We start from the raw sequence: 71,219 nt of genomic DNA, 5'->3' as shown, positions 1-71,219 counted from the left end.
GCATTGCCCCAAAGAGAAGCTTCGTGTTGAGATTACAAGTGTTGTAAAAACAACTCGGTTTTTAAAACTTTTGGCAGAAAAATATCAGGGGAGTTTGAAGTAGCTGGGAATTCCTGTGACCTGTTGCTGTCTGACCCATTACGACCCCAAGGACAATGTTTCTCCAAGCCTTCCTGTCCTCTCCCTTCCTCTGGAGTCCATTTAATCTCATGCCGACTGCTTTGGTGACTCCATCCAGCCACCTCATTCTCTGTTGTCCCCTTCTTCTTTTGCCCTCCATGGTTCCCAGCATGAGGCCCTTCTCCAGGGTGTTTATATAATCTCAGATAACCTTCTCCTTAGGTGGCCAAAGTACTTGAGTTTCTTCTTCAGGATCTGGCCTTCTAAAGAGCATCCAGGGTTGATCTCCTCTAGGACTGACCGGTTGGATCCAAGGGACTCGCAGGAGTCTTCTCCAGCAACAGAGTTCAAAGGCCTCCATTCTTTGGAGCTCAGCCTTCCTTATGGTCCAACCTTCACACCCATCCATTGCAACTGGGAAAACCATAGCCTTGACTATACACACTTTTGTTGGCAAGGTGATGCCTCTGCTTTTTAGTCTGCTGTATAGATTTGCCCTAGCCTTCCTCCCCAGGAACAAATGTCTGATCTTGTACAGATACAGATTAACAGAGTTGGAAGGCTTCTTGTGGGTCATCTAGTCCAACCAACCACCCACCCACCCAAGCAGGAGACCCTACACCTCTTCTGATAGATGGCAATCCCATCTCTTCTTGAAAGCCTCTAGTGATGAAGCTCCCACAAATTCTCTTCCATTGGCTGATTGATCTCGCTGTCAGAAAATTTCTCCTTATTTCTAGGTTGAATCTCCCCTTGATCAGTTTCCATCTATCATTCCATGTCTGGCCTTTGGGTACTTTGGAAAATAGTTTGACCTCTTCCTCTCTATGGCAGCCCCTCAAATATTACACAATTGCTATCATGTCTCCCCTGGTCCTTCTCTTCACTAGATTAGCCATGCCCAGTTCCTGCAACCGTTCATTGTACGTTTTGGCCTCCAGTCCACTAATCATCCTGATTGCTCTTCTCTGCACTTTTTCTGGAGTCTCAACATCTTTTTTTATAGTGTGGTGACAACGCTTGATGCATTATTCTAGGTGTGGTCTTACGAAGACTAAGAAACTTGTGCTGAAGTTTAGAAATGTGGTAAAAACAACTCGGTTTTTAAAACTTTTGGCAGAAAAGTAGAGGGCAGTTTAAAGGAAGTGAGAATTCCTGTGACCTTGTCCATGGACAGCACCTAGTTGGCTCTGGAGAACTTTGAAAAAACAAATTTTGGGTAGTTCTCAACTTACAACCGTTCCTTCAGTGATTGTTCACAGTTGTAGCGCTCCCAAAAAAAGTGACATGACTATTTTTCACACAACCATTGCAAACATCCCTATGGTCCCACGATCAAAATTTGGATTCTTGGCAACTGACTCATATTTATAACAGTTACAGTGTCCCCAGGACCTTCTGGCAAGCCAAGTCAATGGGGAAGCCAGATTCATTTAGCAACCGTGTTCCTAACTGAATAACTGCAGTGGCTCGCTTAACAATAGTGGCAAGAAAGGTTGTAACATGGGGCAAAACTCACTTAACAATTGTCTCACTTAGCCATAGAAATTTTGGGTCTCAATTGGGGTCATACATTGAGGACTACCTGTAGAGTTAGGCATGGCTAGATTTGGGTGAGAGACCACTAGGAAATCTCAATGGCTTACGTGAGAAAGTATTTTAAAAAATACAGATGGAAATGCTAATTGTTGCTAAGACAACCAGCGGCCATATCCACGTTGCCAGCAGAAATCAAAGGGGATGCAACACTGTTTTTTCCTCACCTTTATTCTGTTCACCTGCAAAGAAGAGAAGAGTGCAACGTACCCAAGGCCATTTCTACGTTTTTCTACTCAAACTCCTTCCCCGTAGCCAGTGGCATTTTGCAACTCACAAGAAATACATGGGTTAATTGTTTTTCAGGATTTACTTTGTATAATTGACTTCCTATTTTTAGAAAAAAGCCTTATAGCTTCCCTCTGGGTGCTGCTCTTTAAGGAGGCGGGGGGGGGGACCCAAGTCTTATTCAGCTATTTCTGGAAATTTGTCAGGTGCTGATACTGTCAGGCAACAATAAGACTTGAAACTTTCCTCTAAAATAAACAGAACAATTCTGAAATGACACTGCTGCATTGTGTAACTATTCTACATTTTGATGGATCTATCTACTTATATTTTGCACTAGTCAGTGCTTCCCTATGGAACTATGTGATTGGGCTTGATAAATTGACAGTTAAAGCTTGAACATTAAAGAGTAGTTACCATCGGCCTCTCCTCTCACCACCTCTCCCTCAGGCTTGCCCCACAGAAGTCTCTCCTATCTTATCCCCTCCTCTCCCTTTCAGGTGGCGAGGGGGAGTAGAATCTCTAAACTCCCAGCCCAGAGGCTCAGGCAGACATTCAACAGGATCAGCACTTGGTTGGGAACCGAAAACGATGGGGTCCTCTGAGCCACCTCTTGAGTTTTCAAGTTGATCTTTCAATCCTGCAGAACTGGGGAGAAAGTCCAGAAAACTTTCTGGCTGGAGTCCTTGTTTTCTTTTCAAAAGACAGTTCAGTCACCAGACTTTTCCTTGCAGAATGAAAAATGCCATCCAAGGAAATTAATGTCTGGTGGCAATTCATTCCAGCCCCCAACCCTTCCACCAAGTTTCAGGGTACCCATCGCTCTACCTGGCTCCCATAAGCCCAAGGAGGTTCAACCTATTGTGGGGAACCCACTGTTGTCTTCACACATGATGTGTGGACTAGACAGTATAGGAGATGACCAGGCTGATCCCGAGGGAAAGGGTTAAACACGTCATCAGTCATGAGTCCCTGCATGCCAACAGGAAGTTCATCTCATCTTGAATGACTTTCTTATCTCCCATTAATTTCCCTTGAGCATTAGTAGCTCAGATTCTTGTAGAGAGCTTAAGCTTGCAATGAATCTTTATACTTGTTTGAACTGCCCGAATCTCCTGGTTTTACCAGAGTTTGACAGATTGTCGCATCAAGCCAGAATGTGATTCAAGAATTATTCTTCTGCCGTACATTTTACAATTCCTTTTGTTAGTTTAGCATCTTAGTTTACTCAAGCTAGCGGGTGTTGGGTTTCAGCTTGAGTGCGTCATGCCCAGTTCGATTCCACCCATTGCATTGCATTTATTTCCTCGCATGTCAGACAAAGGAAAAAGGAAACAGACTCCTTCAAAAGGAGGGGGGAGGCTTGGAAAACAAATGCCTTCGTGGTTGGAAATGTGCTCTGTTCGAGCAGCTGAATTAGTCATTATGCTCGGCGCACCACATCTTGGCCATCGGCCAAACAGGATCCCTCTTCTGCTACGGCCATTCCTGGTGGACGGCTGGCTTTCTCTTTTTGTTCTTTGAAACAGAGAAAAGAAGGGAGAGGCCTCAGAGATGCTCCTGGGGGAGGCTTAGTCCCACAATTGCAATATTATTTGTGCAGGATCCAATATAGGTCAGTCACTGGGACTTTCCAAAGTTTCTGACTCGGAATAACAGAGTTGGAAGGGTCCTTGGAGGTCTTCTAGTCCAACCCCCCCCTGCTCAGCCAGGAAACCCTATGCCAGTGATGGCTAACCTTTTTGTCGTCGTGTGTCAAAAGTGCATGCAGAATGCAATGTATGTGCGCCACCCCCTATGTGCCCTGCCCTCTGCACATGTGCACCCAACCCTCCCCCCACACCAACCCCTGTGTGCAACCCCTCCTGTGCCCCGTTTTGGGCTGAGTAGGCCTCCCTGCAGTCTCTTGGCACCAAAAACAGGCCGTGGGGGGTCACCACACCCCCCCACGCTCCCCCTGTGCATACATATGCGATCCCGCCATACATCCACACATGTCTCCTGCTGGTGCCCCCCCCATGTGCAGCAGAGACCCGAAAATCAGCTGGCCGGTGGGGGCACATGCACATACGCGGTGGAGCTGACCTGGGGTGACACACGGAACACTGTTATCTACTCACTTTTTGTGTGGTTTCAAATTGCTAGGTAGGCAGGAGCTGAGGCAAGCAACAGGAACTCACCCTGTTGTAGGGCATTCGGGTCTCGGACCAGTCTGTGAGCTTTCTGGTGTGACCATCTGAGTTTCTTTAACTGAGCCATCACACCCTCCCCCCCCCCATTTTTTTAAGTTATGCTTTTCCATCTGTCTATTTTAGGTGATAATATATCTTTAAATCCCTCTGTTCACTGAGGAGTTTATTGTCTCTGGAACCAATTTCCTGGGCACTGATCCCTGCCCTGAGCCTTGTGGTGTCTGTGTGGACGTGAAAAAGGAGAGAGTGTTTGGATCGCACAATCTTAGCTGCAATCTTGACTTTGGGGGCAACCCTTGCAGATGCTCCTGAGCACCATTGTTCCATTGCTTTTGAGCCACAGTGGCTCAGTGTTTCGAGTGCAGTACTGCAGGCTACTTCTGCTGAGTGCCAGCTGCCTTCAATTTGGCAGTTCAAATCTGATCAGGTTCAAGGTTGCCTCAGCCTTCCATCCTTCCGAGGTGGGTAAAATGAGGACCCAGATTGTTGGGGGCAAATAGGCTGACTCTGTAAACCGCTTAGAGATGGCTGGAAAGCCCTGGAAAGCAGTATATAAGTCTAAGTGCTATTGCTATCTTCCTTCCTTCCTTCCCCTTCCCTTCACTTCCCTTCCTCTGCACACTGATTAGAATGCAGTATTGCAGGCTAATTCTACCCACTGCCAATAGTTTGAATCTCACCAGGCTGAAGGTTGACTCAGCCTTCCATCCTTCAGAGGTGGGTAAAATGAGGACCCAGATTGTTGTAAACTGCTTAGAGGGGGCTGTAAAGCCCTGTGAAGCGGTATATAAGTCTAAGTGCTATGGCTTTCAGCTGGAGGTAGTTGTGACTGAGTCATTCAGCAGAGCCTCCCCAAAGATCTGAAAAATTAGCAAGCCTCAGCTCTGGCGGCTACCAACTGGGTCCTTTCATGTGGGCAGAAGCCTTCGGGAACAGGACAGCCTGCGAGCAATTAACTCTCATTGTGGTTGTCTCACATGGCTCTTGTGTTGGGAAGGCAGCACAAAGGGACCATTTCCAAAGGGGGGAAGAAGCGCATTGCTATCCTGTCATCTCTAGTCCTTCTCTTTGTTAGACGTGACGTACTCAATCTCCCTGCAACCGTCCTTCATACATTTTATCTCCCTAACCATTTTTGTTGCTCTTTTCGGCACTCTTTCTCTTTCTCTGCTTCAACATCTTTTTTGTATTGTGGTGACCCACATTTGGAAGAGTTGAAGTCCACGTATCTTAAAAGTTGCTAAGGTTGAAAAACACATTTTTTGAGGTTTCCTAAAACAGATCTATATCTATGAAAGGAGATAGAGATATATCTCACCACTTCTCCATTGCAAACATTCTTCTTGATCCAATTTTAAGATAGCGTGACTTGTCTGGGTCCAACCCAGCCTTTGGCAGACTCTTTTGAGGCATTTCAAGGGGCTCAGATGCCTTCCCCCCAAAACAGCTGCCCGCCTCCCATTCACTCTTCAGTTCCCTCGGCCTTTTCCCTCCACGTCCAGTGATTTATGCCAGGTCCCCTTTGGGTTAACAAGCCATCTCTTTCTTAGAAGCCTTTCCTAGGGGAAAAAAAGGATCAAAAGTCAACAGATATGGGAAAGAGACCCCTTTGGAGCTGGCGAGGGGTGGGGAAGGGTGGCCTTCCTTTTTTAATACCCCCCCTCAGTTATGGAAGGAAAGGGAAGGGAAGATAAAAAGGAAGGGAAGAAAAGAGAGAAGAAAATAAAGAGAAGAGAAAAGAAGAGAGAATGGAAGGGAAGAGAAGAAAAGAGGAAGAAGAGAAGATAGAAGAGAAGGGAGGGGAAGAAAAGAGAAGAGAAGCTGGAAGATCTTTTAGTCCAGCCCCCTGTTCAAGCAGGAGAATCATTTTCCAGTGATGGAACCCCCCCACAACTTCTGGTGGCCAGCTGTTCCTCTGGTTAATTCTCCTCACTGATAGGAAGTTTCTCCTTAATTCCAGGTTGCTTCTCTCTTTGATTAGTTTCCAACCATTGTTTCTTGCCTTGCCTTCTGGTGCTTTGGAGAATAATTTGACACCCCCCCCCCTTCTTTGTGGCAGCGCCTCAAATATTGAAATATGTCATGTTACCCCAGTCCTCCTTTTCTCTAGACTAACCAAACCCAAATCCTGCAGCCGTTCTTCATATGTTTTAGTCTTTAGGCCTTTGATCATCTTAGTTGTTCTTCTCTGAACTTTTTCCAAAGTCTCAACATCTTTTTTGTAACGTGCTGACCAAACCCTCCTTCCCTCACTTCTGCCATCTCAAAGGTACCAACCACAGGTAAGACACTGAGTTTTTCAATCTTTCCAACCTTTTTCTGGCGTTCCCAACTGTTGTTTGCCTATTGAGTTAGTTAGTTAGTTGGTTAGCTAGTTGTTAGATGTATATGCCACCCATTCTATCTAAAGGTGACACTCGGTGGCTTACAAACATTAAAAACTAGTAAGCATCAAAATCATAAAAGAATGAATGACAATAACAAGTTACAATGAAAAAATGAGAAGGAAGAGAGCATGAAATGCACAGGGGGAAGGAAGTGGGGGGAGGTCTTCTCTTAATTGATGGCCCACCTCCAGAGTGATGCACCCTTGTAGGGCACAAGGTCAACTGCAGGGCCAGGTGTGCCAAAGGGCAGGAGGCATGGCAGAAAAAGGTTCTTCTCCTAGATCCCATCGGCTAAAATTCCTGGACCAATGGGATCGGCCCCTTCTGGTGGCACAGATAGGGTGGGCCAATCCCATTGGAATGAGATGGTTCCTTAGGTAGCCTGGCAGCCATGCCATGAAGGGCTTTAAAGGCGATAACCAACACCTTGAACTGAACCTAGAAGCAGGCTGGCAGCAGCTCCTGGAAGAGCGGTGTAACATGGGGCCAACCTGTGGCTCCCAAGAATGGCTGCTTCACTCAGTAACCAAGAAAGAAACCACTCAATTCCATTTTGCAGAATTAAGAGTACTTTTACTGGTCATGAGTAGATAGCAGCTAAGCAAAGCAAGATCTGAGGCAAAAGCGCCCGTAATCATAGATATCAATATGTGACCCAACCCCCTTCCCCCTGGTAACCTTAGTCCATAGTGCAATTAGTACACCACACAGGTATCATGTGAGAGACATCTTCAAAAAACATCATCAGGCTGGTATGCCGGACAGTTGGTCTGGACGGCAATCCTTTTATCTGCAGCATGTGCAGTAGATGGTGAGAACACCTCCCTTTTTACAATCACTCCTGTACTGAATACTTCCCCACCCACAAACAATGCCCCCTCCTCCCCATTTCAATGGCAGCCGAAAGCAAGCAGCAAAACAGAGGCTGACAAATGCCCAGTTGTAGCTTCTGAATACCCTTCAAGGGCAGCCCCGTGTCGAGCACATTGCGATAGTCTAGACGTGAGATAACCAGGGCTCGAGTGACCGAGGGCAGGAATTCCAGACCCAGGAAGTTTTACAAATCTAAGTTTGACACCCTGATGAAGGAGGCCACAAGAGAGCAACCAAAATCTCTGTGGATCCTCCTGGGCTGCTCCATCGTTTTCTTGGCATCTGTCACACTCTCTCTTTCCCTCTGCTGTTTATTTTGGAAGAATCGGCTTAGTTAAAAATAAGCCTGCCAAAAGTCGTCTTGCTGCAAAGCGACGCGACACGAGTCATCTTTGATTTCTGAGACTGTCTCCTGCCCCATCGATATATTTGGAAGAGGAAAACAGCAGGTGGCCATGGCTCACTACTCCGGGCGGCTCGGGCACACGGCATAAGGCCAGCCCTGTCTGTTTCCCTCTGGGAGAGGAAGGTCTTTGGAGTTGACAGGATCTTTGGGTGAATGCAAAACAAGGGATGCTGGTTCGGTGCATGCACAGTTTTGTGCATTTTGTGCATGTAAACAGGTCTGCGCATGTGCAGAACATTTTAAAAGGTCAAACGAAGATGTCGCAGTGACCAGGGAACCTGTTCAGGGGCGTGGTGAGCATGCCGTCCCTACTGGTTCAGCAACCCAGTTGCCATGTCCACCTCTGATGCAAAATTGTGTCCGATCCCCGCGATTTCACGAGAGTGAAGAGAGCAGTCCTCCCTGTGAATAAGCGGTTGCAGAGAGCAGCTGCTGAATCCCAGGAAATGAAGCAGTGGCTTTAATGAGCTGCAAAGAATTTTTGGAAGAAATGTCCATCTGGGTTCAGTTCCAAGTGGGGAAAAAGACACTGGATTCATGGAAGTTTCCTGGAAGGAAGGTTTTTAATGGGGGAGAGGATCCCATGCCTTGAAGATGTTGGGTCAAGAAAAAAGAGAGAGGAGATGCTGAGAGTGCCTCGGGTTTTATGCCCTCTCTGGGCTTTTGAATTTGAACTTGTATTCTGATTGGTTGTCAGACTCCCCTGGGGCCTTACGAAAGACCAGGAGTCAAGACCACAAAGGTTCCGAGAGAAGACAGGTTTATTGGACGCGTCCAGAGTTCAGTGTGATTGATACCAAGACTGAAATGATGAGATGGGTAGAGGGCTAATCCTATCATGTTCTGAGGGCCATGTCTTAACCCCATCACCCTGGAGCTGAAGGCGGGGCAGGGAGCTGCTTTGCCTTTGAAACATGTTTCTCCTTTTCTCAACCAGGGAAAGATAATATTCTGCCTTTGTAATATTTCCTAGAAAAGTGATGGTGAACCTTTTCAGCACTGAGGGCCCAAACTGGAATGCGTGTGAATGCAGAGCACTAGACACCCAAAGACCAGCTGGGCTGCACACACATTCCTGTTTTGGGGGTTGTTTTCAGGCCGTTTTTCCGGGCCATTTTCCAGCCCATTATCAGGCCATTTTCTGGACCCCAAAAGGGCTTGAAAACGGCCTGAAAAACAACCTGGTTTTGGGGTGTTTTCCGAAGCTCCAGTGACTGTGAAGACAGATTGGCTGGTGCGCAAAAATGGCTTGAAAAACACCCCAAAAAATGGCTTCCAAAACAGCTCGAAAAAACGGCTTGTTTTTTGGCCATTTTCTGGCACTCTGGCACCCAAGTAGACCAGCTGGCCAGAAACCAGAAGAGCAGCTGGCAATGGCGCATGTGCCCATGGAGAGAGCTCTGCATGGGTGCCATAGGTTCCTTGGCATGGTCCTAGAATATTTCATTCTTCTAGGAGAGGGGTGGGTGCTGTTAGGAATATAATTCTAACTGTTGGGTTGGCAATATATAAATCATGTAACAATGTTGTACCTGTTTCTTTAAATCATACTGTAAAATGTGATTGGTTGCTGTTTTCCTCAATCAGCCATAAGAGGGAGCCAGAGTGACTGTTACCTCTCTGTTTGTTAGATGCTGGGCTGATCTGATCTGAGTGTTTTGGAAGCTGGCTGTTAGAAAGTGCCGTAAGCTATTGTAAGTTTTGCAACTGCTAGCAAACTTTGAATACCAAACTGATTATATGATACTGGACTGTGTTATTTGGATTATCCCTTAACTGAAAGACATTGATGACTGACTGTCTTGTCCGTGTATGACTTGGACTGTTTGATGGACTCTGATACCTCTATTTCCGCGAAAATAAAAACCTATTTAAACTGCAGTGTCTCTGTATGCTGGTTTGTGTGCTCTCCAACACAACTCTCACAACGCTTCTCTGAACGCACTCGTTCTCCCAATGGGGAGCTTACCTAACAGGTGCTAACTTCTTACAGAATGATACGATTGTGCGTCCTGCAAAAGCAGCATGGGGGATTGCCTTCCGGCTGCTTCACATCCCTAGGAGGTGTCCTCACCAATTGCATTCTATGGGTGCTGCATTCTGCGTTCGAGCAGAGTGTGCAGCACCCTGCACTGAATCCGGCCTTGGTATCTCTTTCGGCTTTATGGCTGCTTCAGACAGATTCTTGTCTAATGGATTTTCCGCTCGAGATCCGGTTTCCGCAACATTTTATTGCAGAGTTTTAATATCAGGGTATTTTTCAAACAGGCATAAATTCTCGTTCATCCCACTTTAAGGATTTTAATTGCGGCAGAGTCTGCTTCACATATTCATTTCACCCTGTGCAAAGTTTGGGCTCAGGCTGGAAGTTAGGAATTCCAATCCAGGTCCAAATTGGGAAGGGGGGGGGAGGTGGCAAATTGTTGAGAAAGGGGCCCAGGCAGCTCCGAACACCATCTGTGGGAGACGTGGCCAAGTAGGACGTTGACCTTTGGTGACTTGAGGCTGTCTGGTAGCGATTTGTCCACGTATTTTCCTGCTTATAAGGCATTCGCCTATAGCGACTTAACCATATGGAGAGCAGTCGGGTTTTTGGCTCCGGAGAGAGGCAAAGCAAGAGGCAGCCAAAGAATTTGGGGAGAAGTACTTAGAAAAAGCCTCTCCAGAATTCTTTTTTTTCCTGTGGGTGGAAATAAGACGTAAGACAGGCGTCCTGCAAGAGGCAGAAAAGGGGCCTTGAAGCAGCCAAGCGTCTGGGGCCACCGAAACTGAGAGCGTGAGAAAGAGAGGAGGGCGGGCAGGCAGAGACCCAGCCCCTCCCCTGATGACTGGGAGCCAGTCCCCCCCCCACTTGAGCAGGCAGCCTCTGCACATGTGAGCAGCAGCCCTGGTGAAAAGAGGAACTAGGATGTTGTGTAGCGCCCAATTGCAAGCCCTAGGCGGAGGGTAAGTCGACACACCTTCCCAAGGCCTGCAGAGGCGAAAGAAACGTTGACAGTTGGGATCTCGGCTTCTTTCAATCAGAGTAGAGCTGGAAGGGACCTTGGAGGTCTTCTAGTCCAACCCTTTGCTCAAGCAGGAGACCGGGGACTGTCCAGTCTTTTCTTAAAATCCTCCACTGATGGAGCACAACTAGTACCACCGGTTCATTGTCCTCCCTGTTAATTCCAGGTTGTTTCTCTCTTTGATTGCTTTCCATCCATTGTTTCTTCTTTTGCCTTCTGGTACTTGACCCCCTCTTCTGTGTGGCAGCCCCTCAAATACTGGAACCCTGCTATCATGCCCCACCCCACCCCCTTGTCCTTCTTTTCTCTAGACAAGCCATACTCCATTCCTGCAACTGTTCTTCATATGTTTTAGTCTCCAGGCATTGAATAATCATAATTGCTCTTCTCTGCACTTTTTCTAAACTCGGCTGGATACCTCTGCTCTTGAGTGTAGTGGGAAGAGGCTCCTCTTGTCCTCTTCCACCATTGCTTTTCTCATTTTTTTCTTTGGGGTGTGTATGCCCACCTTCATCCTTTGTTCACCCCCCCCTCCCTTTTCCCCACAGTGGTTAAATTCTGTCAATGAGACCATCATGCTGGGCATCATCTACACTTCGCATTGCCTTGACTCAAAAATCTCAGGCCTAGAGATGGGTTGCCCATTTTTTTTAGTACCAGTTTGGGTGCGCTCCCACGAGTGCGCAAGCACAGAAGCATCCAGGCAGGTGGGCAGAGCCTCCTGCCACCACTACTACTGGTCCGACCGATCCGGGCTGAACCCACCTCTGCTCAGGCCCCGTTCCTCTCTTGGGTTCTTTATCAATTGTATCGGCCTGGCTGGGGATGATGGGGCTTGAAGTCTTGGCCCTCTGGAGGGTGTCAACTCAAAGAGCTCAGGGGGCGGGGATGCTTTTCTCTCTGTTTTGTCCAATTCTTGTGTTTCCCCCATGCTTTGTAGGAGCTTTGTAGTTCATTGAGACCTCTCCCCTTGGTGGTCTTCTCTTACATCCTTTTTGGGCTCACAGCTCTTGCTTGAAAAGTAGCTGTGACTGAGAACACTTTAGCAAAGGACCATCTCCTGCCCCTATTATGACCATTCTTGCATCAGGAGGACCTTCCGTCTTGCCATCTTTGTTTGGGATGCCCGCGACCCATTGATTTCTAGTTGGTAGGCAGTCGAATGGTGTCATTTCTGATGTGGTCAAGAAGGGAGATGCCATGGCGACATGGAGCCTTCACATTTCCATGGCATGGAGAGAGCTTTCAGTCCACGCTGTTGCTGCCCAGCATTCAGTGCCATACAGTGCAACAGGATGGACGGTTGTCTTGTAAATCTTAGTTTTAAGACGGGTTGGCATTCATCTAACACATAACACACTGGTGAGTTGTTGCCAATGTATCCAGGCTGCATTCACCCTTGCCCACACCTCGCCATTCATGTCGCCATTGCCTTGGAGGTGGGATCCCAGATACCAAAAATAATGTCCACCTTCTTTAGGTTTTCTCCATTGGTTTGAAGCTTTCATCAAAGATCCATCCTGGGAATAAGGAGGAATTTCCTGATTGTGAGAACAATTAATCAATGGAACAGAAGTTGCCTCTCAGAGTTGTGGGTTCTTTACCACTCGAGGTTTTCAAAAATAGACTGGGCCACAATTTGACTGGGCTGGTGTAAGATCCCCTGCCTTGGGCACAGGGGTGGACTAGAAGACCTCCACAGTCCTTTCCAGCCTTCTATGTTGTATGAAGAGTGTAGGCTTGCTCTCCCTAGATGGAATAGGCTCCAATGTCTGAGGGTGAAGGAAGCTTCCAAACAATTGAAAAACATCTATTTGGGGGGCATATACCAGGAGCGGGGGATGTCTGCCTTCTGCAGGTGTGGATAGGTGTAGAAAATTGTGTCACCTCCCCCCCTCAAACATTAACCTTTGGGTGGACTCTCTGCTCTGCTCCATGGTTTACAATCCATTTCCCCTTTGCATTTTTCTCTGTTTATATGAAGCTGGATGCAATTATTGTCTCTCTTGTTTTGTTCTTTTCTTAGATTTTCTTTTTTTTAAAAAACTCTCCACTTTTGAGAATCTTCTTCCTACAGTTTCTGGGCATAAGTCCAAGTCGAATGGAAAAATGGCACGAGGTCACTGCATATTCGGCGGCTGCTGTTGCCTCCGCTACCAGCTTGTTCGCCAGGGTGCATTGCCAAAACAGACAGAATGCTGCTCGCCTTCATTTAAGGAGGAGGAAGAATTGACTAGCTTTCAATTTTGGGGGGAGTCTTTCTCCAGTTAGGAGTTCTGGGAAGCTGAGTGAATACGAGACAGACCACTAGATAGCGGGTCTTAATCAGGGTTGAGGAACCAGTAGCCATCTTGGCATTCCTGAACCACAAGTCCCAGCAGGCTCAGCTGGCTGGGCTGCGGGGAGGGATGCCGAGAGTTGAGGTTGAGCAACATCTGTGGGCCCTCACATTCCTTATCCCCAGTTTCCATTAACTTCCAGATGTTGGATTCTCAATGCAATTCTCAAACAATACTCTCTAAAAGTCTCCAAAACTTTCCCATCCAGGAAAGTCCAAATGAAAACTCCCAATGTTGTGCCTTGCGGAATAATTCACGTTGTCTTCCTCTCTTATTTTCAGGTAGGCTTCTCCATTCTCCGGTTGCCATGATAACTGGGAACTGTTAAGGCAGACCACTGGAAGGAAGTCTGTAGCCATCCTGAGACATCCAGAAAGCATCTCCTGCTGTTGAAGTTGCAACATCTCCTGTTTTCTAACTTCTGCTTGGGTCTCCTGCTCCCATTCAAGGGAATTCTGGACAGAACGCTAGGAGACCTGTGACATCTGAGGAGTTCCCTGAGGGATTCCTTGGGACAAACCACTGGGGATCTCATGGCAGTGTGGACACTTTCATCCCCCACCTGTTGACAGGAGATGTTTCCACCACCTGGAGCAAAATGAGCCACAGCACCAATTCTCACCTGGCTGATTCTCCTCGGCTCTCCAAGAGGAGCTTACTCAGCATCCTTGGGAGCCCACAGCCTGAAAGGATGAGCTTGTCGGACTCCATGTCTCCTACCCCAAAGAGTGGCACTCCTTCCCCTGGCCCATCGCAGCTGCCCCTGTTGAATTCCACCTGCCACGACAGCGACTGGGAGAGCCGGGAAGAGTTGCGCCTGCGAGAGCTTGAAGAAGCCCGGGCTCGAGCTGCCCAGATGGAGAAGACCATGCGCTGGTGGTCCGACTGCACCGCCAACTGGCGGGAGAAGTGGAGCAAGGTCCGCGCGGAGCGTAACAAGGCCCGGGAGGAGGTGCGCCAGCTGCGCCAGAAGCTGGAGACCTTGAGCAAGGAACTGACCAGCCTGAAGCGGGAGAAACAAGAGGCCCTCAATGAGAACCAGCAGCTGGGCAAGGAGGTCGCCCGCCTGAAAGGAGAAGAGAAGGAAGAAGAGAAGGAGAAAGAGATGGACAACCGCATTGTCTCCGAGAAGGAGAGCGAGGCGTCTCCGGAACAGGAACCAGTGCGGGATGTGGGCTCTGAGAAGGAGGTGAAAAATAAGGTGAACAGCGTAGCCACGATTTTATTTTATGTTTTGCAACATGGACTCTGTTAACACATGGCCTCACCTCTGCCACACTGGCCTCACCTCCCAAAGGTGCTTTTTTTTCCAGAGGCAACTGGACTTTCTTGTTTTTAATTTTGAAGACGTTTCACTTCTCATCCAAGAAGCTTCTTTGGCTTTGACTTATGAGCCAAGGTGGCGCAGTGGTTAAATGCAGCACTGCAGGCTACTGCTAGATCAGCAGTTCAGCGGTTCAAATCTCACTGGCTCAGGGTTGACTCAGCCTTCCATCCTTCCGAGGTGGGTAAAATGAGGACCCAGATTGTTGGGGGCAATATGCTGACTCTCTGTAAACCGCTTAGAGAGGCCTGAAAGGCCTATGAAGCGGTATATAAGTCTACTGCTATTGCTATTGCTGCTATTGACTGGATGGTGCGGAATGGAAGGATTTATCCTCCTTGCAGACAGCTGGTCATTTGCATCTTTTTAGAGGGTCATTAAGGCCACTTGGAGATGTATCAGTGTCCTCAGGGTCACCTGAATGGTACAAATGGTTCCTGTTGTCTGCAATTTTTTCCCTCTGGAAATCCATTCTTATTCCCGCACCATTCCAAGGGTCTTCATCCCAAATTCTACAGCTAAAAGTCTTTAGAGATTCCCAGTCATCTGGGTCATGGTTGTCTCAAAAGGAGCTTTTCCAGGAGGCAACTGAACATTTTTATCTTTTTGCTTTGAAGATGTTTTGCTTCTTATCCAAGAAGCTTCTTCAGACTTTTACCTATACAATTTGGGATGAACACCCTTTGAATGACGTGGGAGTAGGAATGGATTTCCAGAAGAAGAAGAAACTGCAGACCACAGGAACCATTTGCACCACTCAGATGACCCTTTAGGACACAGATAAACCTCCAAGTGGCCTCAAGGACCCTCTAAAAGGATGCAAATGACGAGCTGTTTGCAAGGAATATAAATCCTTCCATTTCCCACCATCCAGTCAGAGCTGAAGAAGCTTCTTGGAGGAGAAGCGAAATGTCTTCCCAAAAAAATAAAATAAGAAAGTCCAGCTGCCTCCTGAAAAAGCACCTTTGGGACAGCCATGATCTGGAGAGCTGAGAATCTCTACAAACTGACCTCATCCAATATCAACCATGAACGACCAGACCCCACACAGGTGAAGTTCAAACTAGCTGCTCTATTGTTCTCTGCCTATAATACAGGTAGTCCTCGACTTATGGCAACAATCCAGCCCAAAATTTAGGTTGCAAAGTGAGAAGTTTGTTAAGTGAGTTTTGCCGCGTTTTACAACTTTTCTTGCCACGTTCGTTAAGCGAATCAGAGCAGTTGTTAAATTAGCAACACGTTTGTTAAGTGAATCTGGCTTCCCCATTGACTTTGCTTGTCAGAAAGTCACAAAAGATGATCAAATCACACCACAACACTGCAACCGTCATAAATGTGAGTCAGTTGTCAAAAGTCATGCAAATATAAATCACAGGACCATGGGGATGCTTTAGTAGTCATGTGTGAAAAACGGCCATAAGTCACTTTTTTCAGTGCCGTTCTAACTTCAAATGGTCGCTAAATGAACTGTCGTAAGTGGAGTACTACCTATATAGGAATATTCCCAGACTGTCAGCTTTCATCTGGGAATCACCAGGTAAGGCTCTGAGGCATTCAGGTGAGTTCAGACCTTGCCCTCTTGTGTTTAGGTAGCCAATCAGGGCTAATTTCTTGCTTGAGCCCTCCTCCCAATTGCGGGGGGGGGCATGGAGGCTCTCCAAAATCAGATCAGTGACTGTCTGGAGAACCGGTAGTGGAAATTTTGAGTAGTTTGGAGAACCGGTAGCAGAAATTTTGAGTAGTTTGGAGAACCGGTAGCAGAAATTTTGAGTACTTTGAGGAACCAGTAGTGGAAATTTTGAGTAGTTTGGAGAACCGGTAGTGGAAATTTTGAGTAGTTTGGAGAACCGGTAGTGGAAATTTTGAGTTGTTTGGGGAACCGGTAGCGGAAATTTTGAGTACTTCAGAGAATCGGCAAATGCCATCTCTGGCTGGCCCCAGAGTCGGGAGGGAATGGGGATTTTGCAGTATCCTTTCCCTGCCATGCCCACCAAGCCACGCCCACAGAACTGGTACTAATAATATTTGAATTTCACCACTGGTCAGAGGGATGGGAAGCCCTGGGCTGTGAGCTGCTTTCCCTTCACCCCCACCCCAACCCAAAATATCATTCCATTGGTTTGTTTGTAGTTTATTTATAGGCCGCCCTTTTCCCTGAGGGGACTCAGGGCGGCTTATCATAATAAATTGGGGGTGGGGGGACAATGTCAAGTTTCCCATAGCTCAACTAATTATTTATTTAACAGGTTTCCTGGGATATTCCCCTCACCTTTTACAAAGTTGTAAGTTGTGGGTTCAACAACACTGGAGGTTTTTAAAGAAGAGAGTGGACAGCCCTTTTTCCAGAGGCGTATTGATCCTCCTTCTTGGTCAGGGGGTTGGACTAGAAGACCTCCAAGGTCCCTCCCAAGCCTGTTATTCTGTTCTGTCAATTTTTCAAGGCCATATTTCCTACCATCTTTGACAAATTTTGAATTCTCAGGAAAGAGGCGTTCCTCCCCTTAAAAACATTCACTTAGGGATCATTCGAAGTTACACTGGAAAGAACCACTTGTGGCCATTTTTCACATTTACGACCATTGCCACACCCCATGGGTCATGTGATCAAAATTCAGATGCTTGGCAACTGGCTCCTATTCATGACGGTCACAGTGGGATCGTCTTTTGCGACTTTCTGACAAGCCTTTTCAAGGTGGAAAACCAGAGTCACTTAACAACCGTGTGACCAACTTAACAGCTGCGGTGATTCCCCTCACAACTGCGGCGAGAAAGATCATCAGAATGGAGCAAAACTTCTTCAACTACGCTGTCGCTTAGCAGCAGAAAAGGTGTGCTCAGTTGTGGTCACAAGTCGAGGACTTCTTATAGATCGGAAGCACCTAAAACTGTGATTGTGAACCTATGGCGCACATGCCAGAGGTGCCCACGCAGCTACCCCTCTCTGATGGCATGCGAGCCGTCACCCCAGTTCAGCTCCTCTGCGCATGAGGGCATGCCTCCTGCCAGCCAGCTGGCCTTCGGGCTTCTGCCACGTGGGGGTGGCATGCGAAGAAGGGGCACATTGCATTTTGGGGGTTTGGGCGCACTCCAGGGGTGGGTTCCTGCCAGTTCCAACCTCTTCTATAGAAGAGGTTCCACAAATCTACCGTGCCGTTTAGAACTGGTTCCAGCTCCCTCCCCCCGCCCGCCTGTCCGCACATCATCAAGATGAAGAGCGAGAGGAGGAATTCTGGGAGTTGACGTCCACAAGTCTTAAAGCTGTCAAGTTTGAACACCCCTGGGTTTTTTTTTCTAAAGTGTTAGGGGGTGCAAGGGACTTGTAACTTGACAGCTTTAAGGTTTGCACACTTCAGTGCCAGAGTTCCTGAGCCAGCATGACTGAAGGAGGAATTCTGGGAGTTGAAGTCCACAAGTCTTAAAGCTGTCAAGTTTGTACACCCCTGGGGTTTTGTTTCTAAAGGGTTAGGGGTGAAAGGGTCTTGTAACTTGACAACTTTAAGGCTTACACACTTCAATGCCAGAGTTCCTGAGCCAACATGACTGGAGGAGGAATCCTGGGAGTTGAAGTCCACAAGTCTTAAAGCTGTCAAGTTTGAACACCCCTGGGGGGGGTGTTCCTAAAGGGTTAGGGGTGCAAGGGTCTTATAACTTGACAGCTTTAAGACTTGCACACTTCAATGCCAGAGTTTCTGAGCTAACATTTTGGTTGCTAAGCAAGAGCGTTGTTAAGTGAGTTTCACCACATTTTATAAGTTGGCCACGCCTACCCAGTCACATAGCCGGCAAGCCACTCCCACAAAGTAGGCCACACCTACAGAAGAGGTTCTAAAAGAATTTGAAACACAGTCCCTGAGCAAGGCAACTCATGGTTTTCCCAGGGCTCAGAATCCAACATGTGAATCGCACAGTGTTCGCTCTAAACTGAGATAGTGCCAAATCTTGGGCATGGTGGATGCATATGCCAGAGTTTATGCTTGCTTTCCAGTGCTTCCAAGCGCCCTTTCATCCCAAACCACTGGAATCGGTGCTGTTCACCTCTCACGTTGTGCCAGAATGTGGCTGGTTTGGTTTTGACTGGGTGCCCTGCCTCAATTCGGCAATTATGGTTTGTGTGGTTTATCGTGCAATGTTCTACCCAAATCCAGCCAAGCGTGGTTTATTCAGCAGAACAGGGCTAAAATGCAATGGTTTAGAGTACTATAGCATAGGATATGAATGAAGCCATTAATTCTGTAGGATGCATTAGATTCCTTTTTTATTTCAGTATGGAGCCACCCCAGAAAAACATTTCAAACCCACCCACCACAAATTTAGAGGAGGGGGGCATTCAACCTTGGCAACTTTAAGAGTTGTGGACTTTAACTCTCCGAATTCCCCAGCCAGTCAGTGCTCAAGCATTGCCTGAAGACTGACCATTAGTAAAATCAGATGGATTCCTACCCTTCAAAGAAAATAAAAACAATGTCAAGCTTTTCTGTTGTGTGAATGCCGCCTCTAGTTTTCACTGCCCTGGTCAATTAAGCCTTTTGTGCAAACCCACCTTGGGGTTTTGCTGCTGATTTGTAAAGGCAGAATTCTCTCACCTTCTGCGGTTCAGCTACTATTCCTCTTTGATTTGATTTCCTGGGATAACAGCAGCCGAAGAGAAAATTCTTTTGATTGTGCAAACGTCTTAGGGAGCTCTGAAAACTTTGCATTTTCACAACATTGAAATGGTCTCTCTCTCTCTCTCTCTCTCTCTCTCTCTCTCTCTCTCTCTCTCTCTCCCTCTCTTCCTCTCTCTCTCTGTCTCTCTCTCTTCCTCTCCCTCCTCTTCACTCACTCGCTCTTTCCATTTCTTTCTCTCTCCCTCCCTCTCCTTCTTTCCATCCTCCCTCCATCTCTCCCTCTCTCTTCTTCTCTCTCTGTCTTCTTCACTCTCTCTCTTCCTCTCTCTCTCTTCTCTCCATTTCTTCCTCTCTCTCCCCCTCCCTCTACCTCTTTCTCCCCCTCCTCCCTCTTTTTCTCTCTCTTCTCTCTCCTCTCTCTCTTCCTCTCTCTGTCTTCCTCCCTCATTCTCTCACTCCTCCCTTCCTCTCTCACTCCATCTCTCTTTCTCTTTTCTTCTTCTCTCTCTGTCTTACTCTCTGTCTTCCTCTCTCTCTCTCTTTCTTCCTCTCTCTCTCCCTCTCCCTCTCTCCCTCTGTCTCCCCCCTCTCCCTCCTCCCTTCCTCTCTCTCCCTCTCTCTTTTTCTATCTCTTCTTCTCACTCTCTCTGTCTTCCTCTCCCTCTTTCTTCCTCTCTCTCCCTCTCTCTCTCTCTCTCTCTCGCTCTCTCTCTCTCTCGCTCGCTCTCTCTCTGTCTCCCCCCCACCTCCAGAATGAAGGACATATAAATACTTGAAAGAACAACAAGGCTTATTACAATGCAACAGAGATGTTCGGCTGGGATGGGCAGGGTGCCAGCAATGAAACATTTTTCTGCGTGAAAGAGAATTGTTGGCTCTCATAAAAGCAGCTGGTGTACATCAAAAGAAAACTGCTGGCCTCAAAGACAGAGGCTGATGTGAACGGATTGCTAAGACAAGCGTGTTTACATTTGCAGAATATAGATAATGAAGAATTAATTGTTCCCCAAAGTAGTTACAGTTTGAACAATTCCTCCCGGTTCCCATGCTGAGGAATGATGCAATGGTTGTGCAGGGATTTGGCTCACTGGGTTCCAGTTAAGTGGGCAGACAGATGCCATTGAAGGGCTGGCTCATTCATCTTCACTCACGGTTAGATTTACACAACAGATCACCCAAAGGTGATCTGGCAGATTATTCTGGATACCTGAATAATACCTATCAGATACCTGATCCTGGTGATCCTCCATACCAGTGGTTCCCAAACTTGGCAACTTTAAGACTTGTGGACTTCAACTCCCAGAATTCTCCAGCCAGCAGAAGTCCACAAGTCTTAAAGTTGCCAAGTTTGGGAACCACTGCTCCATACAATAAGATGGAACACTGGCAATGAACTTGCCATCTCCTGAACAATTCTGCCCGCACCTCTCATATGAGTTCCCCTCTAGTTTGCTCTGCTACGAATATCATCATCTGCCATGATATGTGGACAGCAAGCCATCTGCTCTATCAACCCAAAGATGGAGTTTGGAGATTTAATCCAGGCTGAACTGGCATTTCAGGTTATAAAGCAAGCTGCGTTGGCTGCCCCTTTGCTTCCAGGTCCAATTCAAACTGTTGGTCATCATCTTTAAAGCTCTTACGGCAGGAGTCTGAATCAATTTATGAGCCAGCAGGAGACAAAAAAGCCAGCGCAATCCTAAATTGCATTAGCGGAGGGATACGATCAAGATCAAGGGACGTACTAATGCCATTCTATAAAGCCTTAGTAAGACCACACCTAGAATCCTGCATCCAGTTTTGGTCACCACACTATAAAAAAGATGTTGAGACTCTAGAAAAAGTGCAGAGAAGAGCAACCAGGATGATGAGGGGACTGGAGGCTAAAACATACAATGAATGGTTGCAGGAACTGGGCATGGCTAGTCTAGTGAAGAGAAGGACCAAGGGAGACAGGATAGCAGCCTTCCAAAAAAGCCAATGCAATCCCACGTTGCATTAACAGAATGATATAATCAAGATCAAGGGAGGTACTAATACCACTCTATAAAGCCTTAGTAAGGCCACACCTGGAATACTGCATCCAGTTTTGGTCACCACACTATAAAAAAGATGTTGAGACTCTAGAAAAAGTGCAGAGAAGAGCAACAAGGATGATGAAGGGACTGGAGGCTAAAACATACAATGAACAGTTGCAGGAACTGGGCATGGCTAGTGTAGTGAAGAGAAGGACCAGGGGAGACAGGATAGCAGTCTTCCAAAACAGCCAATGAAATCCCAAGTGGCATTAACAGAATGATATAATCAAGATCAAGGGAAGTACTAATACCATTCTATAAAGCCTTAGTAAGACCACACCTAGAATCCTGCATCCAGTTTTGGTCACCACACTATAAAAAAGATGTTGAGACTCTAGAAAAAGTGCAGAGAAGAGCAACCAGGATGATGAAGGGACTGGAAGCTAAAACGTAGGATGAACGGTTGCAGGAATTGGGTATGGCTAGTCTAGTGAAGAGAAGGACCAGGGGAGACAGGATAGCAGTCTTTCGAGAATTAAGGGGCAGCCACAGAGAGGAGGAGGTCAGGCTATCTTCCAAAGCACCAGAAGGCAGGACAAGAAACAATGGGTGTAAACTAATCAAGGAGAGAAACAACCTAGAACCAAGGAGAAATTTCCTAACAGTGAGACCAATTAACCAATGGAACAGAAGTTGCCTCCAGAAGTTGTGAGAGCTTCACCACTGGAGGCTTTCAAGAAGAGACTGGGCTGCCATCTGTCCGAAATGGTGTAGGGTCTGCTTGTGTGGCAGATTGAACTAGATGATTTACAAGGTCTCTTCCAAGTCTGTTAATCTGTTAAGCATCAGTAAAATTCAGCAGCATGGCAACAGTTCTGAGTTTGTGAGAATAAAATATAACTGAGTCTCCAAACTGGGCAACTAAAAGTTGTGGACTTCAACTCCCAGAATTCCCCAGTCAAATGAGGAATTCTGGGAATTGGAGTCCACAAGTCTTGATGGCTGGGGAATTCCGAGAGTTGAAATTCACACATCTTAATGTTACCCAGGTTGAGAAACAATGGCTTAGGGTCTTTTGAATATCCAAGAGGTTTGATGTGTGATGCTTAAGCTTTATGCTTAAATTTTTTAAAAGTTTTAAAGCCACCCATCTAAAATTTGCCATTTTGCCGCAAAAATTGTTTTCAGCGTGATCTTGTAGCGCTTTTAGTATAAGTGTCAGGTTGAATTTCCCAATTGTACCTTAATGCACTCAAAGGATGACGGCTTGTAGAACATTCCTATTCAGTTGAAGAATTAATGTAGGGTTGATTCCAGGGATGAAATCCAACAGGTTCTGACAGGTTCTGGAGAACCAGTAGTGGAAATTTTGAGTAGTTCAGAGAACTAGCAAATACCACCTCTGGGTGGCCCCAGAATGGGGAGGGAAGGGAGATTTTGTAGTATCCTTCCCTTGCCACACTCACCAAGCCATGCCCACAGAGTCAGCATGTTGCCCCCCCCCAAACAATCTGGGTTCTCATTTTACCCACCTCGGAAGGACGGAAGGCCACCTTCCAATGGAGGGCCATTTTACCCACCTTGCACCTGGTGAGATTCGAACTGCCAAATTGCAGGCAGCTAGCAGTCAGCAGGATTAGCTGCAGTACTGCACTCTAACCACTGTGCCATTGTGGCTCTTATGCCTTAAGGGCTTTTTTTTCTTCCCTGACTTTGGCCATTTGTGATTCTCAGTCCCTGCAGGAGTTTGAACTGATGGAGAACCTCCTGAAGAACAAGCAGGAAGAAGGTGAATGCTGGGACCAACGAAGCTCAGTTAGCGTCCGTTCGTCCTTCACTCGTCAGGAGAGGAACCGGCTGCTTTGGGAAGACGTTTCCGTTATTGAGGAGGATGCCACCAAGATTACCGCCCTGAAGCTACGGCTGGACGAGTCTCAGAAAGTGCTCCTCAAAGAAAGGGAGTGAGTGCCACTATTTCACAGCTCCTCTTCCTCCACCAGAGGGTTCCTTCGGGAGTTGTGGTGGAAAGTGCTCTGGATTCCCAGAAGGGAGGGGCTCTTTCCCAGAGGGCAAAGACATTGCAGAACTTGGAATGTCTGGCAGGCAGGCAGACGAAAAAGGAGGCCCCTTCTTAAGAGTTCACAGAACATACCTAAGGTAGTTGTTTGTCTGGAATAATTAATGTCAGGCCCAAGAACCAAGAATGACACGTGGAGTTACTTCTGAGTACTTTCCTTTATTGTTGTTTGCCTACAGACATAATATTGCCAGACTAAAAAGCTATTTGAATAACTTTAAATATATCATATTTTTGGAGTATAAGTCACATTTCCCCCCCACTAAAAGAGGGTGAAAATTTGTGTGTGTCTTATACACCGAATGTAGCCAAAAACACTAGGCACCAAGGAGACGAAGGTCGGTGGCAATCCCTGCAGCCTGGAACAGCTGATTGGGGGTATTCGGAGAGGCCAGTCCACCCGCCAATCAGCTGCTCATGCTGAATCAGGCTGCAATAATGTGCTGAATATGCTCACCTGGCTGTTTGCCATTTGCTGCAAGGACGTGTCAGAGTTTGCAGCAGCAATCGCATCCAGAAAGCACACACAAGTAACTGATTCAACAACATTTAATAACTTTTTCTGTGCACCGCTGGGAGAGTCCAAGAGACGGGTTAAATCAGTCTGGTTGCCCTGGGACTGAGGAATCTTTTTCCTTGGCCACACCTCCTGGTGTTACTTGGCGCCAGAATTTTTCTTCAGTCTGCCCGTTCAGGACTTGGATTTGTGAGCTCCGGCGTAATTTAACTAGGCTTGGACTCTCCTTCTAGCTTTTCCCCTTTCGTTTTCCTTTATTTTTTTTCCCCATCACTAGCACAGTTTAAATTGTTTTTTTGCTTCATGTCGTTTGACTTCTCCTACAGCAGTGTTTCTCAACCTTGTCAACTTAAAGATGTCTGGACTTCAACTCCCAGAATTCCCCAGCCAGCATTCGGCTAGCTGATTCCATCCTTGCCTGGCAAGTTCCTCCTCCTTCCAGGGACCCCATTGGGTCGGACAGTGCTTTAGCTCAGGAACGTGAGTTATCCACCCACATGCAGGCAGTGGTCGCCCATGCCATCTCTCAGGTCATAGCCCAGGGGATGCAGAGGCGTGACCAAGTACCCATCACTCCCAGCTCTTCCCAGCCCAGGCAGGAGGCTCCCTCCACCACCAGGCGGGTCTGTCACCCATCTCTGGAATCCTCAGCGCTCAGCGAGGCTTCCATTTTGGAGGACCCAGATCAGGAAGAGCAGGAGATCTCGGAGGATGAGGACCTTCCTTCGGATGCTCCTGCCTTCTCGGGGCTCTTCAAGCCTAGCCTATTTAAGTCCATCTTGCACAAGGCTAAGAACACCACGCAAGTGGGTACTAAACTTAAGACTGTGCAGGGATCTTCGGATTCCGCCCCGGTTAACCCCAATGCTAGCATGTTTAATGTTCAGGCACCTCAACAAGAGCTGGTGCCGGTCCCCGATTTCTTTATGGATGTCATTCAATGGCAATGGGTCCAGCCTGGCTCCCTGGCCACGCCCAGTGGTGGGGACAAGAAGCTGTACTCAGTTGACCCTGCACTGGAAGTCATCCTGATCCTGCCATCAGTAGACACCCTCCCCCTATAGCGGCCCTCACTTCTAATTCAGTCCTCCCGGCTGACCTGTTGGAAGGCCTCAAGGCGGAGGACAAAAAAGCGAAGAAGGCCTGCCACAAGACTCATCAGGCAGCGGCTTGGGCCATTAAGGTGTCTTCATCTGCGTCCTTCTTTAACAGAGCCTCTGTCATTTGGCTGCGTGAGCTTCAGGCTAAGCTGCCAGCAGGAGACACTCATCTTCGCCAGGAAATAACCAAAAGTATTGCAGCATCCCAGTATTCGGCTGATGCCACCCTTAATGTGGTCAAATTTGCCTCTAGGGCATTAGCTTCCAACGTGACCTCCCTCCGCCTTGTCTGGCTCCATCACTGGCAGGCGGACCAAAAGAACAAGTGGAAATTGGCTTCTGCTCCATTTAAGGGGTCCAAATTATTTGGGGAAGTCTTAGACCCTTTCTTGATTGAATCTAAGGATAAACAGAAAGTTCTGCCCATCTTGAACAAGAAACAGGATCGTAAATCCGCTCCCTATTTCAAGAGGCAGTCCTTTCGTTCCAGTGAGTCTGCAGGATCCTCTTCCGCTCCCTCGAACAGACCAACTGGTCAGTCGGGAGATAGGTCCCAGGACAGGCAGTCCTTTCGGGCAGGGGTAGGCAGCAGTTCAACTATCGCAGGTCCAACCGTGGCAGGGCTTCCAACAGGCCCTTCCGTAAGTCCAAGTGACCCTCAACCCTCCCCTCCCATTGGGGGCTGGCTCCAGCTGTTCACCCCCCCAATGGGTGCTGACTACTGAGGACGCCTGGGTCCTCCAGACAGTCAGGGAGGGACTCTCCTTGGAGTTTCTCTCTCAACCGCCTCAGAATTTCATCCGCTGTCCAACCCACTCTTGCCCTCTCAAGAGGGAACTCATGGCCCAGGAAATTCACCATCCCCTGGAGATCAATGCTGTGGAACAAGTTCCACCTGACCAGGAAGGGAGGGGATTTAATTCCATTCTCTTCCTGGTGCCCAAAAACTCAGGGGGGGGTGGAGAGCCATCTTGGACCTCAAGAACCTCAACCATCACATCGCATACTGGAGGTTCAAGCTGCAATCCCTGCAGACTATCCTAGCGGGGATTCGCCAGGGGGACCTCCTCACGTCCATCGACTTGAAGGAGGCTTATCTACACATTCCCATTCCCATGTTACTAATAAATGCAATGATTCACTTAGCAACTGTGGCAAGAAAGGTCATAAAATGGTCACAGCAACTGTCTCCCTTAGCAACAGAAACTTTGGGCTCAATTGTGGTCGTAATTCAAAGATTACCCATATTTGAACAACTACAAATACACTCTGAGAATAGCTTGGGAGGAGCCTTTTAACCCCCTTCCAGAGGTGGGTTCCTACCAGTTCGGACCGGTTCAGCTGAATAGGTAGCAACTTGGCAGCCTGCATTACTGGAACCAATAGCGACCCAGGCCTGCCACACCTCCAAACCGGTTCTCCTACAGCGGCGCCATTTTGTTTTTTCAGTTCTGCGCATGCGCAGAACAACTTTCATTTCAAAAAATTATTTTCCCCCCCCCCCCATTTTTTTAGATTTTGGCCATGCACAGACCTTTTTACTTGCAAATGTGTATACGCGTGGAGCGCACGTCTGGTGTGCACATGAGTGAAGCGAGCGCATGCGCAGAAACTTTTTTCGCACACTGAACTGGCAGTAATGCCGGTAGCAACTCACCCCTGCCCTCTTCCTGCCCACCAGACTTTCTAAGCTCTGCTGCCTCTTTGCCTTCTGGAAAACAGCCCCTCCCTCCTGGGAATCCAGACTGCATTCCACCCCAGGAGCAGCAGATGGGGAGCTTCTGCAGAGAGAGAGAGCTCTGTTGCATTCAGTGCCATTTCTCAGCCTTGCTGTTGTCTTGCTTCCTTCAGGGACAAGCTGTCCCTCAGCAGGAACATTGAGAAGCTGGAAGGTGAGCTGAGCCAGTGGAAGATCAAGTATGAGGAGCTGAACAAGAACAAGCAAGAGGTGTTGAAACAGGTGAGCTTCCCTTCACTTTTTGAACCAAACGCCATCGGACAAAGCCAGGCGTTCTTGCATTGGCCCACGCGGCAACGTTGGGGGTGCCAGAACAGTTTTGATTTGGACCAATTTTGTTTCTCAACCTTGCCCGCTTGACGATGTGTGGACTTCAACTCCCAGAATCCCCCCGTAAGCTTGCTAGCTCGGGAATTTGGGGAGTTGAAGTTCACACATCTTCGAGTGGCCAAGGTTTCTCCAGACTGGAGATGATTGACAAATGATGCCCTTTCTGTGTCTCCAAAGGTTTTACACTTTTTTCAACATTTCCCTATTCTGCTGTCTCGATTTGAATCCAAATACCCAAATTATCCCCTTTGAAACTTTTGGGGATTTGGATTCAAATTTCAACAAATAATTTACAAAAGGAATGTCAAACTCAAAGGGGAAGATCCCCCCCCCCTCAAAAAAAAGAAACCACAAAATAGTAAGGAAAGGAGAAGAACAGGGAAAACCCTGGGGAAAGTTACTAGAATAAAAAAAAAAGGAAATACTCTGAAGAAGAGATACAACAATCACAAAAACAGGGAAAAGAAAAATAAGAAGTTAGGGGAAAGGGGAAGAAAAAGAATTAAAACTGAAACTTTTGAGAGCCCAAGAGAAAAATGGCTAAAAATGGAAGAAAGGGAAAAAGAGAGCTCTGCTGGCTGGAGAATTCTGGGAGTTGAAGTCCACAAGTCTTAAAGTTGCCAAGTTTGGGAACCACTGATTTAATGTATCTTTTGATTGTTTCTCCTCCACTTCACCTCTCCTTTTCCTTCTCTTTCTCCTTCTCCTTCTTTTTCTTTAAGTTTTATTTTTTTCTCTCATATACTTTCACAAATATACATTCTCATAAGTTCTACTGATATTTATGTGCTATCTTTTAACATTTATCACAATCCATTTGAAAATTTAAAAGTATAATCAGGGTCTCTTTTCTGCCACCTCGTACATCTATCTTATTTTACAATAAACCTACTTCTTCTTCAATCTCCTTTCCTCCCAATCTCCCTTCTTCTCTACCTTCTTCTTTTCTCCTCTCTCTTTTCTTCTTTTCCTCCCTCTCCCCCACTCCTCCTCTCTTCTTCCCCTTCCTACCCTTTCTCTTTCCCCTTCTCCTTCACTGCCACTCCTTCTCCCTCTCCACCATTCTTCCTCCTTCGTCTCCTCCCTAACGTTACTAGAGAAGAGCAACCAAGAGGATTAGAGGACTGGAGGCTTAAAACATAAGATGGACGGTTGCAGGAATTGGGCACGGCTGGTCTAGTGAAGAGAAGGACCAGGGGAGACAGGAGAGCATCTTCCAATATTTGAGGGGCTGCCACAGAGAGGAGGGGCTCAAGCTATTTTCCAAGGCACCTGAAGGCTAGAAAAGAAATAATGGATGGAAACTGATCAAGGAGAGATTCAACCTGGAAATAAGGAGGAATTTTCTGACAGTGAGAACAATCAACCCATGGAACAGAAGTTGCCTTCAGAAGTTGTGGGAGCTTCATCCCTGGAAGCTTTCAAGAAGAGACTGCCATCTGTCAGAAATGGTGTAGGGTCTCCTGTTTGGGCTAGATGAGCTACAAGGTACCTTCCAACTCTGTTAATCTATTAATATTTTGAAAGTTAGTGGGCACAATCTAGGTGGCCATTGGTGGCTGCAGACATTGAAGGACCTCTCTTTCTAATGCCTCAATCTGATCCACCAAGACTGATTGTTACACAAATGGAATTTATAACTTTTTTTTTTTGTCTCTAGCTGAACATTCTCAAGGAGATTCACCAGGATGAGCTGGGACGCATCTCTGAGGACCTAGAAGACGAACTGGGGGCTCGCTCAAGTATGGACAAGAAACTGGTCGAGTTACGGTCAGAGGTGAGGCGGAAGGGAAGAGTGAATTTGCTATTTGCTCGTGGGCATCCCCTGAATGTCCTTTTGTCCCATTGAAGTTCAACAGCTGCTGAGTTCCATGGATGCTTTAGAACAGTGTTTCTCAACCTTGGCAACTTGAAGGTGTCCGGACTTCAACTCCCAGAATTCCCCAGCCAGCATTTGCTGGCTGGGGAATTCTGGAAGTTGAAGTCCGGACACCTTCAAGTTGCCAAGGTTGAGAAACACTGATTTAGAACCTGTGCCATTGAATTCTCAGGAGCCGAGGTCAAAGAGTTGATCCACAGCAGAGATCCTCAAACTTTTTTGTCTCGGTGGCCTGGAGCAGGGTAGGGGATGATTTTGCGGGAAGGGCAAGCGCATGTGTGCGAGCCCCTGTGATGTTTGTGATGACACTCACATGAGTGGGACCACAAGTGCCCGTGATAATGAGTGGGCTGATGCACACGGACGTGCATGCACCGGCCAGCCACTCACGCAACCCAGTGCCGATTAGGCTATTGCCCCGTAGTGGGTTGCAGCCCACAGATTTAGGACCCCTGATCTAGAACCTTAAACCTTTAACTTGGGATTTGACTTGGGATTTGGAGGAGGAAAGTGGAAGTCTTTGACTCCAGATTCCAGCAAGAGATTTTGCTGCCTAAATGTCAGAGCTGGACATGATTGGCCACAGATCACATAGACCAGGGGTGCGAAAAACAATTTCATTGAGGGCGGCATCAGGGTTGTGGTTGACCTTGGGGGCTGGCTGTGCGTGGCTGACTGGGTGGGCATGGCCAGCTTGATGCCACTCACTGGGTGTAGCCAATTGGGTGGGCGTGGCCAGCTTGCTCCCCAAATTGTGCCCTGTTTCCTCTTCGCATTGGTAGACTGGGCTGAAGCAACGCAGGGCAGCTCCTTACCTTTTCCAGAGCTGGATCCTATCATATTGTGGGCCAGATCCAGCCTACCGGCCTTGAGTTTGACATCCATGATGTAGACCAAGGGTCACCAACTCCCGATCCATGCCCCCTCCAGTCCATGGAAAAGCATCTCTCCACAGAATCAGTCCCTGGTACCCAAAAGGTTGGGGGCCAATGATGTAGACCATAGATCAGTGTTTCTCAACCCTGGCCACTTGAAGATGTCCAGACTTCAACTCCCAGAATTCCCCAGCCAGCATTCGCTGGCTGGGGAATTCTGGGAGTTGAAGTCCAGACATCTTCAAATGGCCAAGGTTGAGAAACACTGCCATAGATGGACAATCCTTGTTAAGGAATCAAGTGCAGCTTCTTCTTTCTTCCCAAAGTCTGTTAGATGTCGCCTCCTCTCTCGGTCTAGATCTATTCTTACCTCTGTAAAATGCATTCACAAGTAAGCCTTGCATGGGTGAAAATTGTTGTGTTTGCACCACAAAGCTAACAATTGTTAAATTAATTAAAATTAACCAAAGTTAGCATGTGCTGAGAATGTAGCTTTATCTTAGTTCAATACCCTGGTCCCAATATAAGCACAAATGTTATATCTATGCGGCCATTGTAGGCAGCCGTATGATTCATGCTATCTTTGTAAGTGTTTTATATATCAATATTTAGGCCATTGTTCCAATAAAGCGCAATATTTATTAGCTGGAGAAAGTCTGCTTTTCCTCCTGAATAAGCTGTTCAAAGTCAATCAGAATAGAACTGGAAGGGACCTTGGAGGTCTTCTAGTCCAACCCTTTGCTCAAGCAGGAGACCCTATAAAATTTGAGACGTGGGCATCCAGTTTCTTCTTAAAAACCTCTAGTGTTGAAGCACCCACAACTTCTGAAGGCAACTTCTGTTGCTTTTCTTTTATTATTATTATTATAAAAACTTATGCACATTGACAAAAACATACACAGCACTTACAAATAGCATTGGAATTACACATTCCTTCTTACAGCAGATATCTATTGGTGCATCTTTACAAACACTATTTCCCTCGCAATACATTTTAGTTTTACACTTATCATCCTATTATTTCTTGCTCTTTTGCTTATTAGTCTATGTTTGGTTATTTGTGTCAGCCAGTCTTTGTTGTTCTTCTACTAATATAGAACTTTTCCTACTTTTATAAATCCTACTTTTCATACATTCTTATTGCTAATTCCTACTTCTTCTACAATGCAAACTACATTGTCCAAATTCTTATTTCCTGTTGTTGCCTAGCTGTTGCTTTTCTAATCAGCCAAGGCTGGATAGAAGTACAGTATGCTTGAAAATCATACCATAGCTTCCCTCAAACAACTCCATTGTGATTATGAACGCAAAGTATTGTTTGAGAGCATACCCAAACGATATTCAAGGAATTCGGAACAGAATGGAGCTGGAAGGGACCTTGGGGGTCTTCTAGTCCAACCGCCTGCTCAAGCAGGAGATCCTACACCATTTCAGATAAGAGACTTCCTAGTCCCTTCTTAAAAACCTCCAAAGATAGGGTGATCATGATTTCTGGTGGCAAGCTGTTCCACTGGTTAATTGTCCTCACTGTTAGGAAGTTTCTCCTTAATTCCAGGTTGCTTTTCTCCTTGATTAGTTTCCATCCATTGTTTCTTGTCTTGCCTTTTGGTGCTTTAGAAAACAAATTGACCCCCCCCCCGCTCTTTGTGGCAGCCCATCAAATACTGGAAGACTGCTATCATGTCCCCCCTAGTCTGTAGGACTCAGAAATCCATCAGAGCAGGTGTCCAAATGTCTGTCTGCCTCCGGAGAGTTTATTTGGCTTTTATACAGTTTCAACCAGCAAAGCAAGAGCCTAGGTAGCCACAGCATTGTTATTGGCGTCTTCTCCTTGTCAGTCTCTAAGACCATCCCAGCCAGGGTAGAGTCTCACCTAACACCATCGTTCCTGGTAGGGCCTGGTTCTACTAATTAGGTGAGCTCATAGACAGTTGAGGTCATCAGTTACTAAGGCGCATGGCAGTTTGCTGCTCATGCCTGTACGTAACCTTTGTATAACCTCTACACTAGTCTTTCTTTTCTCTAGACTGGCCATAGCTCTCTCCCATGACAGCAGGTCACTTTGTGCTCCAGTGTGTGACAAGGAGCCCCACAGTCACGTTGACCTCACACCCACACACCTCTTTCTTCCCATGCCAAAGATGGAGCGTCTCCAGGCTGAGAACGCAGCCGAATGGGGCAAGCGAGAACGGCTGGAAACAGAGAAGCTGAATCTGGAACGGGAGAATAAGAAGCTGAAGGCCCAAATCGAAGATCTGGAAGAAATCCTGGCTCGGAAGCGGAGACAAACCACCTGCGCTCTTGACACGGATTTCAAGACCATCCAAACGGAGCTGTTTGAGAAGAATAAGGTAATTGGGGCTCCATTTTTGATGGGGGAGGAAACCCCCTCTGCTCTGGAACTATGACTTGCGGGATGGGGGTGGGGATGCTTGCAACTCTTCTGGGTCAAGAACCTCATTTGGATTCTGGTTAGTGTACAGGTAGTCCTCGGTTTATAACGGAATGTTTGGAATGTTTATTATAATTTATAGGCCGCCCTTTTCCCTGAGGGGACTCAGGGCGGCTTACAAAACACGGGGAAGGGGGTACAAAGACAAAAAAACATAAGACAATACATAATATTAAAAATAGAGCACAACATTCACTCATCATTCGGGAGGGGACGAACTAAGATTTTTTATCCCCAGGCCTGACGGGATAGCCAGATCTTAAGGGCCATGCGGAAGGCCTGGGCGGTGGTGAGGGTGCGGATCTCCACGGGGAGATTGTTCCATAGCGTCGGAGCTGCAACTGAGAAGGCTCTCCTCCGCGTAGTCGCCAGTCGGCATTGACTGGCGGATGGAATTCGGAGGAGGCTACCCTGTGCGATCTGATGGGACGCAGGGAGGTAATTGGCAGAAGGCGGTCTCTCAAATAGCCAGATCCACTACCATGGAGCGCTTTGTGAGTGGTAAGTAGGACCTTGAAGTGCACCCGGAGATCAACAGGTAGCCAGCGCAGCTCACGGAGGATCGGTGTTATGTGGGCGAACCGTGGTGCGCCCACGATCACTCGCGCGGCCGCATTCTGGACTAGCTGAAGTCGCCGGATGCTCTTCAAGGGCAGCCCCATGTAGAGCACGTTGCAGTATTCCAGCCTGGAGATCACAAGGGCTCGAGTGACTGTTGTGAGTGCCTCCCGGTTCAGGTAGGGCCGCAACTGGCGCATCAGGCGAACCTGAGCAAATGCCCCCCTGGTCACAGCTGACAAATGATGGTCAAAACTCAGCTGTGGGTCCAGGAGGACTCCCAAGTTGCGGACCCTGTCTGAGGGGTATAAATTTTGTCCCCCCCAGCCTGATTGATGGAACATTAGCCAAATTATTGGGAGGAAAACACAACAGCCACTCGGTCTTTTCCGGGTTGAGCACCAGTTTGTTAGCTCTCATCCAGTCTTTGACAGCCTCAAGGCCCCGGTTCATCACTTCCACTGCTTCATTGAGTTGGCACGGGGCGGACAGATACAACTGTGTATCGTCCGCATACTGATGGTATTTTATCCCGTGCCTCCGAATGATCTCGCCCAGCGGTTTCATGTATATGTTAAATAGTAGGGGGAATAAGACCGAGCCCTGCGGCACCCCACAAGTAAGGGGCCTCGGGGACGATCTCTGCCCCCCCACCAACACCGACTGCGACCTGTCCGAGAGGTAGGAGGAGAACCACTGCAAAACAGTGCCGCCCACCCCCACCTCCCGCAGTCGTCGCAGAAGGATACCATGGTCGATGGTATCGAAAGCCGCTGAGAGGTCAAGGAGAACCAGGATGGACGCATGGCCTCCATCTCTGGCTCTCCAGAGATCATCGGTCAATGCGACCAAAGCGGTTTCTGTGCTGTAACCGGGCCTGAAGCCAGACTGGAAGGGGTCAAGATAGTTAGCTTCCTCCAAGGTACGCTGAAGCTGGAAGGCCACCACTTTCTCAACAACCTTCCCCACGAAGGGGAGGTTGGAGACTGGACGGTAGTTGTTAAGAACTGCTGGATCCAAGGACGGTTTCTTCAGGAGGGGTCTCACCACCGCCACCTTCAGCGCGGTGGGGAGATGCCCCTCCCGAAGAGAGGTGGTAACAACCGCCTGGATCCAGCCTCGTGTCACCTCACTGCTGTTGGCAACCAGCCAGGAGGGACACGGGTCCAGTATACAGGTGGAGGCACTCACAGCTCGCATAGCCTTGTCCACATCCCCGGAGGCAACATCCTGAAACTCAACCCAGAGATGGTCTGCCAGATCATTCCCTTGTGTCTCGGCTGGATCTGCAGGAGTGGAGTCCAGGTCCGATCGAAACCGAGCAACTTTGTCCTCCAAGAACTGTACATACTCCTCAGCCTTACCCTGTAAGGGGTTCTCCGTCTCCCTCCTATTTAGGAGGGAGCGGGTTATCCTAAACAGGGCGGCTGGGCGGGACTCGGCGGACGCTACCAAGGAGGCAATGTGTGATCTTTTGGCTGTTCTTAGAGCCCAAATATACTCCTTGGTGCAAGATGTCAACAGTGCCCGGCTCGACTCGGACCTATCGGACCTCCACAGGTGCTCTAGGCGTCTCCTCCGGCGCTTTATCTCACGGAGCTCCTCGGTGAACCAAGGAGGCCTCCGTGGGCCGCTGACCCGGAGGGGCCGTAGTGGCGCAATCCGGTCCAGAGACTCTGATGCTGCCGAGTGCCAGGCAGCAGCAAGAGTCTCCGCCGAACTGTGGGCGAGAGCATCTGGAATAACCCCAAGCTCCGTCTGGAACCTTACTGGGTCCATAAGTCGCCTGGGGCGGAACCACCTGGTCGGTTCCTCCTCCCTACGGTGGGGGTTTGGCCTCTGGAAGTCTAGCCTCAGTAGGCAGTGGTCTGACCACGACAGGGGAATGATCTCATTTCCCCTCAGACCAAGATCATAACTCCACTGCTCCGAGAGGAATACGAGGTCGAGCGTGTGACCCGCTGAGTGGGTTGGGCCTCGAATTACCTGGGTCAAGCCCATGGCTGTCATGGAAGCCATGAACTCCTGCGCTCCATCAGAGTGTTCACCGAGCGAAGGCAAATTGAAGTCCCCCAGAACCATAAGCCTAGGGAACTCAACCGCCAGCTCGGCTACTGACTCGAGGAGCGAGGGGAGGGCTGCTGCAACGTAGTTGGGAGGCAGGTACGTAAGCAGCAAACCCACTTGACCCTTGAGGTCCAGCGTCACCAGTAGGGACTCACACCCGACAAGCTCCGGAGCAGGGATCCTACGAGGTACTAAAGACTCCCGGATTACAATAGCCACACTGCCACCCCTTCCCTGGGCTCTCGGCTGATGAAGCACCTGAAATCCGTCTGGGCACATCTCTACGAGGGGGACTCCTCCCTCCGTGCCCAGCCATGTCTCAGTAATACATGCCAGGTCTGCGCCCTCGTCTGTTATCAAGTCCCGGACGAGGGGAGCCTTGTGAACTACAGACCTGGCATTTAGCGACAACAGCCTGAGACCAGGGTCCTGACTACTCGCGCCATCTGACCTTGGAGTGGGACTCATAGGGCCGGAAGGAGGGATCTCTGTGATATAGCGAACCCTCCTTCCCCGGTAATGGCCAGCCCTAAAGTCCCCGCCGTATCTGCCTCTCCCTGTTATGACCGCAATGCTCCGACCCTCTCCCGTGGATGTAGTTCCCCCAACCACCCCGGTGGCCCCCGCAAATCCCACCAGGTCCTCCGAATCATACATACTCATTCACTCACTCAAACAATCCCCACATGATGATTAAAACACAAAAATACAACAATAATAATGATAAAAAGTGGGATCATTCATTCAATCTCATACATACTCCTAACATATCCCAAACACAGTAAGAAAAAGATAGCAAAAGATAGAAAAAGGAAGAAAAAAATAGAATTGCGCACTTATTACGTTGTTAAAAAGCGAGTCCAGATCGAGCCAAATGGCTCTCCATAATTAAAGTAATTAAAATAGATGTTGTGATTAGCGTCCAGTTATAGTCCGGAGAAGGTATACGGGGGGGTAGTTCGTATTCCCCTCTTCTGTTGGTCTGGATAAGTCCAAAGAGTCCGGAATAAATAAAGGGGATAGGAGGTCGTCTTCCACCAGTGCTGCTCCAAATAGAGTTCCCAGGATAATAGTGGTAGGTAATGATGCTGATGGTACTCGAAGCCAAATAAAGCTGAGCTAGCGGGTCTGGAACCAGATGGAACTGAGATAGCAGGACCAAAGACAGATGGAACTTGGCTAGCAAGTCTGGGTAACCAAACACCACAATCAGATGTGGCTGGAAATTAAAAACCCACCATAAGGGGGCGCCAGATGGTACGTGGAAGACACAAGGCAGAGCCTCACCGAAGCAAAGGGAGGCAGGAAATAAAATGCATCCAGGGAGCCACCTGACTGGGCAGGGATAAAGAAGGGAGGAGGCAATGCTGGGAGGGAAGTAAGGCTGGATGGAAAAAGGGGCCATCCGGAGGGGCTGGTGCAGCATCGGGGGAAGCCACCCATCCACTCTGCTCAGTCCCCACACTGCTCCGATAAGTTCTCTCTCCCTCCAAGATGATGATGGTCTCACACAGCCCCAATGAGGCAGTTCAATAAGCCTGGTAGAAAAAGTTCGATAAGCCAGGTAGAGAAGCCAGGTAGAGAGGCCAGAAGCCACCACCGTTGCAGCCGGCGTGATGTTACTCCTCCCACCGCCAAGTAATGCAAACAGCTCACGGAACCCAAAACCCCAAAGTTGTAGAGCCCGGGGGCGTCCAGAAACGGCGACCCCTGCAAGGGACTGGGCTGGTCCTATAAATTCTCTCTCCTTCCAAGACAGCAATAGTCCCGTAAAACCCCAGTGCTGTGGCTCAATAGACCAAAGAAAATCTCCTGGATCGAAAAACGCTGACACGACGCCGCCCCCCCCCCCCACTGTCGGATAACGCGGGCGGCTCGCAGTTCACAGACCTTCGAGATCGTACTGTCCGGGGTCGCTCAGAAACGGCGATCCCCGCAAAGGTTTGGGCTCCTCGGGTCCCCTGGATTCCGGACATCCCCGGAACCTTCTTCGGGCGCATAAATTTCAGGGTTTTCAGATGTTTTTCCAGCGTTTGCTCTCCTTATCGTCTGGAGCAAAACGCCTGGGCGCCATCTTCCGTTCTCGCACATGCGCACAAAGCCCAGCTCATGTGTCCGTTCAAAGTTACAACGGCACTGAAAACAGTTTTTCACACGCGTGACTTTTGCGACATTCCCATGGTCACATGATCAAAATTCAGAGGCTTGGAAACTGGCATGTACTTATGACAGTCGCAGTGTCTGCGGGTCACGTGATCACCCCCTTTTGCGACCTTCGGAACAGCAAAGTCAATGGGGAAGCCAGGTTCACTTAACAACCATGTTCCTAACTTAACAATTCCAGGGATGCACTTAACAGCTGTGGCAAGAAAAGTTATAAAATGGGGCAAAATCCACTTCACAAATGTCTCACTTATCAACAGAAAATTTGGGCTCAGTTTTGGTCATACATCAAGGACTACCTGTATATTGGCATTGGGGGAGGGGGCAGCCTCCTCAGAGTAGTGGGGAAAATGCTCCATGAATTTACTTTATAATTACATATAATTTAAATTAAGTTAAATGCTGTTAATATAACCCCTGGTTTCTTGAATCCCACGTATTTCTGTAGGATCTTGAAACAATACATTGCATAAGTTCCCAAGGCTATTGATTAATCACAGTTTGGTACTATTACAGTTGGGTGTGCAGTCAGCCAGATGTTTAGAGTGGGCTTGGCATTTTCATCCACCTACTGAGTCCTTTCCAAGGACTTGAGATAGGTAGATGTAGTTGTTGGAGGGTAGAGGTGATTAGAGGAATGGAGGCTAAAACGTAAGATGAACAGTTGCAGGAACTGGGCATGGCTAGTCTAGAGCAGAGAAGGACCAGGGGAGGCAGGATAGCAGTCTTCCAGTACTTGAAGGGCTGCCCCAGAGAGGGGGGTGGGGGGTAAGCTATTTTCCAAGGCCAGACAAGGAACAATGGATGGAAACTGATCAAGGAGAGATTCAACCTGGAAATAAGGAGGAATTTCCTGACAGTGAGAAAAATCAACCCATGGAACAGAAGTTGTGGGAGCTTCATCACAGAAAGCTTTCAAGAAGAGACTGGACTGCCATCTGTCAGAAATGGTGTAGGATCTAATGCTTGGGGGGAGGGTTGGACTAGATGACCTACAAGGTCCCTTCCAACTCTGTTAATCTGTTAAAGAGGTATGACGCTGCCTTTTGCAATTGTGAAGGTGGTGAACTTGTGAATGTCGATCAGGTTCAAATTGTGCTCACAATGTTTTGGGATTGCACCCAGCGTGCCTAGTATATGGTTGATTGCACAGTCATCCAAAAGTTTGGACTGGATTTGGCCTTTTTATTCGTCCATTGAGTCCTGCTCAAGATCCTGGGATATTCAGATGTTGTTTGATGGCGTTCAAGGTCTCATCACAGAATGTGAGCTGTTCCCAGCAAAGATGCCTTTTGCAATTGACTGATGGGAATTTTGTCAAGAGGAGGAGGAGGAGGAGGAGGAGGAGGAGGAGGAAACTGTCTCATCCCCAGGAGAAGGGAAAAGAGGAGGAGGAGGAGGAGGAGGAGGAAGAAGAAGAAGAGGAGGAGGAGGAGGAAGAAGAAGGAGGAGAAGAAGAAGAAGAAGAAGAAAAGAAGAAGAAGAAGAAGAAGAAGAAGAAGAAGAAGAAGAAGAAGAAGAAGAAGAAGAAGAAGAAGAAGAAGAAGAAACAACAACAACAACAACAACAACAACCTTTTAAGTTATAAATAATTCTGTAATCATAGCAAAGAACTTTTGTTATTGGGCTGATATAGGTTTTAAAAAAAGGAAAAATCCATCAAAGTCAGAATCAGCTCCTGATTACATGGTCATATGGTTTTCTTGGCCATAACACAGAAGCAGTTTTTGCCTTTTCTTCTCCCAGTTTCTGACTTCCCAGTCCCCCCCCCCACTCCTAATTATGAGGACCACAAGTCATAAGTGCATTTATTCCCATTTCAGACAAAAAAAATATCTATAGTGGGTTTCCATTCAGCAATAAACGTAATTGTCTTTTCTCTAATCAATCAAGTCAATTTGGCCATCTCTGAAAGTTGTGTTATCTTCACCAACCATCCCTCCATTTGAGGGTAAAATGTCCCGTCCCCCCCGTCCCCCCAAAAAATACAGTAATTTTTTTTAAGGGTTTGAAAGAATATAAATGGAAAAAAATCTCATTTAGAAGTGGATGATACACAGAAATGCATGTTTAACTCTCACCAGGAGGGGGCAGTCAAACCTTACTATTATGGAAAAGGTTTTTCCCCCCCAATTCCTGTGTCTTGAGAAAGCAGGTTTATTTGTGGTACAGTGGATGCTGTTCAGCACCACGCCCAATCCAGTGAAATGGCACAAGTGCTTCTTCAAAAGGCAACTGGACTGTTTTGATATTGATTGCGGATTGCTGATTTCCTGATTGCTTATTTGTACCCTATGACTATCATTAAGCGATGATTCTTGACTAATGTATCTTTGTCTTTTTATGTACATTGAGAGCATCTGCACCAAAGACAAATTCCTTGTGTGTCAAATCACACTTGGCTAATAAAGAATTCTATTCTATTCTACTTACTTCTATTCTATTCTATTTTGTATTCTATTCTGTTCCTCCTCCTCATTCCATTCCATTCTATTTTCTATTCTATCCTATTCTATTCCTATTCCATTCCATTTCATTCTATTCTATTCTTTCCAATTCTATTCTATTCTATTCCTCTTTCTCATTCCATTCTATTCCTATTCTTTTCTATTCTATTTCTATTCCTATTCCTCATTCCATTCTATTCTCTATTCTATTCTATCTTATTCTATTCCTATTCCATTCCATTCCTTTCTATTCCATTCTATTCTGTTCTTTCTATTCCTTTCTATTCTATTCTATTCTATTCCTCATTCCATTCCATTCTCTATTCTATCCTATTCTATTCCTATTCCATTCCATTCCTTTCTATTCCATTCCATTCCATTCTATTCTATTCATTCTATTCTTTCTATTCTTTCCTATTCTTTTCTTTTCTATTCTATTCCTCTTCCTCATTCCATTTCATTCCATTCTATTATTCTATCGCATTCCTATTCTTTCCTATTCTTTTCTATTCTATTCCTCTTCCTCATTCCATTCCATTCTATTATTCTATCCTATTCCTATTCTTTTCTATTCTATTCCTACTCCTCATTCCATTCCGTTCCGTTCCGTTCTATTCCTATTCTGTTCCTATTCTACTTTATTCTATTATTTTTCCTTGAGGAAGGAGAAGAAAACATTTCGCTTCTCATCCAAGAAGCTTCATCAGTTGTGACTTGGATGGTGGGGGATGGAAGGATAGATTCTGACCATAGGTTCTGAGGCAGGATTCAATCTGGGTCCGTCCCCAGCACCAGAGGTTTAGTGGTCCTAGGAAGAATGATATCCTCATTCAATGCTTCCTGTACAGCTAGCCCTCGACTTACAATCCCAACTGAGCCCTTAACTGCTGTTTCTAAGCAAGACATTTCTTGAGTTTTGCCCCATTTTATGACCTTCCTTGCCACAGTTGTTGAGTGAATCACTGTAGTTGTTAGCAACACGGTTGTTAAGTGAATCTTGCTTCCCCCTTGGACTTTGTTTGTCAGAAGGTCACAAAAGGGGATGATCCCATGACCTTGGGACACTCCAACCGTCATAAGTACAAACCACTTGCCAAGTGACTGAATTATGATCACATGGCCATGGAGATGCAGCAAGGGTCATAAGTGTGAAAAACGGTCGTAAGTCACTCTTTTCAGTGCCGTTGCAGCCTTGAACGGTCACTAAACAAACTGTTTATAAGTCGAGGTCTGCCTGTCGTCATCAGAAGTCAAGCTTATCAGTTTAAGACAGTGTTTCTCAACCTAGGCAACTTGAAGATGTCCGGACTTCAACTCCCAGAATTCCCCAGCCAGCAAATGCTGGCTGGGGAATTCTGGGAGTTGAAGTCCGGACATCTTCAAGTTGCCTAGGTGGAAAAACACTGCTTTAAGAGCTTCTTTCTTTTATCCCAATTTTGGGATGAGTTGACCAATCAGAAGAGGATGTTTCTCCATAAAGGAAGAATCTTCCTCCTGTTAGATTGCATTCCAGGCAGATCTTCTCCCTCGGAGGGGGGGGGGACAAAGAATGTCATCCCTCGCCCCTCCCCAGTCCAAGCTGGTCTTCTGTCCTTCAGGAGTTGGCTGACCTGAAGCACGTCCATGCCAAACTGAAGAAGCAGCACCAGGAGAAGATGGCCGAACTGGGCCACACGACTCGGCGAGTGGAGCAGCACGAGGGAGAAGTGAAGAAGTTACGCTTGCGGGTGGAGGAACTCAAGAAGGAGCTGGCTCAAGCGGAGGATGAGGTGAGTTGCCTTCTGCTGACTTTGCAACGTTGACTTTAAAGGTAAAGGTGCTAGTCGTTCCCGACTCTAGGGGGCGGTGCTCATCTCCGTTTCAAAGCGGAAGAGCCAGCGCTGTCCAAAGATGTCTCCGTGGTCATGTGGCCGACATGACTAAACACCAAAGGAGCATGGAACGCTGTTACTTTCCCAGCAAAGGTGGTTCCTATTTTTCTACTTGCATTTTTGCATGCTTTCAAATTGCTAGGTTGGCAGGATCTGGGACAAGTAACGAGAGCTCACTCCATTATGTGGCTCTAGGGATTTGAACCGCCAAACTGCCGACCTTTCTGATCGACAAGCTCAACATCTTAGCCACTGAGCCACTGCGTCCCATGTAACTATCTGTAGTTAGCCTGGCCCTAAAAGATGGTATGACTTAATCTTAACCTCTTAATACTTTTTTGCTGTTTATTGTTTTCCCCTTAATATAAATCAGGAAGGCAAAATGTTTGCTCCAGACACTGTTAGCCAGATATAGAAGCCAATGAAATACAGCTATATGAATGGTGTAATACGGTACATTATATATCTATCTCAGGGTTAATTTTACCAAGCTCTGCTCATTATTGCTAAGGAAGACCCATTAAGTTCCATCTTCAGCTACAATGGAGGAGAAAATGCATTTTTTATTCAGATTACATCTCCTCTTTGGCCCCTGAATAGCCTTGTTGTGCCCAATACCGAATGCGCTTGGGGTTGAGCTCATTTTAATTGGCTTCTATTGATTCCGTGGAAATGCTTTGTCTTCTGTCTTTTTATGTCATTTGCTGACGTCTAAGTACCGTATTACACCATTCATATTTTATGGCTTCTGGAATCACCATTTGAGATTTAAGACCGGACGCACATTGAAGAATGACTGATAGATCGAATTGTCATAAATCCCATTGATTTCAAAAGGACCAACCCTCCTGGGGGTTTTAATGATTGTCATGCACAAATTATCTAGATGGTTCCGCTGGAGATGGGAGAGCATGCAGACAGCATGTAAAAGAGGCTCCTAGCTAAAAGTTCCTCCTGAAATCAGCAAAGAGGTTGAGACTCTGGAAAGAGTGCAGAGAAGAGCAACAAAAATGATTAGGGGGCTGGAGGCTAAAACATATGATGAACTGTTGCAGGAACTGGGCATGGCTAGTCTAGTGAAGAGAAGGACCCAGGGAGACAGGATAGCGGTCTTCCAATATTTGAGGGGCCGGAACAGAGATGAGGGGGTCAAGCTATTTTCCACAGCACCTGAAGGTCAGACAATGAATAATGGATGGAAAGTGAACAAGGAGAGATTCAACCTGGAAATAAGAAGGAACTTTCTGACAGTGGGAACAATCAATCCACGGAACAGAAGTTATCTTTGGAAGTTGTGGGAGCTTCTTCACTGGATGTTATTCAAAAGAGATTGGACAGCAACTTGTCTCAAATTGTACAAGGTCACCTGCTTGAAGACTAGAAAACCTCCAGGGTCCCTTCCAGCTCTGTTATTCTGTTAGTTCAATCAATGTCTCCTAGTCATCCATGTTTGGGAAGAGATTTCTTGGAACTTCCCGGAGTGCTGCTCCCAAGCCAGGGGGGAAAAAAGACAAAACAGACCCAGGATCCAATTTTGTCTGAGACAGTTTCATCTAAGAGTGATAAAAAAGAGGCATAAAATTGGACAAGAAGTGCTGGTTTCCATTACTGGCTGACTTAAGATCTGTGCAGCCATTTATTTCAAGTGACCTTGTAGTGAATCAGGCAAATGGAGCCCTCAGTATTTCAATCCCCTTTTTTATTGGACCTGCAAGAATAGAAGATGGAGGAAGTCAAGGCTGAAGAAGGGGCCAGCCCCCCCCCCCCACACCTTCTGTGGATGGGGCTCAGGTTCCATAAGCCTATGGCAAGATACAGGTAGCCCCAGACTTGCAACAGTTCATTTAGTGACCGTTCAAAGATGCGACGGCAGCGGGGAAAAATTAATACCGTTTTTCACACTTTTACCACTGCCTCCCCAGGGTCTCGAGTTCAAAATTCAGATGCTTGGCAGCTGACTCACACTTATGACGGTTGCAGTGATCCCGTTTTGCAACCTTCTGATAAGCAAAGTCAATAGGGAAGCTACTGTAGATGCATTTAACAACCTTGTTGCTCATTGAACAGCTACAGTGATTCACTTACTAACAACTGTGGCCGGAAAGGTCATAAAATGGGACAAAATTGAAAAAAACTTGGGGCTCCATTGTGGCCGTAACTCGAGGACTACCTGTAAATGTCTCCTTATTTCCAGGTTGAATCTCTCCTTTGTCAATTTCCATCCATTATTGACCTTCGGATACTTTGGGAAATAGATTGACCTCTTCCTCTCTGTGGCAGCCCCTCAAATATTAGACAATTGCTATCATGTCTCCCCTGGTCCTTCTCTTCCCTAGACTAGCCATGTCCCATTCCAGCAACCATTCATCGTATGTTTTAGCCTCCAGTCCCCTCATCATCCTGGTTGCTCTTCTCTGCACTTTTTCTAGAGTCTCAACATCTTTTTTATGGTGTGGTGACCTGCAGTACTGCAGGTGTGGTTTTACTAGGGCTTTATAGAGTGGTATTAGCACCTCCCTTGATCTTGATTGTATCCCTCTGTTAATGCAGTTTAGAATTGTGTTGGCTCTTTTGGCTGCCCCCACAAACTATTGGCTCCTATTTAGCTGGTTGTCCCCCAAGACTCCAAGATTCCTCTCCCAGTTGCTGCTATTAAGCCTGGTTTCACCCAGTCTCTATGTAGAGCCAAGGTGGCGCAGTGGTTAAATGCAACACTGCAGGCTACTGCTAGATCAGCAGGTCAGCGGTTCAAATCTCACCGGCTCAGGGTTGACTCAGCCTTCCATCCTTCCGAGGTGGGTAAAATGAGGACCCAGATTGTTGGGGGCAATATGCTGACTCTCTGTAAACCGCTTAGAGAGGCCTGAAAGGCCTATGAAGCGGTATATAAGTCTACTGCTATTGCTATATTGCTATTGCTATACATAAATACACATACATGTACATACATAAATGCTGTGGTCTCTGTCCCTTGCAGCTCGATGAGGCTCATAACCAGGCCCGCAAATTGCAGAGGTCGCTGGATGAGCAGACGGAACAGAGTGAAAATCTCCAAGTGCAGCTGGAACACCTGCAATCCAGGTAGGGGGAAGAAGTAAGAGACCTCTACTCGCCCTACAAACAGAGAGATGGAGGGTGTGAGAAGGGACACAGGTAGTCCTCGAATTATGACCGTAATTGAGCCAACTATAGCAGTCGGTAAGCAAACGTGGAGGTCCTTAAGCAAATCTGTTTTACCCAATGGGTGGGGTGTTTTTTTTGCCAGAAACAAGAATTAAGCCTGGGAGGCAGCAAAAAAAAAACCCATCAAACTTCACATGAATATAAGAGGCTGGAAGCTGCCAATCCAAAATTCAGTGATGTAACTGAGGAAGCCGTTGTAATTTCAAAATTGGATCACAAGAAGCGTTTGAGGGAGGGGGGTCTGTCATAAGTTTAAATGCTTGCTGAGTGGCCGGTCATAAGTGAAGAATCATCTGCATCTCTCAGAAAATCTGATGATTCCCTCCCCCGCCTTTTCTAGTTTCACAACTTGATGAGGTTTCCAATCAAGTTTCTAGTTCCTCTTGTTTAGGAGAAGTACTTGAAGATAATTTGTGTGGAATTTTTACATGTATATAGAAATGGCTTTAATACCCAAATGCTCATCTGAACTTCTGCTATTCACCTCTAGCAAAAGAGGCTTGGCCATAAAAAAATATTAAAAACTGCAACATGTATTTCACACCTAAGACAAAAAAATGAGATGAGGGTATACATTGCAGGTAGCAAGACCTTTTTAAAATAACTTCTCGTTTACCTGGAGTGGGGAATCTCTTACGATTCATGCCCCTTATTTCATTTTCTACTTTCAACTCGTTCCACGTATGAGGGGTTGCAATAATTCTGTTTTTGTTCTTTTTTGGAAGTTGGAAGCTAGGAGATCATTACAAAACTGGCCGGTTAGGTGCATTTGTTGACAAGGGTTAACAGATCCAGCTGACCTGTTTTCATGTCAGAATCACCATGGGATCCTTTTTGGTGATCTCCGCTTGTGATTCTTAATGGCCGAACCTCACCCACACCTGACCACACTTGTCGCCTATAGGTATATTCAGATGCACAAGTCCCTCTCTTGGCGTGCAAGGGGGTCATCCTTTGGGTAAAACGTGCTTTGCTAAGGTCTTCAGTTGGCCTCGAACCAGGGTGGCTAACCTTTTCTTCCTCACGTGCCAAAATCATGTACCGTATTTTTCGGACTATAAGACGCACTGGAGTATAAGACGCACCAAGATTTTGAAGAGGTAATTTTTTTTATAAAAAGCTTTTTCCCTCCCCAGCCCCCAGGAGCACTTTGCAAGAATTCTTTGTGCAAAATGGGGCATGCAGAGAGTTTGGGAGGCCTGCAGAGTTCTCCTGGGGGCTTGGGAGGGCAAAAAAAACCCTCATTTGTGTGAAAAATGGGCCCATTGTTCACTCATTTTTCCCTCCTCAGCCCCCAAGAGCACTTTGCAGGCCTCCCAAACCCTCTGCACGTCCATTTTTGCAAAAAACGGGATGCATGGCGCAGGGTTTTGCTGTATTAAGTGTATAAGACGCACCCAGATTTTCACCCTCTTTTTTGGATGGACAAAGGTACGTCTTATTCTCTGAAAAATACAGTACCTCTCACCCTCTTCTACAGGCAACAATCAAATAGGATGTGAGTAGCGCTGGGTTTCACATTTTATTACCACCGGTTTGCCCCTTCCACACATGCGCCCGGCCTCAAAAACATGGCTAAATAGGACAGCATAGAGCCAGTCTGAACCAACTGAATGCCACCTCTGGATGTGAGCCAGATCTTCTACCTCTGCTGTTCCACAAATGCAGAGAAACACTGATTTATCCCAATCTAGAAACTCTTCACTTCCCTTTGCTCCTTGAAGGAGAAAAATCAGGCTGAAAAAGACTGTCATCAGTTTTCCTTTATGGAACAACATAACAGGGCTGGTATCCTGGCCTCCATTTCTAGCACAGCTTCTGGTTCCAACACCACCATCTCCTCCTCCTTCTCCTCCTCCTCCTCTTGTTCTTCCACTTTTAAAATATTTATTGCTCTCTGTTCTCGGCTTCCAATTTTGTTCCCTTCTCAGGAACTCCAAAACAATTAAAAGAAAAACCTTCTCCCCGAAAACTCCTGGTAATTTGTTAGCTGAACACAACATGCAAATTGGCTGCGGCTATAATTAGAGAAGAGAGGAAGGAGAGGGGAGGGTTGCTCTGAAGAGCGACGGTTGGGCAAAAGAGGGCATCTTGGCAAGAAGCTCCCATAGGGTCTCGAGAGAAGACCCAGCCAGGTGGGACCATGGTCTCCTGGATCGAGTGGGAGTGGGGGGAGAAAGAGAAGCCTTCTTCCAGGAGAGAAAGGGGGTCAGAAGGTAGCATGCTGGATCAGCAGGCCATTTTTTCTCTTTCCCAAATTTAATATTTTTAAATGTATAATATATAAAAAAAGATAAGAAAATGGGAAATTAAGAGAGGGAAAGGGAACAGGAAAGGAGGTGTAAAATACAAGGGGTAAGAGAAAAAGAAAAGGGAGGCATTGACTTTCAACTCTTCCTAGCACAGTACAAGATAAACACACTCCAAGTTCCACCTTTGTCTTTTACATCTATCTATCTATCTATCTATCTATCTATCTATCTATCTATCTATCTATCTATCTATCTATCTATCTATAATACCACTCACAAAATCTCCAGAACCGTAAAGCCTACAAACTTGAAATTTGGCACTTTTGTTCCTCTTGGCTTCTAGGTGCTCCCTAAGAAAGGATTTGCCAAAATGACCATCAGATCATTAGTATTTCTTGTACAGTAAATAGCATGCTCCAATGTTAAGGAGTTCTACTCCCACACCCCACCTGAAAAGAACTCTGTTCCAACTGCCAGTTGCCTCACATTCTGTTACCTCAGTTCAAACTGGCAGACATCCCACTCCTTCACTTAGAAGCGGTCTGGGGCTCCTTACAGTACTAAACATCAGAACCTCACCACAATGTCTATGCCTTCCACCTATGGAACTGCTTCCGGACTCAAGGCAGTGGGAGCAATATTCCCTTATGTGCTTCAATCACCGACCACCACTGAGCCAACGGATTGTGAACCAAATTTCTCCTGCGTAGCCTGATCACATAGTTTCGTCATGAAGCACGGGTCTCCAGCTAGTATTAATATATAACTAGCCATTTCTATAAACACCAAATCTTTCTAATCAACAAAACCAAAATCAACATTTCATTTTTTTCCCTTCACGAGTACAAATTCCAGAAGTGATATCCAAATCTTGAAGGACACCATCAGAGAAGAGGAACATTCTGGCTTTTCCCGTGTGCTGGAGGGAGAGCAAATCAACCGGGGGAGAGCTAAACCTTTCTCCTCCTTTTGACCTACTCGTGCTGATCACCCAGATGCTTCAGCAAATGCTCGTTACGTTCAGCAGTTATCATAATAAGAGAAAGGGAGGGGGGAGTGCATTCCACACCTACTGTCAGCTGAAGTCAGATCTCAGATTACTACAGCAGGCTTGGGAGGGGTGCACCTCATTGGGGAATGTGATTTATGACACAGACTGAGGGGAGGGAAGGAACAAAGTTAAAGTTCAGATATATCTCAAACAAAGCTTAGACCTGATTGCGAAAAGATCTTGCCTATGGTGTTCCTAATAAATGACTAGTTTTATATTGAAACTTAACTCGATTCTCATGAATCAATTAGGGCATTTTAGGAAACCTTACAGCTACTTTTCTTCCTCCATTGCTGCGTATTCAGCGGCAGCAGATTCATAATATCTACCTAGCTATTTATCTGAGCAAGCAATTAAAAGCACTGGATTAGAAACTGGGAGACAGTGAGTTCTAGTCCTGCCTGAGGTACCTCCCAGCTGGGGGATTTTAGGCTAGTCCCCATCTCTTAGCCCTAGGAAGAAGAAGGTCAGGGCATGCTACTTCCAAAACCTGGCCAAGAACAGGGGACTTCAGCTCCCATAGTTAATATCTCTTCCAGCTCTATTCTGAATTAAGCAGAAATTTCCTGACAGTGAAGACAATTAACCAGTGGAACAGCTTGCCACCATAATGTGTGTGGGCTTTTAAGAAGAAAATGGGCAGCCAACTGTCTGAAATGGTATAAAGTCTCCTGTTTGATCAAGGGGTCAGACTAGAAGACCTCCAAGATACCTTCCAGCTCTATTATTTAGAATAGGGTGGAATGCAGTGCAATGGGTAGGGTAGGGTAGGGTAGGGAAATGAATAGAATAGCATAGAGAAGAGAAGAGAGAATAGAATAGAAGAGAAGAGAAGAAAGAAGAGAAGAGAATAGTTTATAAGAGAAAAGAAGAGAGAAGAGAATAGTTTGGAAGAGAATAGAATAGAGGAGAGAAGAGAATAGTTTAGGAGAGAAGAGAGTAGAAGAGAAGAGAATGGAGAAGAAAATAGTTTAGAAAAGAAGAGAGAAGAGAATAGTTTAGAAGAGAGAAGAGAAGAGAGAAGAGAAGAGAGAAGAGAATAGTTTGGAAGAGAATAGAATAGAGGAGAGAAGAGAATAGTTTAGGAGAGAAGAGAGTAGAAGAGAAGAGAATGGAGAAGAAAATAGTTTAGAAAAGAAGAGAGAAGAGAATAATTTAGAAGAGAAGAGAGAAGAGAAGAGAATAGCTTTGATGAGAAGAGAGAAGAGAAAAGAGAAGAGAATAGTAGAGAAGAGAGAATAGAATAGAATATTGGAATGAAGAATCAAATGCAACAGAATAGAATAGAAGCTGGAAGGGACCTTGGAGGTCTTCTAGTCCAGCCCCCTGCTCAAGCAGGAGAACCTATACCATCTCACATGTGGGGGCCTTTTTTAACCACTACCCCCACCCCATCTCTGTAGCCACCTTGCTTGTGGGGATCTCTTGGGTGTGCTGTTCTTTTGTTGAAGTTCACAACAAAAGTGCAGCCCCCCCTCTTGTGCCTGGAGGGGCTGGAGAACGTTGTATCTGAAGGACTCACAACCCAGGAAAAAGAGAGAAAAGGGCCAGCGTGGAAGAGGCAGGTTGGAGAAGGGCCCGCTCTGAGCAAAGTGCCTTTAAGAGATACTTTAATTTTATGGCCTTTTAGAAAGGTTTTTTTTTTTAATTTGGATGTGTGCTTCTCTAGCAATAAAACACCGAAATGTCTGTCAGACAGATCGATTCTGCTCCACCGAAAAGACCAGGCAGCTGCTTCTATCTCTTCCCTCTCTCTCTCTTTTTTTCTTTCTTGCAAAGAAAAGAGAGGGGAGGAGGAGGAGAGGGAGGGAGATGATTTTTATCTTCTTGTTTTATTGGGGAGGCCGCCATTAAATCAAAGGAGAATAATGGAGCCTTCCCCGGCACCCCCCTCCGAAGCGATCCCACCCACCCACCCCCACCTTAAATAATGCATGCTTCTTCCAGGAAGAAGCAGCTGAAGTCAGGTAGCTGCGCGAGAGAATGCAAGGCGAGGGCCCTCTCTCCATTCAGGCTTTGTGGCTTTGGATTGGAAACCCCGCACATAAATTTTCTCCGGGGGAAACGTAGAAGACCAGGCAGCTCACAATGCTTGAGAATGCCCAATGGAGGAGGCCAGCCGGAGAGAGGCCGGGAGACTGAAACATATGAAGAACGGCTGCAGGAATTGGCTATGGCTAGTCTAGAGGAAAGAAGGATTTAGTGGGGATGGGATAGCAGGAATCCAGTGTTTGAGGGGCTGCCACAATGAAGAGGGGGTGAAATTGTTTTTCAAGGCGCCAGAGAGCAGAGCAGGAAGCAACGGATGGAAACTAATCCAGGAGAGAAGCAACCTTGAATTAAGGAGAAGCTTCCTAACAGTGAGAACAATTAACCAGTGGAAGTCATAGTAGCTCCATCACTGGAGGGTTTTTTTTTAAGAAGAGACAATTGGATACCCAATTGTCTGGAATGGTACAAGGTCTCCTGCTTGAGCAGAGGGTAGGAGGAGGAAGAAGAGGAGGAGGAGGAGGAGGAGGAGGAGGAGGAGGAGGAGGAGGAGGAGGAGGAGGAGGAGGAGGAGGAGGAGGAGGATGATGATGATAGGAATAGAATAGAAGCTGGAAGGGACGGAGGACTTCTAGTCCATCCCCCTGCTGAAGCAGAAGAACCTATAAGACCCCAAGGCTCCTTCCAGCTCTATTCCAAATTTGAAGGCTGCCTGCAAGCTTTAAAACCCAGATTCTCAATTTGAGAACGTGGGAGGAACATTGAATAGCTCTGGATAGGTATTTATCGCGGCTGTGTCCCCAGCCCGAGGCCCGTGATTAAAAGGGAAGCTAGGAATGGCCGCCTGTTCTTGAACCTTGAGTCTAGCTCTTAAATGTTTCAGTATCCCGTTGGCATCTTCTGTCTTTGGATTGACTTTGTAGAACAGCCCTCAGGGGCTGAAGCAGCTTGACCTACTTTTTTGGGGGTGGGGGAGGTCTTTGCATCTTCCTCCTTTTTCGTTTAGCAAACAACTTGCTTGCTTACAAGGCCTGGAGAATTCAGAAGCTCACCCTTATCCTCACATTCGACATCTTTTTCCTTGCTTCCTAATTGCATTGCCTCCGAGGCACACACAGGTACATTAAATGGCTGCAAGTATCTGCGATCAGGGGAGAGCATTAGACTTTTATTTATAAACTAGCTGGATACCCGTGCTTCGCGACGAAACTATGTGATCGGGCAATGTAGGAGAAATCCAGCTCACTCCGGTTCAATCCGTTGGTTCAGTGGTGGTTGGTGATTGAAACACATAAGGGAATATCGCTCCCACCCAGAGGTCGGTTCCTACCAGTTCGGACCAGTTCAGTCAAAACGGTAGTGGTATGCTGGCCTGGATTGCAGAACCAGTAGCGACCCAGGCTGGCCACACCTCCGAACCGGTTCCCCAGTCACCGCCATTGCCGCCACCATCTTTTTTTGGAGTTCTGCGCATGCGCAAAACAATTTCCATTGAACTGTGTATGTGCGAACCAGCAGTAATGCTGGCTCCCACTGCCTTGAGTCCGGAAGCAGTTCCATAAGTGGAAGGCATAGACATTTTGAGGAGGTACATTTAGTACTGTAAAGACTGCTCCTGAGTGAAGGAGTGGAACGTCTGCCAGTTTGAACTGAGGTAACGGAATGTGAGGCAACTGGCAGTTGGAACAGAGTTCTTTTCAGGTGGGGAGCATCAGAGCGTGCTAATTTCTGTATGAGAAATACTAATGATCTGATGGTCATTTTGAAAAATCCTTTCTTAGCGGGCACCTAGAAGCCAAGAGGAACATACATGCCAAATTTCAAGTTTGTAGTCTTTATGGTTCTGGAGATTTCGTGATGAGTGAGAGGTATTTGTCTTTTATATATATATAGATAACCAACATCCAGGGAGAGGTAAATCCTTCCATCAACCAACGCTCCTCCTATCCCTTTCCTTGAAGGCACCAGCAAATGACATTCCATTGTCAGCCTAATGGATTCAGGGAAAAGTTTTAATTTAATCGAAAATTGTGTTGTGCTACTGAAAACATTGGAGTGTGGGGCAATTGTACAGATGCAACTTTATCAGCCAGTTACACTCTCTTTTTTTAAAAAAATAGTATTTATTACATTTTCCAACATTTAAAAGACAAAACACAAAACACAAATTTATACTTGTAACAGCTTTTCCATATCGCTATCCATATTTTTTGTAACAATCCTATTTACAAAAAATTCTATTTCTATATTGTTATCCTAAGTTATATCCTTATTTAAATACTCTCTATACACTATACATTTATCCTTTATGCCTTAAGTTTTACGTTTACTCTCAAGCCATCTTCGATGGGAAAATGGAGAAAAAATGGCAATACATAACATTACACATATTAACCATAAGTAGAAGCGTCTTAGCACAGAACTGGAAACAAGCAGATACCCCACCAGACCCGATTATTATAAGAAGGAAAATCTATGAACATGCAGAAATGGATAGACTGTCTATGGAAATGAAGGAGAGGGAAGAAACCGAGTATTATCAAATTTGGAATCGATGGTACTCCTAGCTTGACAGTTACACCCTCTTAATTGGATAACGTTTAAATATAAAGGAATAGTTTTGGAAGCAAGTGGGTCCAGATCTATTTATATCTTTGCAATCTTTTCATAGGAAAGACCTTTTTTTCTTTTCAAGCATTTAAAGCAAGGTTTCTCAACCTTGACAACTTGAAGATTCGTGGACTTCAATTCCCAGAATTCCCTAGGCAGCTCGGTTGAGACTGTGTTTACCCTTCTTTTTGTTTTTTCCTTTGTACTGTTGTGAACCGCCTAGAGTTGCCCCCACAGTGACATAGGCAGCAGATAAAATTGACAAATAAATAAATACAGCAGAGGCATTGCAGGCCGGTCCTTCTCTGTTTCCAGAGCAGCCCTGTGGGTGAGATCTAAGCCCCCCACATGGGCCTGCCCACGAGTCATGAGTTTGACACCCCTACCCTAGAATATCAGAGCTGGGGAACCATGGGCCTTTTATAAGTTGTGGACTTCAACTCCCAGAATTCCTGAGCCAGCAGTTGAATTCCACAAGTCATAAAAGGCCCATCGTTCCCAACCCTTGCCCTAGATCACCGGTGTCAAACTCGCATCATCACGTGACGTATTGGGACTTCCCCCCCCCCTTCTCTAAACCAGGCGGGAGCGGAACCAACATGTGACACATCCGGCCCGCGGTCCACGAGTTTGACACCCCTGCCCTAGATGAAGCTTTGGGTGATCCAAGATAGCTGTTCTTAAATATTTACTCCTTTTTGGGCACTTTGCTTTCCCATCTGCTTACATGTAATCGTCAAAGTAGATGTTAAAATATCTACTTGTTCTTTATTCTGTGGGACAGACTTCGCCGACAGCAGAACCTCCCTCTTTTTGGGAAGATCCGTGGGTCACGCTTTGGTCCGGACGAGCCCGGAGATTGTACCAGCGACTTGGATGAAGACGAAGACTTGAAAATCCAAGTTCCGTAGCAGCTGGTTGACCAACTCTGGAGTTACTGAAGGTTACATCTTGAAAGGAACCAGGAAGTTGTGGAGCTGAGCCCAGTGGCTCTTGCGGGAGATCGTTCCTTGTCCCACCTTAGAGCTTCTTCCTCCACCTGACTTGACAGATGATCAACGTGCTCTAGACAGAGGACATCAGCTGTCATGCGCTGGCCTTCCTCAGAAGAAGATTCATGGAGAAGTTCTGAGAAACTTTCTTGAAAGTCATACCCCTGTTTCTCCTTTTTCTTCTCCTAGGTCAGCCCCAATCCATCAAACACCATTGAGACTAACAGGAGCAAAATACTATAAGCTTCCCAGAATCCAAAGAAATGGGAATCACCTCCTCCTGTCCTAGAGCGAACATGTTTAGCCACACCTCTTGCAGCCTTAATTTCTCTCCCACTTAAAGATTCTGCAAATGCTACTTTCCTTGAAGTTAGTTGTGTGCAATTCCAATTCTTCAGATCCATGATTTGGGGATGAGCTCACCTGAAACAGCAGGCCAAGGGGGGAATCAAAATGTGGGAGAGAACAAGGCAGGTTCTCTGTTACTAAAGATCCCACTGAGTCCCCCACCTCTTTCCCAAACCAACCACTTCAAAATCTTCTGACATACCCGTCCCTCCATATCTCATGAGGTCTCAAGAGAAGGCAACGGAAACACCAGAAAATCTGAGAGGTGGATTTTTCCATCTTGTTAGCCTACCTTATTATAAGTATGTGTAAATATATATGTTTTGTATGATGACTTTGAACTAGCCATGAAATTCCCGCCTGTCTACAGGAGAAAAGTTAAGAGTGAATTCTTGATAAGCTATGTCTCAAAGATGCTTCTTCTTTTCAAAAGACAAATGGACCTTTTTTTTTTGGAGGAGGAAGAAGAAATTTTGCTTCTCATCCAAGAAGCTTCATCAGTTGTGTGATGATGAAGTCATCAAACGGATGAAGCTTCTTGGATGAGACACAAAACAACCACCACCTCCTCCTCCTCCTCCTCCTCCTTCTTTATTTTAAATCAACCAAGTCCTTAAAATGGGAAAGCCACAAGAGCAGCTCTCTTGGACCTGCTCTACCAAGGGATCCATTCCTGGATCTTCAGTAGATCTTTTCTGATCCATTCTGAGGACTGTTGGGTCTCTTGGCCATAGCACTTCTATTATACATTCTCTCACATTGAGCAGCTACTCAGCAGATGGATTTCTAGATCTCGTGGGCCTTAGACCTACGTCACCGCTACAAAGTGTGTGTCTGATTGTGGTACTTGCCAGAGGAAGATGTTTATCATTTTTCTTCAGCCATCAGAGCGGCTGAATTCTCAAGATTTTTCATCCCAGCACTGGTAGGATACAGCATTCTACCTGAACATAGGCCTTACTCACACTTTGCACTGTGCAATCATGGTTTTAAATACCCACCATTAGAGTTGGTTGGATTAAGCCAACATTAAACCTCATTGTAGTTTGACATATTGGATGGAGTGAGCCCTTGTAAGGGGGGGGTGGGCTCTCTTGCTAATTGGAGGGGGTGTCCAGCCTTGACAACTTTAAGACCTGTGGAGCTCAACTTCCAAAACTCTGGCTGGTCAATTCTGAGGAACATTTCCAAGAAAGTGAAGCTCCCGGTAGAATGATTGCTATTTTTCCTTCTCCCATACTTCCTGCTCTTCCCAAAGAATTCCATGTCCTTTGCCACCTGCAAGCTCATTTCTTGAAATCTGGAGAGCTAAATAACTAGTTGGGAAATAACAGGACCACACTCATGATTTGCTCTGTGTCGGTTGTGCTGTTTGGAGCAGTGTTTTTCAACCTCGGGCACTGGAAGAGGTGTCGAATTCAACTCCCAGAATTCCCCAGCCAGCTGGCTGGGGAATTCTGAGAGTTGAAGTCGACACCTCTTCCAGTGCCCGAGGTTGAAAAACACCAAGTTAGAGATCTAGGAATCCTAGTTGCAACACAATCTAGATTTGTTAGGTACGGAATACACAAAATCTGATTTGTTGCTGATCTGATGCTCTTTCCGAAGCGGCAAACAAATGCCGAGTGAAACTCCAGAATATGACTTCACAAGCAAAGAAATGGTTTGTTCAACTTTCTTTTTTAAAAAAAATAAAAAAAGAATTTATACTAAATGTGTTGGGTGGATTTGATCCCAGAGAGAGAGAGAAGGGGCATAGAGGAATGCTCGACTTACAATGGTGCGTTTAGGGACCGTTCAAAGGGTGCTGAAAAACTTTTTTCACACTTAATGACCGCTGTAGCATCCCCTGATCGTGGTCACGTGATCAAAATTCAGATGCATGACAGCTGCATTATCCCAGTGTCACCTGATCCCCTTGTGCAAACTTCTGACAAGCAAAGTCAATGGGGAAGCCAAATTCACTTAACAAACATGTCCCTAGCTTAATGACCAATCAGGCCACAGCCCTTTTATTTCTCCTCTTCCTCCTAAACCCTTCTAGCACTGATGGTGTTTCCTAGTTTGGTAATGAAATATCTGCAACATGACAATCAAGCTCAAAGAGTACCAAGGACTCCATAGTCCTCTTCCTCCTCCACCACCACCAGCACAACCACCACCACCTCCTCCACCACCACCACCACCTCCTTCACCACCTCCACTACCTCCTCCTCCTCCACCATCAGCACAACCACCATTTCCTCCACCACCACCACCTCCTTCATCACCACCACCACCTCCTCCACCACCACCATTATCACCACCTCCTCCACCACCAGCACAACCACCACCACCACCTCCTTCACCACCACCACCACCACCACCACCACCACCACCACCTCCTCTACCACCACCTCCTCTACCATCACCTCCTCCATCACCAGCACAACCACCACCTCCTCCACAACCACCACCACCTCCTTCATCACCACCACCACCTCCTCCTCCACCATTATCACCACCACCAGCACAACCACCACCACCTCCTCCTTCTTCACCACCACCACCTCCTTCACCACCACCACCTCTTCCACCACCACTACCTTCTCTACCACCACTACCACCACCACCTCCACCACCAGCACAACCACCACCTCCTCCACCACCACCTCCTCCTTCTCCACCACCACCTCCTCCTCTTCTTCCTCCTAACCGCATTCCCTTCTAGCACTTATGGTGTTTCCTAGTTTGATAATAAAACACCTGCAAGATGACAACCAAGCTCAGAGTACCAAGAACCCCACAGTCCTTTTCCTCCTTCTCCTCCTGATGATGATGATGTTTTGGGTCATGAAACATCTGCGACAAAACAACCAAGCTCAGAGAGCATCAAGGTCCCCATAGTCGTCATCCTCCTCCTAAATCACATTCCCTTCTAGCACTGATGGTGTTTCCTAGTTTGGTAATGAAACATCTGCAAGAAAACATCCAACTTCAGAAAGTACCAAGGACCCCAAAGTCGGTGTCGGTGGCCTCCTCCCCCTCCTCCCCGCACTGATGATGTTACCTAGTTTTGGTCATGAAATCTCTGCAAGAAAACAACCAAGCTCAGAGAGCACCAAGGACCCATCCCTTTGCTTTATAGTTGCACCACAATCCTTGCCGGGAGGCTGTCTTGCCATAACTATGTTTGATGGGAAGGTTTCTCTTTGTTACTGTCTGGCGGGATTTTCAGTGGGAAGGGAAGGGGCTTATTGGAGGAGGCTTCCGAGGATGGATTTTGGGGAGGGGGAGACCAAAAATTTCACGATGGTCTCTCAATCGATATTCTGACAAGCTCCGATCCTTCCTTCCTCCCCCCTCCTGGTTTTATTTATGCGGATGCACGCACATGGGCGTGTGCATTTCAAAGGATCCTCTCCCGGAGTTGGCCCATGAATAAAACATGGAGCCTTGCAATTACCAGCTCACGGAGGCTTCCTCCTTCGGCTTGACAGCTAAGATGGTTTTTGGAGAGGAGCCCAAAACAACGGTTAAAAATTAAGCAATAATGGCCTGTGATAATAGTTTTATAGCAAACCTGGAGTTTGCATTTCCATCGTGGCCGAGGGATATAACGAGGGTGAGCTCCCTTCCTCCCTGCAACTGAGAGGCAGGAGCCGTGCATCTTGAAAATGGTTTCCAGGGAAACTACGGGCAGCCTTCTAGGATATGGACCACCCTTGTGAAGAGGGGATGCGTTAAAAAGATGGGAAGAGGCTCACAGGCTGTATCTCTTAAAGGCTGCTTTTTTTAACTACAAGCGCGCCTTGCCTTACAACCAGCGGTGGGATTCAGACGGTTCGGACCAGTTCAGGCGAACTGGACGCTAATTTTATATCTGGTTCACCGAAGTGGTATTGCAAGGACTCGCTGGCCCTGCCCCCTCCCCTCCCAGGAATCGCCACATGGCCCGTTTTGGATTCCAGGTACCGTATTTTTCGGAGTATAAGATGCACCTTTCCCCTCAAAAAATAGGCTGAAAATCTGGGTGCGTCTTATACACTGAATACAGCATTTTTGGCATCCCGAAACCCTACCCCCGTCACCAAAATGGTCATGCATTGCCTTTAGGAGGCTTTCAGAGAGCTCCTGGGGGCTGGGAAGGGGAGAAATTTCCTCCCACGCCTCCAGCCCCAGAAGCACTCTATAAGCCTCCCAAAGGCTATCCATGCCCTTTTTTGACAAAAAACAGGCCGTTGTTTGCTTGTTTTGGCCCCCAAAAGTACTCTACAAGCCTCCTAAGGGCTTTTCGTGCCCTTTTTTTTAAAAAAAAGAAACTGGCCCATTTTAGTGAAAAATGGGCTGTTTTGGGAGGTTTCCAGAGTGTAAAAACTTTTTTTTTAATTTACCTCTTCAAAACCTCGTTAAATCTTATACTCCAAAAAATACAGTAAGTGCAGGGGCCACATGGAAGCTCTGGGAGGGTGAAAAATGGGCCTCCCAGAAGTTCCGGAAGTCCAGAAATGGGCCCGTATCCAGCCTTCTGAAGTTTTCAGGAGGCCCATTTCCAGCCTCCAGAGCTTGGAGGAGGCCGTTTTTGCCCTTCCGGAGGCTCAAGGAAATGCCCCCTTCCCTGCCATGGTGCAGGAGACCGCCCACATCCACCATGGCCACGCCCACCCAGCAACTGGGCAGAGATTTTCAATCCCACCCCTGCTTCCTGACCACAATTGCATCCCAAATTTCCGTGGTCTAAGCAAGAAAGTTTTTAAGTGAGTTTTGCCCCGTTTTACGACCTTCCTTGCCGCAGCTGTTAAGTGAATCGCCGCAGCTCTTAAGTTAGTCAGACGGTTCTCAAGGGAATCCAGCTTCTCCAGTTGCTTGTCCGAAGGTGGCAAAAGAGGCTCGTGTGACCCCAAGACATTTATACATCTCATAAACACGGGTAGTCCTTGATGTACAACGGTTCATTTAGTGACCGTTTGAAGTTATGACACCACTGGAAAATGCGACTTATGACTAATTTAACAACTGCAGTGATTCACTTAACAACTGGCACCAAAAGGCCGTAAAATGGAGCAAAACTCGCTTAACAAATGTTTCCTTTAATAAACAGAAATGCTGGGGTCAGTGAAGGTTGTAAGTCGAGGACTACCTAAATTCAGGATCTTGATTTTTTTTTTTAGGAGAGAAATGCCTGTTCCCCGTAGTATACGCAGCATGTACAGTTGAGTCTTGGGGAGCGTTAAGGATTAATAAATGTATCATCTCACAGCCTTTATACATCACAGTGGAGTGTAAATGTGAGAAATAAGCTAAATTTACAGAAGGCAGATATCTTTTAGTAAATTTAGGAGGCCTAATGGAGCAATTCTTACAATTCGAAGACAGCAACTGAAAGCTGTACTGTAACGCATTCAGAAGGAATGTGTCAGGCTTCCAAATAGCATCCAAAATTAAACCAGAGTCCAAGGCAAAGTATTGCTCAAAGTTCCAATTTATTATGAGAGCCATGTTGGCACATCTGGGGAAACCCGAATCCGAAAGCTTCCCGGTTTTCCCCACCCAGTTGAAAGTTCAAGATTTTGCCCCCACACCCACAAGTCCATCCCATGGTCCAATCGTCCACTGCTACGCTGGCAGCTTCCACCCATCCAGATCCAATCAGGTGCAGAGGTGCAGAGACAAAGGATGACCTTGGCTTTCTAGAAAGAATTTTGTTATGGCTACATAGCATCTAACTCCGTACAATTCCCCCTCCCATTTTCCCACAATAGAAACATGCATGATAGAATAATAGAAAGTGTGGCGGGCCAAAGATCCAAAAGAAAAGATGGCTGCAGGCTTGACAATGTAAATAATAGAAAGGAAGGAAAGGATCAATTTCTGCTAAAAAAATCCTCTTTTGCAAAGAAATCCAAGTGAATGACGTTGGTGACCGGTTGAGAACATTTATACAGGGAGTCCTCAACTTCCAATCACAATTGAGCCCAAAATTAATGTTGCTAAATGAAACATTTGTAAAGTGAAACACTGTTAGGCGCCATTTATGACTTTTCTTTCCATAGTTGTTAAGTGAAACATTACAGCTGTTAAGTTAGGAACACAGTCATTAAGTGGAAAAAAAAAACCAGGACACTGCAACCGTCATAAATATGAATCACTTGCCAAGCATCCAAATTGTTGCAACAGCCGCTCGTGTGAGAAATGGCCATAGATCACTTTTTTCAGTGCTGTTGCAACTTTGAATGTCCCTAAATGAAGTGTTGCCGGTCGAAGATCACCTCTATCAGTGCTTGTCCACCTAGCAACTTAAACACATCTGGACTTCAGTTCCCAGAATCCCCCAGGCAGCTGGGAACTAGACTGGAACAGGTGTCTCCAAATTTGCAGACATCTGGACTTCAACTCCAGAATTCGCCAGCCAGCCATGCTTGAAAGTCCACAAGTCTTAAAGTTGCCAAGTTTGGAGACCACTGGACTAGAAGATCTAAAGGGCCTCTTCCAATTGTGTGCTTCTAAATTACTCAAATTTCCCCCTTTCAACTTTATGCCAGGGGGAGTCTAAAAGTGTTGCCCCCTTTGTTACCCTGAAGGGAAATCCTGCATCCAATTTTGGTCACCACACTATAAAGAAAATGTGGAGACTCTAGAAAGAGCGAGGAGAAGAGCAGCAAAGAGGATTAGGGGACTGGAGGCTCAAACATATGAGGAACGGCTAAGGGAACTATGTATACCCATGAAGGACTAGGGGTGACATACTGTAATAGGGTTGCCAAAGAAGCCAACACGCTTCTAGGCTGCATCAACAGAGGAACAGAATCAAGATCACGTGAAGTGTTAATACCACTTTACAAAGCCTTGGTAAGGCCACTTGGAATCCTGTGTCCAGTTTTGGTCCCCACGATGTAGAAAAGATGTGGAGACTCTAGAAAGAGGGCAGAGAAGAGCAAGAAAGAGGATTAGGGGACTGGAGACTAAAACATATGAAGAACGGTTGCAGCAACTGGGTATGTCTAGTTTAATAGAAAGAAGGACTAGGGGAGACATGATAGCAGTCTTCCAAAATCTCACAGGGGTTGCCACAAAGACGAGGGAGTCAAGCTATTCTCCAAAGCACCTGAGGGCAGAACGAAAAACAATGGAAGGGAACTAATCAAGGGGAGAAGCAACCTAGAACTAAGGAAAAATTTCCTGACAGTTAGAACAATTAATCAGTGGAACAACTTTCCTCCAGAAGTCGTGGGAGCTTCACCACTGGAGGCTTTCAAGAAGAGACTAGACTGCCATCTGTCAGAAATGGTATAGGGTTTCCTGCCTAAGCAGGGGTTGGACTAGAAGACCTCCAAGGTCCCTTCCAACTCTGCTATTCTATTCTAATAGCAGTTTTCCAATATTAGATGGGCTGTTATAGAAATGAAGGGCTGAACCTATTCTCCATAGCACCTGAGGACAAGACATAAAGTAATGGATGGAAGCTCCAGAGCCGAAGTGGCGCAGTGCTTGGAATGCAGTATTGCAAGCAAACTCTGCCAACTGCCAACAGTTCGATCCTGAGCGGCTCAAGGTTGACTCAGCCTTCCATCCTTCCAAGGTGGGTAAAATGAGGACCCAGATTGCTTGGGGGCAAATAGGCTTCTATTAAACCCCTTAGAGAGGGCTGGAAAGCACTGTGAAACAACGGCTATTGTTACTGCTAAAGAGAGATCCAACCTAGAACTAAGGAGAAATTTCCTGAAGGTGAAAAGAATTAATCAGCGGAACAGCTTCCTTGCCTCCTGAAATTGTGGGTGCTCCATCACTGGAGGTTTTTAATAAGAGATTACACAGCCACTTATCCGGAATGATACAGGGTCTCCTGCTTGGGCAGGGGGGTGCACTAGAAGACCTCCAAGGTTCCTTCCAACTCTGTGATTCTCTATTCTAAACCAGGAGGTTGCAGTTAGTAACAAATAGAAGTAACCAAGGCAGGATAATGTTAGAACCTAGGGTGCAGCAGATTTCACGCTGGTATAGTTTTATCTGACTTAAGGATAGTTAATTAGCGCTTCAATCACCAGCCAGGAAAGACCCAACATGTTACAATCACCAGCAGGCAAACCAATTAGCTAACAAAATGTCCTTAATGAATTGTGTGAACTGTGGACAGAATCAATCTTGATTTAAGCAAATCATTTTACAAAGTAGCTTATGATTATTCTAACTAGCAAAGTGGCTAAAAAGGAGACGGCTGGCATGGCTGCTAGCTGGCTGCGTAGCTCGCTTGGAAATTGTGCTCCCTGAATATTCGACAGAATAGGCTCATGAAATTGCAGAAAGGGTCCAAGAACCCAGATTTTCGTTCTGAGCTCATTATCCTTCAACCTTTTCACCCAAGTCCTTTTATTGAGAGGGGGGAAGAATGCTGATCAAATTTGCAGATGACACAAAATTGGTAAGAAAGCTAATAGTATAGATGGCTGCCAAAATAATAATACTCCTTTCTCGTCTTTAAAAGCTGGAGAAATGGGTTGAAAATAAGATAGGAAAATGTAATGGGGAGAAAAATATGTTCATTTAGGAAAAATAAGTGGTGAGAAGAGGAAGTCCTGCTCGCTAATTATATGTCTGAAAAGGATTTTGGAATTGTCACTGGTCACAAAAGGCTTTGAGTCAAGGCAGGGATCTGTAAAAGGGAAATTCAGTTTTAGGCTGCCTCAGTGGAAAGCTCGTCTCTCTTTCAAGAGAGATCCATCCATTCGGTCTGGACTTGGAAGCTAAGCTGGGTGAGGCCTTGTTAGCATTTAGTTGGGAGATCAGGAATGATTCCAGGACTATAAACTGGACCAGACAGTTGCCCGGAGGGTGGTGGTGGTGGGAAAGGGTGTGGGGGAGAGAGAGATGCAAACAAATTCAGTCATGCTGCCAAGAAAATTGCATGGATGCCAGAAGTCCAGCTCAAATTGACAGCACCTCTATATTTCTTTTTACAAAGTTGTTTCAATTTGAGAAGGGGAGTAGAGGGGACCAAAGAAGAGAGAGGGAGGGAGGGAGGGAGGGAGGGAGGAAGATGATAATGATGGATGGAGAGATAGATGATGGATGGATGGATGGATGGATGGATGGATGGATGGATGGATGGATGGACAGACAGACAGACAGATATAAGGAAGGAAGGAAGGAAGGAAGGAAGGAAGGAAGGAAGGAAGGAAGGAAGGAAGGAAAGAAGGAAGGAAGGAAGGAGATAATGATGGATGAATATATAGATGATGGATGGATGGATGGATGGATGGATGGATGGATGGATGGATGGATGGATGGATGGATAGTTGGATAGCTAGATAGATATAACAGAGAAAGGAAGGAAGGGAGGAAAATGATAATGATGGACGAATATATAGATGATGGATGGATGGATAGTTGGATGGATAGATAGATATAACAGAGAGAAAAGGAAGGAAGAAAAAAAGAAAGGGAGGAGACTGAAGGGGAAGGGAAGGGAGGTGAGATGAGGGGAAGAAGGGAAGGGGAGACATTTGTATAAAAGTTATGGATGAAGAAGAACAAAAGATGCTTTCCCTCAAGGCTTTGAACTATTCAGGGGAGGGATGAGCTATAAAGGTTCCGTTGGTAGAAACAATGGGTTTTTTTTTTGAGATGGAGCTTTGAGAGACACTTAAATGCCAGTTGTTGGCATTCTCGGCTCAAATTCTTTTCCCTTCCTTGCGCGAGAACTCTTCTCATTCAGAAGCCAGGAGAAAAGGATGAAACAAGCCTGCAGCTAAACCTGGAAAATCAAGCAGCCCCCATGCACTGAAAAGAACGTGGAGATGAAGGCGTATTAAAAATTGATATTCCAGCAAGATCGTTCTGCTGGCTCTACTTTTTCATCGATTGCCTAAAGGACGAGGGCCTGGCCTACTTGGGGAGGGTTGTTGTTATTGTTTAAAATGCGTAGCGGTCATTAATATTTCTGCAGCTAAGTAAATCAAATCCAGAGGAGAGCGAGCGAGCGAGTGTGCTGCTCACACAGCAGATCTGCAGCTCGGTTCACATCATGCAAGTTGCTTTTTGGACAGACGGGAATATTTGCAATGGACGCATTTCTGCCAAGACGCTCAGGGTGCAACCCCATGATGGTGAACCTATGGCATGCATGCCTGGAGTGGCATGTGTAGTCATGTCGCCTGGTACTTGCAGCATCACCCGTTCCGCTTCTGGGTTTCTGGAGCGCACGTGTGCAGGACAATCAGCTTGCCTTCCTGCATGCGGCAATGCCGGAAACTGGAAGACTAGCTGTCCGGTATGCATCCGTGCGGTGGAAACCAGAAGTTCATTTTCTGGCGTCCTCTTCCAGGTTGCGGCCCAGATGAGTGCCCAAAAGGTTCGCCATCACATTCGCTGGCTGGGGAATTCTGGGAGTTGAAGTCCAGACATCTTCAAGTTGACAGAGTTGAGAAACACTGGTATAGGGTCTCCTCCTTGAGCAGGGGGCTGGGCTAGAAGACCTCCAAGGTCCCTTACAGCACTATTGGCATTGACATCTTTCATTGGCATAGTCAAAAGACTATGACATCGTGCCCTGGAAAGAGGTCCTAAAACAGCATCTGGAGTGGCTAAAAAGGCCAATTTGGGAGTGGCAATCCCTTCCACACAAAGCCTGGGTAGATCAATAGCAATAGCAATAGCAGTAGACTTATATACCGCTTCATAGGCCTTTCAGGTCTCTCTAAGCGGTTTACAGAGAGTCAGCATATTGCCCCCAACAATCTGGGTCCTCATTTTACCCACCTCGAAAGGATGGAAGGCTGAGTCAACCCTGAGCCGGTGAGATTTGAACCGCTGACCTGCTGATCTAGCAGTAGCCTGCAGTGCTGCATTTTAACCACTGCGCCACCTTGGCTCAATATGGAGGATAGACTGTTACCCAAGCAGCAGACCCCCCCCCCTCTCCACGTGGCTGAATTAGTCCAATGGAACAGCAGGGCCAATATGATGGGTTCCAGCTGCGTCGCAGGAATTACCAGAATGTGGTTGTACACAGTCACGAACTGCTTCCGGGACTCTGGCTCCGGATTTTGCCTGGAGGTTGACTCCTGAAGCCTTTTCCAGGAGTGGATATATGGCCACAAGGCAGTGTAGGTTTGTAATCAGAATTTCCCTTCTCCTAGAAGATGGTTCTGGTGCTTTATCTGCCGTTGGGGCGTAGAGCCCTTTCCCGCCTCCAAAACCGTTGACCGTCTTCTCCCGTAATCCTGGAAAGAGGCTCTTATGAGGTGCTCCCAGCTGGGCCAGCTGGACCAAGGTTTTTGAAGGTGTTAGTCCTCCATCACTCACCCTTTGTCCTGGCTTGTGACAGGCAGAGCCTGGCTTCCCAAATGTTGGGCCCAGGATGGCGGGTTTTCCCAGCTCTGTCCTGATTCTGAAAAACCTGGGAAAAGAGCCAGTTCTTCACAGCCCTCCAAAACACCAGTAACCTTGGGTGTTCATGGAGGTTGTCAAGAGAAGATTGCACCACTGTTTCTCCAGGTTGAAATGAGGACGCCTGCCTTGATAGGGGCTCAGATTAGAAGACCTCCTAGCTCCCTTCCAAATCTGTTATTCTGTATTTGGAACCTGTGGGGGTGTGAAAATTGCCATGGTTGGGGGCTGTCCTCTTGACTGTTTTCAACCCCTTTCCCAGGAAATGTGAGAGGACAGGTGAACAAGGTGGTGCTTTGATCAAGCAGGTGTCATCCTAACTTTTGTTTCCCACCCCATCACTGCGTGACCCATAGCCAAAGACTCCTTCCACAAACTGGCACGAAACTCTGTTTTCAATTTGACAGGTGAAAATGATTAAATGCTTTAATATTGCGTATTCATGAATAATAAATATTAATATGCAGTGTACATACTGCAAGACTTATTATATATTAATACATGGCATTAAGTAAACTCTCCTTTAGAGAGAAAAAGACTAGCTCCATTGAAGACTTAAGCTAGTCTCCTCAAACTTTCACAGGCACATCTATGCAGCTTCTTGGTTATACCATCACAATTGAGCCCAACATTTATGTTGTTAAGTGACACATTTGTTAAGTGAGATTTGCCCCATTCTACAACTCTTCTTGTCACAGTTAAGTGAATCACTGAAGTTATTAAGTTAGTAACTCTGTTGTTAAGTGAATCTGGCTTCCCCATTGACTTTGCTTGTCAGAAGGTGGCAAAAAGGGATCACATGATCATAGGACACATCAATGATCATAAATATGAAGCAGGTGCCAAGCATCTGAATTTTGGTCACAGGATCATGGGGATGCTGCAAAGGTTGTAGTTGTGAAAAATAAGCATTCATATTTTCCAGTGCCATTGTAACTTTGAACTACCACTAAATGAAGTGTTATAAGTCAAGGACTACCTGTACTGGAAGACAGATGTCATGTCCCCCCTAATCCTTCTATAATAGGAGATGGTAGGGTAGGGTAGGGTAGAGTAATGTAGGGTAGGGTAGGGTAGAAGAGAGAAGAGAAGAACAGAGTTGGAAGGAACCTTGTAGGTCATCTGGCCCAACCCCCCATCCAAACAGACCCTACACCATTACTGACAGAGGGAAGTCCAATCTCTTCTTGAGAGCCTCCAGTGATGAAGCTCCCACAACTTCTGAAGGCAACTTCTGTTCCATTGGTCGATTGTTCTCATTGTCAAAAAATTCCTCCTTATTTCCAGGTTGAATCTCTCATTGATCTTGCCTTGATTAGATCCCTTCTCTTCAACAGATTAACAGAGTTGGAAGGGACCTTATAGGTCATCTAGTCCAACCCTCTGCCCAAGTAGACCCTACACCATTTCTGATAAATGGCAGTCCTGTCTCTTCTTGAAAGCTTCCAGTGATGAAGCTCCCACAACTTCTGAAGGCCACTTCTGTTCCATGGGTTGATTGTTCTCCCTGTCAGAAAATGTCTCCTTATTTCTAGATTGAATCTCCCCTTGATCAACTTCCATCCATTATTTCTTGTCTGGCCTTTGGGTGCTTTGGAGAATAGCTTGACCCCTTCCTCTCTCAACCATTTGTCCTAGCTCAGGGTTGAACTGTGCAAGTCCTAGCTCAGGGTCAAAGCTCAGAGACCACCAAGGACACCAAAATCCTCTTCATTTCTTAAATGAATGCAATTTAAACGAAATGCCAGTTTAGCTTCCCCGATTCGTCTGCCAAGTTTCAGGAACGCAGAGCTTTAAAGGGCAGACCTTGCCCTCGGCTACCTCCATCTCAAAGAACTTACAGACTTTTCTTTGCAACTCTTCCAGGCTCCAACTTCAGCATAATTAAGGTTAGTCAAAAACCACACAGTACAATATCAAAGAGAAAAAAGAGCCGTAATTAAAAAGGAGAAGGGAAAAAGCCAACTCAGTCGATGGGAAAGGGACCAATTCCACCTTGAATTTCCCAGCACTTCAGGAAATTTAAGTCCAAGAGTGGCATGCTTTCAACAAATTATATTTTTTGACTTCCTGGGTATGGGACGGAGGGGAAAATAAAATGTTTAAAAAAGAATCTTGAACGGTTCTAACTACCCCGGGAATTAAAAAAACAAACAAAAGACAAACTAACTTTGTTTTCAGGGATTGCATTTCATTTGGGAGGCCAGAGAAAAGTTGACTTCCACTAAAAGGTAGCTTAAAGAGAACCTTAAATAAACAAACCCAACATTACAACAAAGCAGGGATGAGCCAGTTTGTAATTCTACTCACATGATGCATAACAGAGATTAGAATGCACTGGGGAGGGGGGGCAAGAGGGCTTAATTTCCCCCAAATCCTGCCTCCATGCATTGGCCTGCTTCATACAACCACTTGTTGTTGTTGTTAATTGCGAAGTCGTTGCTACCCAAAGGGCAACGTTCCTCCAGGGCTTCCAGTCCTCTACCGTCCTCTGGAGTCTATTTACGCTCACGCTGACTACTTCAGTGACTCCATCCAGCCACGTCCTTCTCTGCTGTCCCCTTCTTCTTTTGCCCTCAATCTTTCCCAGCATGAGGCTCTTCTCCAGGGAGTCCTTCTTCCTTTTCATTAGGGGGCCAAAATCTTTGAGTTTCCTCTTCAGGATCTGGCCTTCTAAAGAGCAGTCAGGCTTGATCCCTTCTAGGACTGACCAGTTTGATTGCCTTGCAGTCCAAGGAACTTGCAGGAGTCTTCTCCAGCACCAGAGTTCAAAGGCCTCACAACACAATCACTTAACTCCACATTAATAACATCATTGTTTTGTATAATGTGATGGCTTATACTGCAGAACAATTAAAACCTGGCTAGGTTCCTGTTTGGTTCCCATCTATTCAAACCATATTTGTTTGTTTGTTTAGAAATGTTTAGAGCCACCCATGTTACGACAATATAATCCAATAAGTGCTCAGTTTAGCTTAATGGTCTAGGGCAGCATTTCTCAACTGTGGTACAAGCAGTCCTCCAATTATGACCACAATTGAGCCCCACATTTCTGTTGCTAAGTGAGACATTTGTTAAGTGAATTTTCTTGCCACTGTTGTTAAGCGTATCACTGCAGTAGTTAAGTTAGTCACACGGTTGTTAAGTGAATCCAGCTTCCCTCTGGACTTTGCTGGTCAGATGGGTCATAAGTATGAAAAATAGTCCCGTCGCTTTTTTCAGCACCGCTGTCACTTTGAAGGGTCACTAAATAAACCGTTGTAAGTCAAGGACTACCAGTAGCTATGCCAGCTGGGGAATTCTGGGAACTGAAGTCTACCCACCTTCCCTTTTTAAAATATATATTTTTTATTTTTATTTTAAATATACATCCATATTGTGTGTGAGCAGGGTTGGTTCTAGGTATCATTCATATTAATCCAATTCACAATAACTGTGTTAGGAATCTCTATCCCATTGATCAAATAATCCTCATTATTATTTTGTTCAAACACATATAAGCAAGAAATGCCTAACTCCTCATCTTCATACGTCTTTCTTGTTTCATCTGCACATTCCTCTATTTATATATGAACAGATTTGGCTAGGTATCCTTCCTATTGATCACATTGAAGTCTACCCATCTTCCAGCTGCCAAGGTGGAGGAACACTGGTCTAATGTATTGTGAGAATGCAAAGAGGGATATCCAGTCTCAACCGGTCAAACTCCACAGGGTTATTGTCAGGATCAAATATATCCTTGGAAAAATACAGGATGGAGTGAAGGGGAGACTTGCAAGAGAGTCATAAAGGCCCATTTTGGGGTCCACTCACTCTAATCTCCCCACATCCTGTTGCCCCCCCCCCAGCACAAGGACAACCCTGCTGCTTCGGAAAAGGGGGTTCGCTGCAGAGCGTTTAGTAATTTTAAAATAAACTGACATGCTTATTTTAAAACTAAGGGAGGAGACCCTGTTTTGGGACCTGTAGTTGTTCAGCCATCAAAAGGCTGAAATAATCCTACGTGAAATTCATTAAAACGCTTATTTTCCCCACCCATTTAGGAAAGAAAAAAAATATTAAGCTGGAGTCACCCCCTTCTGCAGGCATCCCTGCATCCCTGGTGGAGGTGGGGGAGGGCTGCAGCTACAAAAAAAGGAGCTGGGCGTTAGCCCCCACCCCCACTCCCTTCCACACGTAATGGGGTTTAATTCAACTCCCACCCGTGTCACGCGGGGAAATCGGAATACGGCCCTGCCTTCGCTAAGTGGCCGCTTTCCCTTCGGGCAAGGATTGCAGCAAAGCCTCGGGGGAGGGGGCTCTCCGTGGTCGATGCGGGTCTCTCCAGCCCCCCTCCAAATAAGGGGTCCCACCTGTTTCTCCTCCCTTCCTTCCTCCCCCAAACCTGGGTCCCTGGGGAAGGGCGTATCGCTTGCACAAGCGGTGCTCCGAAAACAAAAACCCACCCCCGCAAAGGCTTCACGGAACGGAGCTGGTTCACCCAACGCAGGAGAGCCTTCGGGAGCCCTGAAGGTCCACAATTCGTTCCCCAAAGCTGGGTCCCTTGGTAGAGGCGTGGCTGCGCGCCCGCCCCCCTTCCCGATCTGCACATCTACATCTGCGCCACCTGGGTATCACCTGGGTATCTCATTCACCTGAGCAGACCAGGTGTCTCCCCCTCCGAGCCCCTGCTCGGGAGAGGTAGACTGCGCTGCCACTGGAGGCTCCCCTCCCGCCCGGGGTTGATGCCAAGGCAAAATCAACCCCTTTCCATTATCCTGTGCCTGTCTTTCAGCTGAAGGGTGGGGGAATTCCGGCTGCTGTTCCTCTTCCTCCTTCTCCTCTCCTCCCCCTCTTCTTCCTCTTCCTCCTCCTCGCCTTCCTCCTTTCCCCCCTCCTCCTCTTCTTCCTTCACCTCCTCTTCTTCCTCCCCCTTCTCTCCTCCCCCTCTTCTTCCTTCTCCTCCTCCTCTCGTCCCCCCTCTTCTTCCTCTTCCTCCTCCTCTCCTTCCTCCTTTCCCCCTCTCCTCCTCTTCCTCCTCCTTCTCTTATTCTTCCTCCTCCTCTCTCCATCCTCGCCCCCCCCCCCCTTAGCAAAGGCCGCCGCAGCCCCCGAGACGGGGCGAGGCCAGGCTGGCCCGCCCTCCGCTTGCAAGGGGCGGGTTCCGACGTGCCTGGGCTGGGGCAGCGAGCTAGCAAGGCGAGGAACAGCGAGCGCCGCCAGCGCTGGGTCACTCGGCGCCCGCCCTGGCGCCAAGCTCGGCTGGCTACAGCCCCGAAGCCAAGCGAGCCAAGCCAGGCGCCCGCTCCGGCCGCGCGGATCCTGAGCAGCCGGCGAGGCTCCCGGACGCAGGCAGGTAAGCCCGGGCGCTTGGCTGCCCTCCCTCCCTCCCCTTTCAGGAACCCCAGTCTTGCTCATGATGAAGCCAACCTAGAAGGGGAGCATGGCTGGCACGGCCAAATCGGGTCCCACCTCACTTGTGTCTCCCCAAGGCTGGGCGCCTGGGCAGGGGAGGCTCCTGCTGACTGCCGGCTGCCTGCGATTTGGCAGCTCGAATCTCAGCAGGCTCAAGGTTGACTCTGCCTTCCATCCTTCCGAGGGGGGTAAAATGAGGACCCAGATTGTTGAGGGCAAATAGGCTGACTCCGTAAACCGCTTAGATACGGTTGTAAAAGCACTATGAAGCTGTATATACGTCTAAGGGCTATTGCTATTGCTGTCTGTTTGTCTCTCACTCTCATCCATCCATCCAAGAGCCATGGTGGCACAGTAGTTAGAATGCAGTATTGCAGGCTGACTCTGCCCACTGCCAATAGTTCAAATCTCACCAGGCTGAACCTTCCATCCTTCTGAGGTGAGTAAGACCCAGATTATTGGGCTCAAGATGCTGACTCTGTAAACCGCTTAGAAAGGGCTGCAAAGCACTGTAAAGTAGTATACAAGTTTAACTATTAGTGTCCCTAGTATAAGTGATGTTCCAAAAACAATCTATCAATCTATCTATCTATCTATCTATCTATCTATCTATCTATCTATCTATCTATCTATCTATCTATCTATCTGTCTCTGTCTCTGTCTCTGTCTCTGTCTCTGTCTCTGTCTCTCTCTCTCTCTCTCTCTCTCTCTGTCTCTCTCTCTCTCTCTCTGTCTCTCTGTCTCTCTCTCTCTCTCTCTCTCTCACACACACACACACACACACACACACACACACAGAGTGAAGGTTTCAGGGATAGGCTGGTTCACACGACCTATTGAGCCTTCAGTAGCCTTGAAAGCCCATC

The 71,219-nt window shown here is 46.7% G+C and overlaps 2 protein-coding genes across 3 annotated transcripts in view; both read left to right on the top strand.

Annotated features, from left to right (window-relative positions):
* The first annotated feature begins 13,437 nt into the window (after window positions 1-13,437).
* CCDC102A (coiled-coil domain containing 102A) lies at window positions 13,438-54,034 on the top strand. Its single transcript, XM_087728500.1, has 8 exons — window positions 13,438-14,347; window positions 22,830-23,056; window positions 26,641-26,749; window positions 28,518-28,634; window positions 31,753-31,962; window positions 40,898-41,068; window positions 44,148-44,251; window positions 53,040-54,034. The coding sequence occupies exons 1-8, from the start codon at window positions 13,745-13,747 to the stop codon at window positions 53,164-53,166; spliced, it is 1,668 nt and encodes a 555-aa protein (XP_087584626.1). The 5' UTR covers window positions 13,438-13,744; the 3' UTR covers window positions 53,167-54,034.
* Window positions 54,035-70,111: 16,077 nt separating this feature from the next.
* Window positions 70,112-71,219, top strand: part of DOK4 (docking protein 4) — a 70,354-nt gene continuing 69,246 nt past the window's right edge. For both annotated transcript variants that reach the window (XM_087728585.1, XM_087728583.1), the window contains exon 1: window positions 70,112-70,294. The gene's annotated coding sequence lies outside the window, so the exon portion shown is untranslated. The remainder of the gene's footprint in view (window positions 70,295-71,219) is intronic.

This window comes from Thamnophis sirtalis, unplaced genomic scaffold (genome assembly GCF_051295495.1).
Source record: "Thamnophis sirtalis isolate CommonGarterSnake01/CBP01778 unplaced genomic scaffold, rThaSir2_p1.2 scaffold_14, whole genome shotgun sequence".
Lineage (NCBI taxonomy): Eukaryota > Metazoa > Chordata > Lepidosauria > Squamata > Natricidae > Thamnophis > Thamnophis sirtalis.
The sequence above is the reverse complement of the archived record's forward strand: the minus strand, read 5'-3'. Positions and strand labels throughout refer to the sequence as shown.

Coding starts and splice junctions, on each gene's coding strand:
- CCDC102A (XM_087728500.1), top strand. CDS start 13,745: ATGAGCCACAGCACCAATTCTCACCTGGCTGATTCTCCTCGGCTCTCC. Junction 23,057..26,640: donor GTGCTCCTCAAAGAAAGGGA/GTGAGTGCCACT, acceptor TGCTTCCTTCAG/GGACAAGCTGTCCCTCAGCA. Junction 26,750..28,517: donor AGCAAGAGGTGTTGAAACAG/GTGAGCTTCCCT, acceptor TTTTGTCTCTAG/CTGAACATTCTCAAGGAGAT.